Here is a 72,089-nt window from a genome sequence, read left to right on the forward strand (position 1 = left end):
AAACTTTCAAGAATACCCAATCATCTTCTTTGAACTCCAAATCCCTACGACGAACATCCGAATAGGATTTCTGACGACTCTGAGCGGTCTTCAACTGCTCCTTAATGATTTTAACTTTTTTCATAGCCTGATGCACGAGGTCTGGCCTTATCAACTCTGCTTCCCCAATTTCGAACCACCCAATGGGAGATTTACATCTCCTACTATATAAAGCCTCGACCGGTGCTATCTGAATGCTAGCATGATAGCTATTATTATATGCAAATTCTATGAGTGGTAAATGATCATCCCAGCTACCTTTGAAGTCTATAACACAAGCACGCAATATATCCTCAAGCGTCTGAATAGTCCGCTCTGCTTGCCCGTCAGTCTGTGGGTGAAAGGTTGTACTAAGATTCACCTGAGTACCCAAACCTTGCTGAACCTTCTTCCAAAAATTAGTAGTGAATTGTGCCCCCCGATCAAAAATGATGGAAACTGGGGTGCCATGCAACCTGACTATTTCTTTGATATACAACTGAGAATACTGCTCCACTGTGTCGGTAGACTTAACCGGCAAAAAGTGTGCTGATTTCGTGAGTCGGTCCACAATCACCCAAATTGAGTCAAGCTTGCGCGGAGTTCGCTGTAATCCTACCACAAAGTCCATATTAATTATTTTCCACTTTCACATTGGAATTTTTATGTTCTGTGCCAACCCATCGGGCCTTTGGTGTTCGGCCTTTACTTGCTGACAATTTGGACATCTTGCCATAAAATCCGCCACATTGCTCTTCATATCATTCCACCAATAGACTTCCTTAAGATCATGATACATTTTCATAGAACCTGGGTGCACGGAATACCTAGAAGTGTGAGCTTCAGTCATAATTCTTTCCCGGAGACCATCCACATTTGGAACACAGAGTCGCCTTTGCTACCTTAGTGTACCATCATCCATGCCAAGAGAAAAGGCCATGGTCTTATGTTTATTAATCCCCTCTTTCAATTGCTCCAACAATGGATCGTTGTATTGCTTCTCTTTGACTTTCACAACAAGCGATGATTTAGCCCTATTTTGCGCAATTACCCCTCCTTCACTAGAGTCCGTAAGACGAACTCCCAAACTAGCCAATCGATGGACTTCCTTGGCTAATGGCCTTTGATATGCCTCCAAGTATACTAAGTTACCCATAGATTTTTGACTAAGAGCATCCGCCATAACATTAGCTTTTCCCGGATGGTATAAAATATCAATATCATAATCCTTGAGTAATTCAAGCCATCTTCTCTGCCTCAGTTTCAGTTCCTTCTGTTTGAAAATATATAGAAGGCTCTTATGGTCCGTGAATATATCCACATGGACCCTATTTAAATAATGACGCCAAATTTTCAATGCAAATACCACCGCCGCAAGTTCTAAATCATGTGTTGGATAGTTCTTTTCATGATTCTTGAGTTGCCTAGAGGCATAAATGATCATCTTACCATATTGCATTATTAGTGGAACATCTATATCAGATTTCTCTTTCATATGACCTCCTAGGAATTTAGGTCTCATTTATCACGTCAATGCCTCTTTGGAGGTGGGCAATCACTTCTAGTACTCTTCTCATATAAAGTATACTCATGGTACTATATACATTGTCTCATATGGCCATACCATTCATTCACCATGATACATATGCCATTTGTTTAATATTCAAGCCTTTACCCTTTCGTCATGTCACATGACAACATTACTTGAAATAAACCAAAAGAGTATTTAAACTTACCTTGAACCTCAACGCATGAGTTGGAGGAAGAACAATTTCACAATCAGTTTCATCGCACGATTCAGAATATCGAAGAAGGGTATTATTCCTAAATGTCCAAGTAGCATCCTAGTTATAGATATGGTCGACAACACACCGATAATAAGGACTCTACTAGACACGGCTCCAAAAAATCCTAGGATACTTTAAAACCTTAGTTTCTGATACCAAGTTTGTCACGCCCCAAAATCGAGGAGCGCGACCGGCGCTCAACCGAGTGAACCCGACCGAGCTAGCCTATTAGATTCCTTCTACCCAAACTCATTCATGAATAAAGAGAATATATGTTTTCCCTAATTAAACAATAAAGTGCTCATGTCTGCAATTACCAATTTCTTACCAAAAGTTTAACCATTTTTAAAGTCTCAAATGGACAAGTAATACAACCACAACATAGCATAGTTTGTCTTTCCCAGCACCAATACACAACCCACACTATGTCTACGGAGCCTCTATAGATAAAGATGAGTGCAATGATAATGCCGGCAACAAGGCCCCGACTATACCTCAAACAGAATACACAAAGAACAAAAGATACATGACTCCGGGATGAAGTGGGGCTCACCAAGTCAGCTGGGAAGAATGTGTGCTGCTATCATTGCTCAATATCTCCTGCTATGGAACCATATGTATCCATTTAAAAGATGTAGCGCCCCCAGCAAAAGGGACGTTAGTACCATCGAATAGTACTAGTATGAAAACTAAACACTAATTTAAGAATTCAGAAATACAAGATGAATATGATGAACCAGTGCAGCAATAGAATAATATAGATAACCGTTTAAACCATAGCAAGCTTATTAAAAGCTATAATTAACATTTATAGGATTTAAGATGAGATCCTCTGTAACCATCTTCACACAAAGCGGCCCCGCCGCCTCACCCGATGTATGCAGGTGGAGGTGTAAGTATAATACCACAACTCTACTCAAGCGGCCCTGCCGCCTCACCCCAATGTATGCAGGTGGATGTATAACCACAGTACCAAGAACCTATACTAGCAGCTATGCCGCCTCACCCCAATGTTTGCAGGTGGAAATGCATCAACGATACCAATACCAACACAAAGCGGCTATGCCGCCTCACCCCAATTTATGCGGGTGGTGGTACCACAACAATACCAAAACTAGACACAAAGCGATCGTACCGCCTCATCCCAATGTAAGAAGGTAGAGGTGCAGTCCCACAATACCATAATCCATACACAAAGCGGTCATGCCGCCTCACCCCAATATATATGCGAGTGGAGGTGTATCACAATCATATTCTCTATACCATAATCCCCACACAAAGCGGTCATGCCGCCTCATCCCAATGTATGCGGGTGGAGGTGTATCACAATCACAATCTCTACACAGCTTGGCATAATAACTTTCACATAAATCACGACTAGAAATTATAACGTGTGGATACATAATCCATAGTTTGGGACACATCCTCAATTTATAATACAATATGATAAGAGCATTTGAAACCCGAATTGAACATATATCTTCATCACAAAACTTATCGGAATACTCCATTTATAATCAATATCTCGAAACTTACAAGGATATTGGGAATTCCAATTCTTAAAGAAGAGTTTAGCCAACATACCTCACTTGAGCTTCCTTACACTCTAAATGTTCCAAAATTCTTAGCAACTTCAATCTATTTTAGAAATATAACAAATTGAACTAAAATTAGGAAGATGATTATGATTCTAGCTCATTTAAGTATTTTATCAAATACTAGGTGTGCATTAAGGTTTCAAAGTCCTTTTATGAAGGATTCCATCATCCCACAATCCAATATTTACCATGCTTAGTTCAACAATCGTCCTACACCCCTTGATATCACATGCATGTAAAATAAATAACTCTTATGTCCAAAAATTATCTTGCTAATTACCCATTTTCAGATAATTTTAAAATTAGGGTTTAGGGTGTAGAATATTATCTCTAGGATGAAGACCTAGTGAGCTTCCCTTCTTAATCTTCCAAAACTTGAGCAAGAATTGAAGAACAATAATTGAAGAACACCTTCTCACTCTAGGGTACTCTCTCTCACTCTAAAATATCATATTATAGCTAAAAAATATCCCAAAGAGTGTATTTAACGAAATAGGGTCGGATTTTAAAAACCCAAAAATGGAGCTCCGGAACAAGGTATGCGATCGCATAACCGATATGCGAACCGCATACTGGTCGCATAATTGGTTACAAAATAGCGAAAAGAACTGTCTGTGTATGCGGTCACTATGCGGTCCGCATAACTGTTATGCGGTCGCATAATGCACCGCATAATAGTTATGCGATCGCATAGTCGACCGCATAGCTGCTTCCAGAATGGCCCTCTCCTGCTCACTTCGGCGTCCATTATGCGGCCCGCAGAGTGATTATGCAGTCGCATAATGGACCGCATAAACGCACTTTTCCGGCAAAAATTTTCCTTTACTTTTCCGTGCACTGTTCAACCCAAAAAGTCCGAGTCGCGGCGAGCAAGCTCGCCGCGAAGAATTTCTATAATCCTCAACACGTAAAAACCATTCGGCACCACGAAACATTATTTTCTTTTGCGAAATTTTACGGGGCCTTACACTTCAGCTCCTAGAATGCTGAAGTTCAGCAATTACAAAACAAACTCCAGCTCCTAGAATGCTAAAGTTCAGCAATTATAAAACAAAAATTTTAACCAAAATATGTTATAGTTTTATTGAGCTGAAGTTTGCCATTGCACTATGAATTGAAGTTTGCGTGATTGCCTTTGCAAGTCAGGCCAAACTTCAGGCAAAAATATCTAAAGTTTTGTTACACTTCAGGCAAAACATTCTGAAATTCAAACTTCAGACATAAATTTTTGCTACTTCAGGCCCGTATGTCTGAAGTTACCCGAAAAGTGAGTACGCTTGTAATTATTTTTTGTAAAGCGGGTATAAGTTAAAAGTTGACCCAAAGACTGGGTATAGATAAAAATGTCCCTTGACAAAGTTAGCCTCTCCGCAAAAACTATAAACAGATGCTAGCCCACAATTGCACATTATAATTTGTAGCCAAAAACAAATAAATTATGTTAACTATTGTGCCACCCCGAGCCTTAGCTTTCTTATACAAAATTATAATTTACCGTTACGATAATTTCATAGATTGACATCCCTTATACTAGTTTTTAATATTACGTTTACTTTATTTATTTTAATTTTTTGTGTAATAATTCTTCTAACTTATTTTTTAGTAATGCAGATAAATAGGAGTATAAGATAAATGTGCCATTTTCTATATTAAACTCTTGCAATTGATAAATTCTATCAAACTAACGTATTTAACAAATTCTTTAAGAATAACAATCACAGTAACGGTCCAATCTATCAATAGTCAATATCGGTCACCCACCTACGACCACCCCGCCACCAAGAAAAGAGGAGAAAACAAAACCCAACAAACAAAAACATAAATTTATGGAACGTAAAGATCTGAACTCTTGAATCTTTTTCTATATAAGGGAGAGAATTTATACGTATAATTATACAAAATAGACTGTCACTATACAATTTATATACAATAGACTGTCACTATACAAAATATATACTAAATAGACTGTCACTATACAAAATTATACAAAATAGACTGTCACTATACAATTTATATACAATAGACTGTCACTATATAAAATATATACAAATAGACTATCATTATACAAAAAATATACTAAATAGACTGTCATTATATAAAATATATACAAAATAGACTGTCACTATATAAAATATATACTAAATAGACTATCACTATACAATTTATATACAATAGACTATTACTATACAAGATATATACAAAATAGACTGTCACTATACAAAACATATACTAAATAGACTGTCAGTATACAAAATATATACAAAATAGACTGTCAGTATACAAAATATATACAAAATAGACTGTCACTATACAAAATAGACTGCCACTATACAAAAAATATACAAAATAGACATTTCGGGCTATTAGATATAATATGTTTGGGTCGGAGGGACATTTCATGTCAATGGGAAAAAACATGGGCTATTAAAATTTTGGAATTTTTACCTTACTATATTATATTAGAAACTTATTAACTACTTTTCTTTATGTTCCTTAAAAATTACATTGTGTATCTATATTTACTATTTATGTACAAAATCATGATAAAAGAAAGATCTCTTAAATATAGGGATTAATTTGTAATTGTATCCCCCCATCCCCATCTATCGGCTTAATTAGCCTCCTACAATCACGATTTTCTTCCCAATTTTAAAAGATTTTAAAGTCATTCTCTCTTTCATACAAATCAACCAATCTCTCTCTCTCTTTCATACAAATCAAACTATTATCTCTCTAAATTATAGCATCATATATTTCTCTGAATCAATTCCACCAACAACCATTAAAAAGTTTCAGCTATTGACAAATCCATCGACATTATCTCTGAAATTGCAGGTAGAGGGGTATGCCATTGACATACCATTAAAAAGCTTCGAAGCTTTGAATTAGATATTTGGATTTTACAAATTTGTGATTTCTTTGGATTGAGTGTTCTTGAAAACGATTGAAAATATCCTTTAGGGTTTATATCTCGATTTTAAGGGAGATTGGTTAAGTTTTATGTTGGTTTTAGGTAGATTTTTATATTGAAACTCGAGGAAGAAGAAGTTTCGGAATTGTATTACGATTGTATGATAAATGTATCATAATTGTATCTGAATTGTATTTGATACATCAATACCTAAGACAATTCTGATACAACACTAATACTATTATAATACAATATTGTATCATAATTTAAGTTTAGAGTTGGTTCTAGGTGGATGTTTTAGATTGAAACTTGAAAAAGATGAAGAATAAAATTGTATCATAATTAAGAATTGTATCACGATTGTATCATAATTGTATCACAGTTTGTACCTAAAACAATACATGATACAATACTAATTGAGATAACCCAAATTGTCATCTTTAAATTTAATAAGTAATTCTGTATTTTAAGACCTTAAAAAGTATCATGTATCATTCCTCGACTTGCGTGCGCAGTCGGTAAAATTTTTCGGAAAGTTTTCATGTGAAAAACGGATTAAAATGTGAAATAGAGCTTTAAAACTCAACTAAGTTGACTTTGGTCAACATTTTTAGCAAACGGACCCAGATCAGTATTTTGATAATTCCGGTAGGTCCGTATCGTAATTGAGGACTTAGGCGTAAGCCCGGAATCAAATTCCGAGATCCCTAGCCCGAGATATGGAATTTTGATGAAAAATTAGAAGCTTGAAAGCTTAATGATTTTTAAGAAATTACTGATGTTGGATTTATTAACTTCGGGTCCGTATTTTGGTTTCGGAGTCTGGTATAGGTCCACTATAATATTTATGACTTGTCTGCCGAATTTGGTGAGAATCGGAGTTGATTTGACGTGATTCGGATGTTCGGTTGTAAAAATATAAGTTTTAAAGTTTCTTGAAAATTTTCTTTGATTTGGTATCCGATTCGTAGTTCAAGGTGTTATTTTGGCGATTTGATCGCGCGAGCAAGTTCGTATGATATTTTAGGGCTTGTGTGCATGTTTGGTTTGGAGCCCCGAGGGCTCGGGTGAGTTTCGGATAGGCTACGGGATGATTTTGAACTTAGAAAATCTGGTTTTTGAGTTTCTGCTATCATCTTGTGCATTGTGCTTCGCGATCGCGAAGCCATTCCTACGATCGCGAAGAGTAAATTGTAAGTAGTAAGTTTTACCCTTCGCGTTCGCGAATATAGGCACGTGATCGCGGAAAGTAAACTCCCAATGCACTGCGAACGCAAGGGACCAGATGCGATCGCGTAGAAGGAAGGAAGGCAGGAGCTAGGCCCATCAATTGTGCTCCGCGATCGCATGAGCATTTACGCGATCGCGTAGAGTTAAAAGTCTGGGCAGCCAAAATGTGCTTCGCGATCGCAAAGTCATTCCCGCGATCGCGAAGAGTAAAATGAACCTGGGCAAAAGTTGTTCTTCGCGATCACGAACGAATTTCTGTGATCGCGATGAGTAAAAATCCCAGAAACAGAACTTAAGTTCTGGAAATGGGGTTTCGACCCATTTTCAACTCTTTTCCATTTTTGAGCACGGGTAAGGCGATTCTTGGGTGATTTTTACGGGAAAACATTGGGGTAAGTGTTCTTTATCCTATATTGATTATATTTCATGATTTTATACTCATTTATATCATGAATCCGTGAATTTATGGAAGAAAAATCAGATTTTTATAAAATCTTCCAAAAATAAAAAATTAAGATTTGAAGGTCCACTTGATATCGGAATTGGACAATTTTTGTATGGTTGAACTCGTAGCGGAACGGGTGTTCGGATTTCAAGTTTTTCTGGGATTTGAGACGTGGGTCCCACTGCCGAATATTTTAATGAATTTCAAATTTTTATCCGGAAAATTTGTAAATTCATATGGAATTAATTCCTATGATTAGTATTGAATATATCGAATTGTTTGTGAATAGATTTGAAGCTTTCGGAGACAAATTTAAAAGGAAAAGTTGTGGTTGAGTAATTGATTGGAATTTGCAAAGCGAGGTAAGTGTCGTGGTTAACCTTGACTTGAGGGAATAGAACCCTTAAATTATTTGTTATGTGTATTGCATGTGAACGACGTATAGGCGAGGTGACGAGTGTCTATACGTCGTCAAATTAATTGTTTGCCTGCTTACTTAAAAAATCATAAATTATTTTAAATCATAAATTAATTATTATAATAATTATTTCTCTCCTATTCTTTGTCAAATATTAATTCTTGAATTCCTGCATTAATTGTTACATGCTATTTGAATTATGTGTTTTAACTATTATTTGACATTTAGCATATTAAATATTAAACTGCCTATTTTCTCCCTGATTTCTATAATAATTTGTTATTTGTCATTGTTTTGTTTCATAATTAAATCATAATTGTTGTATGCTTGTTGTCTTATAATTTTATATTAATTATTGCATTTATTGGAAAAATATCTTCTATAAGAATTGATTGAAATGGATATATTGGAGGATCGGGTTGCACGCCACAACAGACTTATTAAAAGTCAATATTGGAGGATCGGGTTGCACGCCGCAACAGACTTATTAAAAAGTCCATATTGGAGGATCGGGTTGCACGCCGCAACAGACTTATTAAAAGTCAATATTGGAGGATCGGGTTGCACGCCGCAACAGACTTATTAAAAAGTCGATATTGGAGGATCAGGTTGCACGCCGCAACAGACTTATTAAAAGTCAATATTGGGGGATCGGATTGCACGCCGCAGTAGACTTATTGAAAAGTCAATATTGGGGGATCGGATTGCACGCCGCAACAGACCTATTTAAAAGTCTATATATATACTTGATTGAAATAAATATATGACAGACTTGATTAAAAGGAAAATATTGGGAGAGCGGGTTGCACGCTGCAACAGAATTGAATGTGAATATATTATGAGAGCGGGTTGCACGCTGCAACAGAATTGGTTGAAATGACAATGAATTATGATTGTCGGGTTGGCTTCAATTATTATAAATGAGTTACCTGATTTATTTCTATTTATTTGTTGTTGTTACTAATATTGCGTACAGGTAATGTAAGTGACCCGCCTTAGCTTCGTCACTACTTCGTCGAGGTTAGGCCCAGCACTTACCAGTACATGGGGTCGGTTGTACTGATACTACACTCTGCACTTCTTGTGTAGATTTCTGAGTTGGTCCCAGCGGCGTGCCATAGACTTGCTCGGATTTCAGCTACTCGGAGGAGACTTGAGGTATAACTGCATAGCGTCTGCAGTTCTGAAGTCCCCGTCTATTTTACTTTAGCTGAAGTCCCCGTCTATTTTACTTTAGCTGTGTGTTTATTTCCAGACAGCTTTATTTTATTTAGACCTTTATTTGTATTTATTCTAGAAACTCGTGCACTTGTGACACCAATTCTGGGATGGTATTTAGACTTTACTTCCGTATTTGTTCTTTGTTATTAACAAATTCAAAAATTATTTTAAAAATGGATAATATTATTCTAACGTTGGCTTGCCTAGCAAGTGAAATGTTAGGTGTCATCACGGTCCGAAGGTGTAAATTTCGGGTCGTGACATTAATACAATTATAATACGATATTGTATCAGTTTCAGTTTATAGTTGGTTTTAAGTTGTATCGTAATTGTATCATAATTGTGTAAGAACTTTTTTAGGATTGTATCTGAATTGTATTTGATGCATCAATACATGAAAGAATACTTGATACAACACTGATACAAGTACAATACAATCTTGTGTCAGAATTATATTAGTTTTTAGAGTAGTAACGTGTATAGGTAGAAAATTTTCAGATTTCCTATAATTACTGTGATGGATCTTCAAAATTGTATAGGATCGAAAATGTTACCATACAAAAAAAATCCATTTCTTTGGTTCAAGACTTTTTTTGTCCATTTGTATTTTTCTTGTGGCTTCTTATACCAGAAGCGAGTATCTTGTATAGAGTTTTCGAGAAATTGGAAGAAAAAATTTGGTGAAATAATATTGGAAGAAGAAGTTGCTTCCAGACATGCTTAGAAGAAAAGGGAGGGAGAGGAGTAGAGAAAAAAGGAAAGGATATAATTCAATCCCTTAATTGAAGGTGCTAATAATGGGGTGAGAGCTTTTTAAGGGGGAATACATACAGTTTGTAAAAAAAAAAATAGATACTTTTTGAAAACTACAAAACTTAGAGAAAATAGATAAATAAGTTTCTATTATAGTATACATAGGAAAAACTCCCTAAAATTTTGAGGGGCTATAGAGGGTCATTTTCTCTATATCCAAGGAGTCCTGCAATGGGCCTTGATTTGACTGCTGTTGTGGCTCTTATCGTTGCTCAAATAATTGTCAATATTGCAACTGGATGTATATGTTGCCGGAAAGGCCCGCATCAATCAAGATCTAATTGGACACTACTGATATACAAGTTCATCAGTTCAGTATTTCGGTGCATTCTAGATCAATAGAGGGCTGCATTGTTGTACTGTGGCTTTTTAAGAAATCCTGCCTCCTTTTGTTTAGGAAATGGAAGCCTATACCTCTGAGTCATGACTGTAGACATTAGCTACTGCACCAGTATGAAGTAATTATTAGACCTAATAAAGCAGAATAGATATAGATGACTCATATGAAGATGGATTGATTCTTTTTCTGTGACATGTACAGTATTTGTCTTTGGTCATATCTCAGTATCTCACATGCATTGAAATGTTATTTCTCTTACTGGACACATATTACCATCTGAAGAAGCTTTATCGAGAGTTGCCTCTTATGCAGGTTCAAGCTTTTCTACTATGCTAACGGCTGCAGCACTGAATGATCAGCAGAGTATATTACCTTGGAAACTACTATTGCTATGTTGTAAAACCTGGAGTTTTTGTCCCTTGCTAGTGTTGCTCTTGGAATTGTCTATTATCTTTCCTTCAACTCCGGGACAAACAGTAACGATCCATGGCATCCACCAGCGCCAAGTTAATGGCATTGCAATGGGACTTGATCGCCCTGCAAGCTTTTGTGCATGAAGATACTTACATGAGAAGGCTGTCTACTTGATCGCCCTGCAAGAACACAGAGACATGTTTAGAACACATACAGTTTCTGTTAGCAGCAATTGCTCTATTTGTCAACTCTAACATAAAATTTCTTGTTTGTTCTTTTTTCTTTTTTTTCTTCTTTTTCTTTTTCAATTGCATCAGTAGTGATAGCATTTTTGTTAAAAATATGGCGGTCTATAGCATGTATCTTAAGTTTTCGGGTGTATAAAACATCCTTTTTGTCGACTCTTGTATTTTATATCATAATACCTGCTCTTTTCTTTCTTTTCTAGTTTTTGAATTTTGTTTTACATGGAAACAACCTCTCTTCCCTCTCGGGGTAAGATGTGCGTACACACTATCCTCTCCAAACCCAACTTGTGGAAACTCACTAGGGTTTTTTTTGTTGTTTTACGTATCAATGTGTAAATAGAGAGAACGCATCAATGTGTCATATTATAAGATACCTGAATCTGTAGAAGAAATTTAAGAGAATCCTTTGGTAAATAGAGGAGTTGAACCAAGGATTCATATGTACCACGAGCAAAAAAACATACTTCTGAATCCATTAGGACGTACATCAATGTTTCCACCAACAAACAAAATGATCTATGCACAACCGGCCAATACCTGCATATATTACACTACTCTCAATGGCTGTAAACTACTAAGCCAATTAAAATCTGTTGAATCCTCTATGGATCTACAAACCCCAAGCTGGAACTATAACCCGTACACTGTAGATATATTCCCTACATTAGGATCTAAATACTCTACATCCAGTCAATCCTTCCCTTGGAAGATGAGCCAATGTTCCATGAAAGAGTGGTGTTATCTACTGTGAGAAAATTTTGAGAACTAAAATAAAAAAACTAGGATCAGCTGGACAGGATCATTCATGATAACAAACGCCATGAATGCAAACCACCTATTGGGTATTAATGGAATCAAATTAGCTTCTGCCCAAACTCTCCATTTCATGAATCCACCATTTCGTCTTGTATCTCATTCGGTGCGATAAGCCCTGGAATGGAAAGCATCCTTTGTCGCTCCGTCTCTCTCTGTGCAGCAACTTCCTCAGCATAAAGGTCCTTGTTGTCCTGCAGATCAAGTCAACATATTGAAGAAACTAGAACATCAGGAATCCAAAAAAGTAAAACAGAAGACCAAAAAGGAAAAGAGAGATAAAAGTAGAGGTCCAAAACAGAACAGCTAGAGATTTAACAGCTTCGTTGCTACTAAGTTAATATGGAATAGCTTGACAGGCTTATTCCATCCCTCGAGGTCGAGGAAGCAATACATGTCCCACAATTTTGCAACCCCAAAAAGGAGAAGGAATAAGACTACACAAACAAAATCAAGTACCAAATGTGGTTTTCGCAGTTAACATTAATTGCTAGAGATTGAAAACAACACACACCAGCCAAACACAAATTTCAATCACTAGATTAATGGCATATACGTATTTAGTAATGAATTTACTGGAAGAGGATAGCAAAATGGAAGACAACCCCACCACACAAAACCCCGCCAGAAACTAAGGGTGATTGGAAGCTTAAAGGTCTCCATGAAATAATAACCTGGGCAGAGAATTCTTTGGACTGAACAAGGAAATCTCTTATGTGATTCTTGAATGTGGGCAGGTCATTCGTCGATTCAAATAGCCCACTCACAAATTGGGTAACCTGAAAAGGAACAGAAGTTCTAAAATTTAGGGCATAACGTACACCACAAAATATATGAGAAACATCATCTAAAAGGTTTTACTCACCTCGGCTGATGTCATGTTTGGAAATGATGAACTAAGAAGTTTAATGGTGTATTCACGGACAAATGCCGCATTATTTGGATAAGGAAAAGGCACTGTTGATGCATCCCATAGAGGCTCAGTCAACATGCCAGACTCAACCTGTAACCAGAATAACACTAATGTGACGTACATGCTAATGCAACTGGGCAGAGCACTTTGTCAGGCAGATACATACCAGGCAAAATAAATGCTGTAGCACCAATACATGCAGTTTAAACCCAGGTTTATGAAATGTGTCCGTCAGCACAGCGAAAATCTCTTGCTCAATTGTCAAATAGTAAGTCCTGTAAAACTGGTTAGCGAACTCGGATACCTGCCAAGAGATAGAAAATGGTTACACCACCCAGTCACAGAGAACGAAAAATCATTATAGATGGGCCAATAATCAGGAAGCACCTGAAAATTCTTGAGCATCTCCAATAAAAGGTTAAGCCCAGTTTCAGCAATGTTCCTCTCAGTGTGCCGGAAGGCCCATACAATAGAGTCCATAACAAGCTTTACTTGCTGATCATCAATCAGGAAAAAACATCAAAATCCAGCATAAGCTCAAATAAACTTAGAGAAAGAAATGACAGCCATATCAATGTATTTCTGAAAAGTGCTTTGAATATACAAAAAAGGTGCTTTAAATACACTACACCAAGAACTAGCCATGGGATCGCATACCTCACTTGATAGTCGTATTAAAGCAGGAAAACAATGTGTAGCAATTGCCTGAAGTAACGAAAAGAACTTGAGCCGATGTTCTGGATAATCTTCAAAGTTCTTCGTGATCATCTGTTGTCCAGTAAACCAATTGATCAAACTGATAATTCCCTAATAGTTATCACAAAAATCACATTATCTATAAAGCAACTAGATAGCCTTGTGCTGGTGGGGCACATTATATCCTTACAACTTGCCATTTAGTTCAAGGGACACAACTAACTTAACTAAGAAAATCATGATGATATGACCAGTTAAATACTCCCAAAAAAGGGGGAAAAAAAGAAAAAAAAAGAGAGATCAGCTCTTCTTAGGTGTATGTGAACTCTATGAGCCAGTAATGGAAAACCATTTGGACTATGGGAACGAACGGAGTTGCAATAGGCCAAAAAATAATCAGTTGGTAGACATGTCTGTCATCTATGCATATATCTCTGCAGAAAAACTTCAATGGCTCCGTGCTAGTCATATATCCTAAATAAAATCAACCGATGAAGCAGCAGTTGAAGACAAAGCAAGCAATTGATAAATAAGAAAGATTGTGAATATGAGCAGTATCACTCCAATTAATGCACATAGAGGTATCAATAAAATCATACATCTGTAAACTCTCTCATTGTTCCGCAACAAAAATCAGCCAACAGAAAGCTCATATAGCTTCAAATAGCACTTTGTAGCTTAATGTAATGCTTCAGTACTCCTCGATGTAAAGACAAACACTACATACAAATTTACCGCACAATTCACTAACCTCCAGAGTACACTGGAATACAGCTTCAAATATCCGAGGCACATCCTCTATCATAGCACCCTTGTACCTACACAAGGAAGAAAATAGAGAAGCAAATTTAGCATAGTTTGCCATTACTGACAAAAATAGTATAAAGCAGTAACTCATGGACATCACTTCTGTTCAGTGTGACTTGAAAAGCTGCAGGTAATTCATATGGGAGCAAACCACCACATTTAACATTTGGGGTGGGAAGGTTCATTCTAATAAGGTAGATTCAATTTTCTATTGTTAATCTTTCTGCGCTATAAAGTGCCAATTGGAAGGAGAAAGAGTAGCTTACTTGTTTATAATTGTAGCAAAAAGAGAGAGAACTTCAGATTCCCTGGCATCAGGAACATTTCTCGTATAGTCACCTAAAACTGGATCCATCATGGGCGGCACAAATTGCTTTCCAATATGTGGTTGATCTTCAGCCTTGTCCAGAAATGTCTCAATAAGCTTTAACGTTTCCCTCTTTACTGAGCTGTCTCTCATCAAAACCCAAAGTGAGATGCATGACAAAAAGTTGGATAAAAAAGGAACAAACTAAATAAATAGACCATACCGCAAAAGTTTCACAATGGATGTCCTAGATGCATAGGGCCCTCCTTGTGCAATGCTTGTTGATATCAGCTCACTGTACATTCTGCAGTTATAAAAGCTCGCCATTAAAAACCAACGACTAAAACCTCACTAAGTGAAGCAGCAACATGAACATTGAAACACCAAATTAGGGCCCACATCATATAACATAGAATAACCAAACAAGATAAAGGAAGAGGGACACAACCAATGATGTACCTGTAAACATTGAGCATGTCCAGAAATATGAGAGTAATTTGAGGCAAGAAATATGTCCCAAGGGAGCTAGCAGCACTGGTATTTGTCTGCACAGGTAAGAGAAAAAACACGGAAGCAAATGCTCAGAATAAGAGATTTCAAACAGAAGGAAGTTTGGTTCTTACCAAAATCGTTAAATATGAAATAGAAAATGTGAAGATCGATTCTTAAAATAATATTAACCAATCCAACAACTATAAAAGCAACTACGATTTTTTCTTTTTTAAAGATAAAGATTTTATTAATAAATGTGCCAAGGAGGTACACAAAAGTACAAAACAAACATCCTCTACAAATTTGGACTCAGGAATACTGCTTGCTTTGAGAACAAAAAGAAACATATTTCCAGAATTAAGAACCTTTGTTTACACAAATTTCGGAAAAAAATGAAAAGGAGCATGTAAGTACTAAAAAAGGCCAGCATTAGTAATCATAATGTAGAACTTATATTGTGTTCAATACAATCCATTAGATTCCCATAGAGCCTAATGTGTCAAAAGTGCACTACATTTTTGTGCTTACCACATAACCAAGGTAGAACTTGAATGAGATGTTAAATTGAAACTGGCATGAGGATCACTTGCTACATAGATGTTTGAGAATGAATTAGAGGTCTTTATGCATCATTCACTGGAAATACACTACCAGTCATTCTGCAGAACATATAACACGGAAGGAGAAAATGGACGTTCTCTATACACAACTTTTACAATTCAAATCCCATACTGAATGCTGAAAAAAGGGGAATATCAGTTTTAAGAAAATGCAATCAGCAAAACGCGCCACTATGGCAACTGATACATATTGAGAAGGAACCACATTTTTTAACTTCTATAAGAAACATACCTGCAATATATTTAACACTGCTCTAATAACATCTTGATCTTTCAGGTAATCAACACTTTGCCGTGCCTGTCCTATAATTTCGGCCCATTTCTAGCCCAGAGAAAAGGTATTCATAAGTGATAAAGAAGTGTAAACTCCAAGAATATTTAAAGTACAGCCATAAATTTAGCACATTGTCAACACATAAAAAACACAGAGAGCATTTGAAGCCAACTCCCAATCTGAATCATATTGTGTGGGTCTTGCCTGATTCGGAAGCTCCATTAACCTCTGCAAATACTCATCTCTTTTTTGGGGATCTGATTCTGCTTGAATCATCTGACCAACCTAAACAAATGACAGTGATACACCCGATCATTACAAAATAAGCAATTTTATATGAATAAGGGATCAAACGAGCAAAAGCTTATCACGAGAACTTAATTTCTAGAATGAAGTCCTTACGGATTCGTAAAAGGTATGAATCTGATGAGGCGCCAAATCTACAATTGTTGTCGGAAGAGTAGTTAAGAGTTCAGAAACAAATGGCTCATTTTCTCCAACCTGGAAACAAGGAAAGAAAACATTATAATATCTATTCCTCAGATTCTAAGAAAAATGATACATGAGACAATATTCTTACCTGAACAATAACAAATTTGCGCTTGCACTTCTGGACTATTTTCAAAAATGTATCACATGCCATATCCTATGGAATAAGAGAGAGTCAAGATCCAAAATACCAGAAATGATGCTATCTCAGTAACCCATAGGTAAAATTAAAAAGCATATGAAAAGAAATAGTTGGTTTCAATCCTGTGTTAGACCACATGGTGATATAAAAACCCACCATGCAAGCCACCCTCCCCTCCACCATAAACAGGACAGACAGATCAGTGCCTGACACATTCCATCACTTAATTAATAACCAAATTCTAATTGGGGCATCAAATTCCTGATACCATCTCTGTATTATTGCATTAGATGCTTCAGGATTACCCCTTAACAGGCACTACCACAACAATCATTGTGAACCAACCACTCAACCATTGTGCAATTTAAAGTATTACAAAAGACTTAAGAGTCTAAGAACAACAAAAAGACTACAACTAGCAAATGAGGGAATCCTTAAGTTATCAAATTTGCTAGTATAGAATAGAAGAGAAGACTCCAGCAAGGAGGAATCACAAAGAAGTAGAAAGCCAACTGAATTGATTCAAAAGAAGCCAAACAAAACCTGCACTCCAGGATGTGATTCATGCATGAATTCAAACAGTTTGTTCACAACCGTCTTCAAAAACTTCCAGTGAGCCCTCAAAAATCTTGGATATTGCCCAACAACATACCTGGCAATGGACCAATGAAGGTCATGAACCATGCACCATATAGCAGAAAGAATTCAGGCTACTGATAGGCCACAAACACTATCAAAATTAAGGATAAACCACATTGTGAGCAAAAGTTACATTTGTAACTGCTAAGTAACCACATAAAGCAAGTGACAATTGGAACTTTATTCTTACATTATATTACTAGCAATTACAGCTTTGTTGTCTTTTCCTTTGGTAATTTCACAGAGATTTAACAAATCACGTATCACCATCACCAGAAACCTGTTCTCCTGTCAATAGATAACTCAACAGAAGTAGTGAAGAAGAGACATCTTAGTATAGGAAAAGGTATGACATAAAAGGGTGAAATCCTATCAATCAATCAAATGAAAGATGCCAAATAAGAGTCAATAAAGGTATTGAAGGGCAACCAAACGAATAAACCAAATTCTACACGTGCTATACTGCTATTACAGTTTTTTCAGCCAAATTGTTGCCTGTATAATGTGCACAGACTGATATTATTTGGAAAAGCATTTCAAATGGACGCTAAAATCGAACGTTTACAATCATTACTAATTACAAGCCTCAAACATTTTAAAATAACACTAAAACTGAAGGTTTGCACTCATTACTAGTTACAACCTTCTGTTACGAAGAAAAGGAAAGATGATAAGAGCACCTACCATTAAATAAGGTTGAATTCAAAGGCCAATCAGACATTCTCATTCTAACTGAATTAACTTAACTCTTGTACAACCACAAAAAACAAACAAACAAAAGGGATATGATAAAAAAGAGGTTGCTTGTCCAAAAGTAAAAATAGAAATCCACCAATGAAAATCATATGACTGAGGTCTGAAACCAGTGAAACTCATATAATACAGTTCTGACTCAAAGTGAAAAACTAATAAGGTGTACCTGCTCATCCATCATAGACCCAGAGATGGATCCTATTGCCCAGCACAATGTATTTAGATTGTTCCATGACCAGTCCTCACCATTGAGTTGTTTGCTAAGTTTCTTCAACATCTGATGCAATACAAACATATTAGAACCTTATGAATCCAGAATCACAGAGCACAGTCACATCACATGACAAGACAAAATTTCATGAAACCCTAACCTACAAAAAACAGCAATGATAATAAGCATAAGAGAACATTATGAATCCCAAAACAGAACAGATCTATAATTAACATCTCAGAAAAAGCCACTAATTTTTTTTGTTTTTGAAATGGTAAAGGAGCCACTAATTAGATCAAACACTTCAAATTAAAGGCTGATTAAGTCTACAGCATTTAGCTCTTGTCAATTAAATTGTGCTGAATTTTAAGGAATAAACATCTCAAAAACTATAACTAAATTGCAAAAATAAGAAAACAAATTACAGATAAGTTATTGGAACAAATCAGACCTGTTTTCCAACACAAAGTAGTCGGTAAACAATGATGCGTTCATTTGCTGAGTAATTTTACTCATCATTGGATAATACCATTCATCTAAAGGTCATTTGGTTGGCCACGTAAAAGAATAATTACAGCATAGAATGTCATATAAGATAAATTATTGGATTTGTGACGTAAAATTTCCATAATAATACAACAACTGATTTCTGGTCAACTGCATATTTACTGCAACAATTGGTTTACAGTATTAAACTGCACATTAATAGGGCCCGTTTGTCTTTATTAAGATGTATGAACCTGAATATATCCTTGATTATAAAGACATTGTATCTAGATTTGAACATTGGACAATTAAAACTGCTTGTTTTCTCAAAATCTGAATGTGTCTATTGTTTAGAAACTAATAAATATAGAATTCAAATAAGTTAATAATAAATATTATATCCACAAAATACTAGAGAAACTACAAAATTTACGTGTTGTTGTATAAATTGTTTCTTTGATGAATCACACTCTAAAAGCTGGGTAATTGGCGATGATGGTCGTAAGGTGATGGTTGGCAGTGGTCATAGTTGGTGGAGATGGTTAGGAGCTGTGGTTGTGCAATGGTGGCTAGAGGTGATAGATGTATCCTGGTGGCTAATGGTGGTGGTTGGTAGTAAAGGTGGATAGTGGTGCTGGCGGTCGGAGGTGGGTGGTGGTGGTCAGAGTTGCCTGGTGGTGGAAATGGTTTGCTAGTGGTGGTTGAAAATAATGGCAGGTTGTAGAGGTGGCTGGTGGTGGAAGAGGTCAGCGAGGGTGGTTGGGTGGGGGTGGCCGACAGTGGCGATGGTGGTGGTGATTGATGGTGGTAATAAATATAGTAAAAGATTACATCAACAAGAATGTTTAAGTACACATCTTAACGATTTTAAGACTTTGTACAAGATATGAATGATTTGAACCTTCACAAGCTAATAAGTGATTGTGGAAGGATAAAAATAAATGCACTTAATAGACTGAGATTTGCATAATTCAGATTCCGACACCCGTTAAGTGAACAAATGGTGCTTACTACTTATGTGGGAGCCTATTTAATAGTTAATGCAAGACGGAATATTGGAACAAGAATACATGTATTAGCAATAAATGCCCCTTAAGTATGCAATCCCTACATAACACAATCTCAATATCATTACTCACTATAGAACAAAACCTACATTATTATTCGTCGTACCACAATCTGCACATTGTTTGCCCGCGCATCACAATCCTTATAAATAATCCCTACATAACTAGTCCTTAAACAAAACGACTGTAGCAGGTCATTTGGTTCACATACTAGTTATGTGGGGATCATAATGCAAGGATCATTTATGCGATGATTAATAATAAAGAATTTGTTTTTATAAAGTAATGATGAAGAAACTGCTATGCGGTGATTAATAATGAACAGATTGTTATACATAAATAACTTATTTTAAAAGGGCATTTTTGTTTATAAATAGCTTAATCCTGGCATTGCTAATACACATATCCTTATTTCACATTCTATCGTGCACAGAATAATACATAGATTCTTTAATATTGTAAACCAAACGGTGCATTAAAGTTATGCGGCGATTATTTTTCCTTATACGGCAAACTAACACTGTATTCTTATGAAGAATTTTATACTGAAATTAATTATTCCAATACATCAACCAAATGACGCCCGGAGCTTTAGGGTAGCTATTGAACCCACCTCCACAATGAACAATTAATAGCACTCAACTGGAAATTAACCTTTCTCAAATTACAAGTGATTATGCTTTTGAGAAATTTCAGCATGCCAAAGACAAGTTTAATACTTCAAAGAAGATAGTTTTAAGGGAAGCACACCTGCTTTTCGGTATCTTCGTGATCAAGATGTGACAAATAGATCAATGTTTCCCTCATGATCTGCAGCATTAGACATTGTTATGAATGAGAAACAAATAGAGAATACGCAACCCAAAAACGTGTAATAGCTCTGTACACTTTAGTCAATTATTGCAATACACCTCCTCCTCAAACCCGGCCCAGAAAAAATAACAGGTACAGAAACACAGTTTCCAAAAAGAATTTTTCAATTTCACTAATTTATCAGCAAAAAAGATAGATTTTGATACAAATTAGAATGCAGAAATTAAAGAAACGAGGATAAAAGGATAGAAATTGAGAATAGACCCAACAGTAGCAATTAAGAAACAATTGATAAAGACCAACCACTAATTAGCAAAACAAAGTGAACCTAATCTAGAGGACACCTTCAAGTGGAAGAAATCCACTTGAAAACACCCTTGCAAGTTGTGTTCAACAACGACCATCACCATTTCACTCTCTCAAAGAGAATACATTATCAAACAAAAAGTAGTCTCACTAAAAAATGAAGGCCTTAAGGGCTATTTATACTAGGAGGGTATTTAGCTAACAAGAGACCTAAATACCCCTAAGCTAAAGACCTAGGAATCTAAGTAGTCACTTGTTACAAATATAGCCTCCAACTACATGTAGTCTTCAATTGATGGCCAAATTACATGTAGCCGCCCAATTGTGGGAGCAGCCATCAATTGACATCTAAAGTGCATGAAGGCTATCTTGGCTCATATCAGATTTTCAATTATCATAATCCATACAATTTATAGAACCACATTTACAAATAGTTTAATCCGACGCATGCAACATCCTATGTGAGTTAACAGATTATTCTAAAAAGAGATAGAAGACCTTGTATTGCACGAGGACATCATTATCCTTCATTGTTTCACGGACAATGTTCCCATTTTCATCTTCAACAATGAGAACTTCTTCAGGTTTTGCCATCCGAGAGATCATAAGTAATCTCAACTTAGACATTGGACCAGCATAAAGTTGTCTCCTCTGCATAAGTTGTGCACCAAGTCCATCATCCATACCAGGAAGCATGGGTATCTGCTTATTCAACACAAAAACTAGCACATTAGCAGCTTTATAGAAACCGACATGCAACTATGAGAAATACACAACTAACAAGTAATAATCCAAATAGGCAATAGCAACCTATTCTTAGCAAAAAGTTTTAAGGAATCCTTCTTTCTTACTGTGCCAAAAAAGGGTTTTGAAGTATACTTAAAATGGCATCAAAGCTTTCCAACATAATACCAAGCTGTCAATAATAGCAAGCAAATCACCCACTTAATAACATATTTTTTTGTATAGACGCCATATGTTTTCCAAAAAGGAGGGAGTTGGATGAATAAGACTTGATCCAAGTATGACACTCTTGAGGACGACCAACAAACAGACAGATTAACAAGCCCATCCGGTGGGAAATTTTAATCCTATGAGATAAGGGCATTTAATCAAATTCATCCAAGTAAATGCATTTTGCTGGTAACCTATAGGTGTTCCTACCAAAGCACAACAAATGATATCCACTTATGTTCTTGATAATTAGGGTACATAACCTACGAGGCTAAATAGCCCTGAAGCACGTGCGTGCGCTCCATGAAGGCAAAAGGGATTCAAGTAACTTGTCATACCTGAAGCCCCATCAAACTTGCAGTCATAGCAGATTTGTCTAGATTATGATGTGCTTCAAATAATTCAAGAACCAAGGAATTCCAGTAATCCAAGCAAACCTGTGCAATTACAGCTTAACAATGAGACACGTATTAAGAGATATCTTATCAAGAACCAAAAGTAGATGTAATACCTTGAAAACCTCAGTGTCATCCACATATGAGATGTTAATTAGATACTCAAGCCCCAGTAGGAGGGCATTTACATTTTCTTGTGACGTTTCTAGCACCCGTATGTGAGACTGCACGTGAAGCAGCTCATTAGAGAATATGCTTACTAATATCTCTAAAGTAAAACTGGTAAAATCAAGGCTGCTATGCACCAAATCAAAAGGTGAAGAAACTTACCTTAAAGAATGATGTGAAAAACAGCGCCAGATTCTGAATAAATGCCTGGTTAAAAAGGAAAGAGAGATGAGGTTACGTGTGAATATCACAAGCTAAGTGACCAATCATTCGTTGCAACTAACAAACCTGCTCTTCATTGCTTCCATTTGCATATGCCTCAGGAATATTTGTATTGGGAGGAAGAATAGTCTAGATGGGAAGAAAAATCAACATATATGAGCACTATTATCACAGAAACAGATGGCTCAAACAAGGTATGGTGGAAAAAACTCTACAAACTACTAACAACAAGGACGGCAGAAAAATCAAGGTCATCCACACGCTAGGATGTTTATGTTCCAAGAAACTGAATCTTTACACAGTTTTGCCAACTCTAAAATCAAAATTAATGTAACTTTTGACATGTTAAATAGATCTGATTCAGATAAACTGACTGAAATGCAAGCTCAGACTCATCATAGCAACTACTCATGGACAAAGGGGACACAAGCAAGCATACAGAGAAGATATGTGTGAGAAAGTGAAGACAGCTCCAATTCAAATAACAAGTGAATGATGGCTTGTAGCCTTTGTGCTACCGCAGTACCACGTTTGACCTACACATAACTATAAAAAAATCTTTCTCATACTCAATTATCCTACCTCCCTCAAGATCCTCAACATTGTCCACTCTTCTAAACTGAAGTTTCTACTCCACACCATACAAGCTGAATGTTATCATTCAAACTTATTTACCAAAGGAGGGAGCATGGTACTCAGAAGAGGACGCAAATACCATGTGAAAGGAAATGTCAGGTTGCATTAAGAATGAATTTTTAGATGTGTCTTTAGGCCCAAGACGTCAGCCATAAGAAACATGTGGGGAATGAGGAGATGCCAAAAGTTATTAACGCCAAAAAGGAGTGTTATAAGAAATTACTAAAGGCAGAAGGCGCAAAAAACATTTGAAGATTATAAGAGGACCAAGAAAGAAGCTAGCAAGACTATTAGCAAAGTGCAAGGTGAAGCCCTAGATGGCTTTACCAAAAGCTGGTGACACAGGAAGGGAGAAGAAAATGTATAAATTAACAAGACTAAGAGATTAGGAATAAAGAGTTACCCGTTTAAATTTATAAAAGGCACTTCCCAACGAGTTTTGACAGGAGATAATGAGATCAAGGAGAGATAGAAAGGTCATTTTGATCAACCATTCAAACTCAAATATGAGGATAACTTTACAGGTCCCAATATGCCCATGCCTTTATGTCTGTGCAGAATCTTTAGCTACCATCGTAGAATCAAGCATGAAGAAGTAAACGCCTAAAGGGTGCAATGAAAAATTATGAGGGTTTAAGGGACTAAGGTCCAAATAGTAATCCTATATTGTACGAATGGTCTTGGAGAAGTTAGAATAATATGCTTTACCAAATTATTCAATGTTATATTGAGGAGCAGAAAAAAGCCAAACGAGTGGAGGAAGAGTAGTACCTTAATTCCAATAGATGAGAACAAAGAAAGATATTCAAAATGTTGCGAACTATCATGGAAAGAACTGATCAACGTCAAGAAAGTGTGGTAAAACATAAACTTGAGGATGACAGAGAACCGGTTTGATTTACAACAAATGCACCAGTTTGGCTCAGAATGTTGACACAAGTTTACAGTGAGAGGAAAGAGCAGTTACACTGTTAGAAGCAGTTCATGTATAGTGTCCCACATTGGTACAGAAGGCTTTAGGTATATGTAAACATTGTATATAAATAGGGCTATTGTAAAACACTTAACGAATATCGATAATATATTTTTCCCCGTGCTCTCACATGGTATCAGAGTAGTGGTGGTGAGACACATCCGGGAACAAGAATACAGAGCTAGAAGTCACCATGCCACAATTTTCCGGCGACTTTTCACGGTTGTCTTGCGTCATCTCTCTCTTCGTCAGTATTGTGCAAAATCCAACACTATCACAAGATCCGTCATCGTCCGGCGACCAAACCCCAATCAACCTCTCCGGTAGCAGCCGCCTTACGCGCCCTCACGCCCCGGCAGAAGCTAGGGTTCAGGCGAGCGCGTGAGCTCACGCGCCGACGAGTACGACCACTTCCGGCCATTTTTTGAAAAAGTTCCTTCAGAACAGTTGGTTCACCTGCTATCCGACCTCACTTGTATTGTTTTTGTTTGTTTTCGTTTTATTCTGATCACTTTGAGTTTTTTTCGGCGAGCGACTATACTGCTTTTTCCTGCAACTACAGTAAATTTTTCAGCGACTACAGTGTTTCCTTCGTCTATTTCAGTGGGTTACAGTTAATTCTTTCTATTATTTGGTAATAATTTGCTAGACCTCTCTTCAATCCAACGATGTCTTTGGGATTTGATGTTTTGCGTCTAAAAACACGAGTTCTAGAAGTTCTACGTTATGATTACCTCGGAACCTTTAATGGGAAGTTCAAACTACTTAGCTTGGGCTTCGTTTGTCGAGTTGTGGTGTAAAGGTCAAGGTGTTCGAGATCATTTAACCAAAAAGGCTAGCGAAGGAGATGAAAAAGCCAAAGCACGTTGGGAGAAGATCGATGCTCAGTTATGTAGTATCCTGTGGCGATCTATTGATTCCAAGTTGATGCCCTTGTTTTGTCCATTCCAGACATGTTATTTAGTTTGGGAAAAGGCTCGCACTTTATATACTAATGACATATCTCGTTTCTATGATGTGATATAGCGGATGACAAATCTAAAGAAACAGGAATTAGATATGTCTACTTATTTGGGGCAAGTACAGGCAGTCAGGGAGGAATTTGAGAAGTTGATGCCAATTTCTGCTAGTGTTGAAAAGCAACAAGAGCAACGACAAAAGATGTTTCTAGTTCTTACCCTAGCTGGACTTCCTAATGACCTTGATTCAGTACGCGACCATATTATGGCTAGTCCGACTGTCCCCACAGTTGATGAATTATTCTCTCGATTACTTCGCCTTGTTGCAACGCCCAATCATACAGTGATCTCATCACAGATAGTTGACTCATCTGTTCTCGCATCCCAGACATTAGAAAATCGAGCATCTCATACTATGGATAATAGACGAGAAGGAGGTCGTTTTGGAAGAACTCGACCAAAGTGTTCTTATTGTAACAAGCTTGGGCACACACGTGAGATGTGTTACCCTTTGCATGGTCGACCACCTAGAAATGCTCATGTTGCTCAGACTGAGACTGCAGGTAGCTAGGGGTTTTCATTATCTGAAGGAGAATATAATGAGTTCCTTCCGTATCAAGCAACTAAGCAAACACCTCCATAAGTAGCCTCTGTCGCTCAAACTGATACTTCTACTGTTGGTAATTCCTTTGCTTGTGTTTCCTAGTCTACTACTCTTGGACCATGGGTCATGGACTCAGGCGCCTCTGATCATATTTCTGATAATAGGTCACTTTTGTCAAATATTGTTTATTCACAATCTCTTCTCAATGTTACTCTAGCCAATGGAGTCCAAACAAAAGCAAAAGGAGTTGGATAAGCTAATCCCATGTCCTCTATTCTGTTCTTTATGTCTCTCGTTGTCCTTTTAATCTCGCATTTGTTAGTCGTTTGACTCGTGCCCTCCATTGCGGTATATATTTTATTGATGATTCTTTTATTATGCAGGACTGCAGTACGGGACAGACGATTGGCACAGGGCGTGAATCACAAGGACTTTACTACCTTAAATCGCCAACTGTTCTACAGCATGTCCAACTACAGATCCTCCGGACCTAATTCACAGACATTTAGGACGTCCGAGTTTATCCAAGATGGTGCCTAGTTTGTCTAGTTTGTCTACATTAGATTGTGAGTCGTGTCAACTTGGAAAACATATTCGAGCTACATTTCCACATAGTGCTGAGAGTCGTGCAGAGTCTGTTTTTTCTTTAGTTGATTCTGACATATGGGGTCCTAGTAGAGTCAGTTCAACCTTAGAATTTCGTTATTTTGTTAGTTTCATTGATGATTACTCAAGATATACTTGAATTTCCTAATGAAAGATCATTCTGAGTTGTTCTCTATATTCCAGAGTTTTTGTGCTGAAATTAAAACTCAGTTTGGTGTTTATATTCGCACTTTTCATAGTGATAATGCCTTAGAATATTTATCCTCTCAATTTCAGCAGTTTATGACATCTCAGGGAATTATCCATCAAACATCTTGTATTATATATACTCAACAAAATAGGATAGCAGAGAGAAAGAATATGCATCTCATTAAAACTACTCACACACTTCTCATTCAATCCCATGTTCCGCTGCGTTTTTTGGGCGATGCAGTTCTTACAGCTTGTTACTTAATTAATCGAATGCCTTCATCTTCAATTCAGAATCAGATTCCACATTCAGTATCGGTCCCTAGGTCACCCGCATACTCTTTTCCTCCTCGTGTTTTTGGGAGTACTTGTTTTGTCCATAACTTAGCTCCCGGAAAAGATAAATTAGCTCTTCGTGCTCTCAAGTGTGTCTTTCTTGACTATTCTCGGGTTCAAATGTGGTATCAATGCTACTCACCTGATCTACGTACGTATCTTATGTCAGCAGATGTCACGCTCTTTGAGTCTCAACCTTACTTTACTTCATCTAATCATCTTGATATATCTGAGGTCTTACTTGTACCTACCTGTGAGGGATCTAGTGTTACTCCTCTTACATCCTCATCGACATCCACAGTACCACCACAACCGCTCCTACCTATACCGACTTCTGAGGAGTCTACGGTTGCCCCGCCTACATCTCCAGCCACAGGACCACCACTCTTGACTTATCATCGTCGGCCACATCCAGCATCAGGCCCAGATGATTCACGTCCTGCATCAGCTTCTGTACCTACTGCGGACTTAGCTCCTCCTAGTCCACCGATTGCACTTCAGAAAGGTGTACGATCCATACTTAATCCTAACCCCCATTATGTTGGTTTAAGTTATCACCGTCTGTCATCACCCCATTATGCTTTTGTATCATCTTTGTCCATTGTTTCCATTCCTAAGTCTAAAGGTGAGGCATTATCTCATCCAGGATGGCGACAAGCTATGATTGACGAGATGTCTGCTTTATATACGAGTGGTACTTGGGAGCTTGTTCCTCTACCTTCAGGTAAGTCTACCATTGGTTGTCGTTGGGTTTAGGCTGTCAAAGTCCGCCCGGATGGCCAAGTTGATTGGCTTAAAGCTCGTTTGGTTGCAAAAGAATATACTCAGATATTTGGGCTTGATTATAGTGACAATTTCTCTCCCGTGGCTAAAGTCACATATGTTTGCTTATTTCTGTCCATGGTGGTTGTTCGTCATTGACCTCTTTTATCAGTTGGACATTAAGAATGCCTTTCTCCACGGTGATCTCGAGGATGAAGTTTATATGGAGCAACCGCCTGGTTTTATTGCTCAGGGGGAGTCTAGTGGTTTTGTATGTCGATTACACAAGTCACTCTATGGTTTGAAACAATCTCCTTGAGCCTGGTTTGGTAAGTTCAACACAGTTATTCAGGAGTTCGGCATGACTCGTGGTGAAGCTGATCACTCGGTCTTTTATCGGCATTCTACTCCTAATCTGTGTATTTATCCGGTGGTTTATTTTGATGTATTATTATTACTGCAATGTCAGGATGGCATTACTAGTCTGAAACAACATCTCTTTCAGCACTTCCAGACTAAGGATCTCGGCAGATTGAAGTACTTTCTAGGTATTGAGGTTGCTCAGTCTAGTTAAGGTATCGTTAATTCACAAAGAAAGTATGCTTTAGCCATTCTTGAGGAGACAGGAATGATGGGTTGCGGACATGTTAACACTCCTATGGATCTGAATGCTAAGCTTCTACCAAGACAAGGAGAGCCTCTTAGCGATCCTGCAAGATATAGGCGGTTGGTTGGCAAATTGAATTACCTCACAGTGACTAGACCTGACACTTCATTTCATGTGAGTGTTGTAAGTCAGTTTATGGACTCTCCCTGCGATAATCATTGGGATGCAGTTGTTCGCATTCTTCGGTATATAAAATCAGCTTCATGCAAAGGACTACTATTCGAGGATCGAGGCCATGAGCATATTGTTGGATACACAGATGCTGATTGGGCAGGGTCACCTTCTGATAGACGTTCCACATCTGGATATTGTGTCTTAGTAGGAGGTAATTTGGTGTCTTGGAAAATCAAAAAACAGAATGTAGTTGCTCGATCTAGCACAGAAGCAGAGTATCGAGTCATGGCTCTTGCAACATGTGAGCTAGTTTGGGTCAAATAGTTGCTCAAAGAATTAAAATTTGGAAAAATCGGTCAGATGAAACTCGTGTGTGATAATCAGGATGCCCTTTATATTGCATCAAATCCAGTGTTCTATGAGAGGACCACACACATTGAGATTGGCTCACTTCATTAGAGAGAAGATTCTCTCAGAAGATATTGTTACAAAGTTTGTGAAGTCAAATGATCAACTTGCAGATATTTTCACCAAGTCCCTCACTGGTCCTCGTATTAGTCATATATGTAACAAGATCGGTACATATAATTTATATGCACCAGCTTGAGGACAAGTGTTAGAAGTAATTCATGTATAGTGTCCCAAATTAGTATAGAAGGCTTTAGGTATATGTAAACATTGTATATAAATAGGGCTATTGTAAAACACTTAACGAATATCAATAATATATTTTTTTCCCGTGGTTTCTCACATATACATCATATTCACTGATACAGGAAAAAATGTACGACAAGGTACCAAGAAAGTTCCTATAGTGCCATGGTGGATGTTGGAGAAGAAAGGAATACATATCAAGTATATAAAGCTCATAACGGATATGTACGAAGACGTCATCACATGTAAAAATAGTAGTAGGAGATACATAGGAGTTCTCCATAGCTACAAGTTTACACTATGTATTTGCAATGAGCCAGTACCTATTTATCCTAGTTATGGATGCGCTAATGGATAGTATACATGATGAGAGCATGTATTGTACGCTACTGAAAACATTATTGTGTTAAATGATGAAACTTGCAAAAGTGTCAATCAAAAGCTTGAACTATGGAGCACCACTCTAGAAAGTAGGAGTTTTAGCATAAGTAGAAGTAAGAGAAAATATACACGTTGCATTTTCCACCAACATAAGAACAGGAGTATTGAGGTGAGATTAGATGAGATTCACTGCCTAAATGCAAATAAATTCAGAACCTTGCTTTGCCTATCAAATCAGATCTAGGTTTTATACTCCAGGAGATGGTATGATGGATGAAGATGTAACATATATAATTAAAATAGGATGGTCTAGAGAAATGTTGCGGAAGTGTAAGTGATATAAGGAATCCTACAAAAGTGGAAAGCAAGTTCCATAGAACGATTGTAAGACCACCAATGCTATATGGGAGTATCGAGCTTCTAAGGAACAACTTATTCACAAAATGAGTGTTGCGAAAATGCAAATGCTAAAATTGATAAATCCATACAAGATCAGACAAGATTGGGAATGATCTAATCTGATATAAGGAAAAAAATAGCATACACCTATAAAATGAGATGAGGTAAAAGAACAGGGCAGACCTAAAATCACATTATAGGAAGTTGCTTCAAAAGATCTTTAATCTCTAGCAATCCATGCAGATGTAACTAAAATATTATCAATGGAAACAAAAGAACCATTTAGGAAATACAAACTACTTGGAATTAACACTTAGTCATGATACTTTGTCCAATGATGTGTATGTCATAGGAAATTTAGAGTCTAGTGATGCAGAACCTCAAATTATTTAATATTCTCATGAAATATATCAAAATAGAGTGAAATAGATAGTGCAGACTCACATGTCAACGCCGACAAGCTTGGGAATGAAATGTAGTTGTCGGCGTTGCTTCAGATTGACATCCATCATCACTTAAAATTTTAACTTGTAGAATAGTATCGATTCAAGTAAAAAATATACAAATGTTTCTACAAAAAGAAAGGCAAGAAAGGCAAAGATAAACTTCACCTTCGGGAACTATCAGTGAAATTGAACTATAAAACCTGGGGTAAAAGAAAATACTAGAGCAAAATGCTGGTTTACTAAGCAAGAAAGGCAAGAAGCAAGGGCGCAAGAGCTGCACGAGAGTCATTGCTTGTAGCAGTACCATGTATGATTGCTTAGACAAATAGGAAGTGAAAGACATGTTTTCTCTTGCATAATCACACAAAAATAACAACGGTTCAATGCTTAAAAACCTTTGGAAAAATCTCCTACAGAACTTGGGCCAGAAAAAACCATGATTTCTTGTAAACTATAGTTAAGGAGGACAAATATAATAGAAATTTTTGTCTTTTTTTTTGGGTAAGTTAGAAAGAATAATCGTAGCTTTGGACAAAAACCACATAACCATGTAACCACGTTTTGCTTAAACAATTTGTAGAGTTGTCTATGTATTCCTATCAAGTCAGAAGAAAAACAAGGGAGAGGGAATGCTGAACACCTGGCTGCACATCATAGATTTCCTTCATTAATGCTACAGACAGACTTAGATCAATTAAAAATCATACAAGTAAATTCTACACTTCTTTTCACTCACCTGCAACTGCACCATGAATATATTGTACATTTTGACATACTGGACGTTATAAAAATCCCCAAAATTGAGGACAGCAACCTGTTAGATATACAAACTAGCCAATAAGTGTCCTGAATCACTTCACATCAAGCATCAGAAAAAGGAACTTTTCTGGAGATCCCCATGATATACCTCTGTTAAGCACTGAAGAGTGGGATTCCGATAAGCTGGCATAGGGAAAAATTTAAGCAGTGTTTCCAGCTGTAAAAACAAACAGGACAGACTTCAAAAAAAAAATTCCTCAGAGACATTCACATTACAACAGGTAACATATACAGTGATAAGCTTCAATCAATAAGATAAAGAATAAGTAGCAATGGAATACAAACCAATGGTGATTCAAATATATAGCCCACAGGAATCCATGAAAGGAAAGCATGTAATGTAGCAAGAGTAGCCCTGATAAGCTCGGTTCTCTGGGATGCTGATAGCACATACATGCATAACTCATGGATGAGTTGAAACTCACTGCGATCAGAAGAAAGAATCTATCAGTAAAATTTATCCCAAAATATATTGATATCAAAGAATATAAGCATTTTGTATTAAGCATATATAAAATAGAACTTTAATCCTATTTAATAGCAAGATAATAGTTATATTAAAGGATCAAGCAACTGAAATGATTAAAAATTGTATCAATCCTTTGAACGAATCTAAAATTCATTCATCAGTGTGCACCATCTTTCAATTCCTCATTACCATTGTTATTAGAATCCAAGAGGTCTCAAAACCAACCAATTGCAAAGCATAGTAAGAAAAGGAAAGCAGGTTCCAATGGCATCCAATTACAAAGAACACAAAACTAAAAAAGAGATCTAAACGGAAGAAGAAACACTGCATGTCAAAAAATTAGACCACATACCAAGCACAAGTCCAATTTCAAGAATCAGATACTACATATTCAATGAAAAGATTCAGCATGATTATGCTTAGTTCAGAAAGGAGAAAAAGGAGAGGAGAGGAAACTTTCTTCTATCTTTTGGTGGCAAAATGGCAAGAGAATGAAAAATATAGAGGACAAAACATCTCTTTCTAGGAATCACAAGCTTGTTCACAAAATGAGGAAAACTCTTATTCCCCATCTCACTTTCTATCCCAACCAAACCAAGGAAAGTTTTTAATATTCTCCACCTCCTCTTCCATTTTTCCTTTTCTTATTTTCTCTTCTTTTCTCTTTTATTCCCTAGATTCCAAAATTAAAACAAAACCAGCGCTGAAGAAATGTTCTCCTCTAACATATAATTCCTATGCTACAAAACATAAGCATGTGCAACCAGGTTTTCCAAGTTACACCCTGTAATCCACAATCTTATAATACAATACAATCAGCCAAATATTAAAATGAAAAATGTGCTAGATTGAAATAAACAAACGAGCTTTAATAATGGATAGAAAAACTAACGATTACACCAGGAACTACCTATTCAAAGATTGTTTAAGCTCTTTAATTTTCTGTTGAGTCATTTCGCCCCTTGAGAAATCAAATACCTCCTCACTAAGAAGCTGAAGAATAAAATTTTATGTCATCAGTGTGTACTTGATTGTTAAGTTTCACCAGAAGGAAGAAAAGAGGTGCGCAAAGACCTTCAATATGGCCATGCAATTTTCACATATAGTCTCACTTGTCTTTGCGGCTGCAACTAAATCTGGAACGAAGCTTCGCCATCTGGCTGGCCACTCATGCTTCAAAATCTGCAGATGCAAATATTCAAGAACAAAACCCCTTCTTTACAGCTTTTAAAATCATGTGTAGCTTGAGTGACAGTCACTCTCAGTATTTGCAATTTTTAAATTACCTGAATCAAAATTATATTTAGTTTGCTAACATATAGCTTTTCCCGCCTAAGTGATGCTTCATCACTTGAAAGCTGAGATCAAGACGATAATAAACATACATGAAATAGTTAACAGAATCAGTAGAAATGAGAAAATCCAACTCAACGTCCCCAATATGACAATCAATTTTGTAGTTATACCTTTACAATAACTTCAGAAATGTAATTTTTCATCCCATCTCGTTGCTCAACAGGTAATGCATTCCATCTATATTTTATAACACCTTCTAGAACCTGCAGGTATGAAGCCAATACAGTAATCCACTAATCCCGTCAAACAGTGACCAACAATTAATTTTAAATTTGGGCAAATACGGAGAACTTGTCGCCATATTCTGTTTTAGTGATGTCAATAAAATATCCATCTTCTCAAGACAATATTAAAGCATCCTTTAATAATTTCTTCCTCTACTTTGATTCAATTTTAAACTTATTGACATCCGAAGAATTCACAATTTGGGTTGTCTCACAGCCTACCTTTACCTTCACAATCAAAGAATGAACTCCAACCTTAGCTCTCATCTTAAATCATGCCAACTTAAACCAAGACAAACAACAAATAGAAGGAATATCAAATATCAATTACAAGAATACAACGAAACATCAAAATTTTGAATCGCTTCTAATACTCACTGTCCAACGACTTAAAATGCTAATGTCATTTGTCTTTTGTTCAAAACAACAATACATACTACACCAAGAAAAGTGATATAGTGCAAAATTGAATCTTTACATAACTATACCAAGAAAAGCAATACTCTTCATCAATGCTAAATTGAATATTTCCCTTTTATTAGATGTGATCAAATGTCAACTTCATTATACCTCTTTTCTTTTCTATTCTTAAAACAATCAAAAGGTAAATTTTATACTCACATGTCATTTTTAAAAGAAACACATTGTTAAAATCATCATAACAGTTAAGACATACTCTATAAAATATGAACATCCAATTTGGATCAAAGATTAGCACTCAGTTACGACTTTTCATACGTCTGTACTATATTAACGAAATCTAATATATTAAATATATTAAACATGCTCGCCCTAGTTATAAGCGTGAAATTGATATTAGTTAGAACATATACAAATGTTTAATTGCTGAGGTAAAGAGCCCATAAACACAGATGCAAGTAAAACTTATATATCCGAAATACTAATAGAATTACTTCCAAAAACTGACCTGCAAAGCAAAAAACTTGGTGTTCAGGCTTTGCGTGCTCGACAAAATGTGAACAACTTGAAGCCACATATCTGGGATATTTTGCAAGTCCCGCAAAATATGGTCTGCTGCAGCTCTCTACACAGCAAAATAGATAGAAGTGGGCGACAGCAAAGTAAAAATGGGGAACAAGAACAGCTTTAAAGCTAATTCTAGTTATCCTAAAAAATTTGTGTGATAATTAAACGGTATATGGAATCAATTAACAAGCTACACATATGATCTTTTTGGCCAATGAATCTTTTGTTGTTCATTCTTTTTCAGGAATCTATGAAATGCCTTTTATTCAAGCAAATATTAACTTTTTATCAGAAAATATATTAATTTATACTCTATATTGATATGGGAGTATGTATCCTTACAGTTTCTTGACTTCCAATAATTACTAAAAGTTGTGCGTGTGCATGTAAATGGTTGCTAAAAGAAAGTGGATATAATAGTCACTACATTACTAGGACTGAAACTTAGGTCAATTACCATAATTGTTATTCTAGTCAACTCATTCAGCCTAGTTGCTAATATGGCAAGATTTGCAAGCCAAAATTTTCCCATACTCAGCCTTCTAGCTAGACCATTCAGAGACATAACTGTTCCTATCCCCTTCATCCCATTCTGCTTCTTAACAGATATAATCTAAGATCATAAGTCTACTAAAGACAAAAAAAAATTACCGTGATATCAACTGATGTGTAGAAACAATAAGCTTCTAATGACATTCAAATCAAACAGGAAACATATCAAAACTTGAAAATTGACTTAGCATATCAATATAACACCAAATGTCACCTTTCACTGGGTCCGACTACAACCCCCTGAACAAAAAATAGCCCAAATCTGTGATGCACGACAAGTAGACTTGCTTGGTCACATAATCATACATGTCTTTAGAGCAGCCGAGCCACTAATGAGCGAAATGCAATTCATGCTATGGACTGTAAACAGTTATTTTGCAAACCTCACCTAATACAGATAAAATAAACTATCCTCCAAATTTCAATCAAAGCCATAGCCCATAGGATGCGGAATACGTGAACGATTGGAATTGCAAGTACACTGATGTGTTCTAGCAACAAGTTGTCATTATACACCAACAACAACAATAATCCCACTAGTGGGGTCTGGGGAGGGTGGTGTGTACGCAGACCTTACCCCTACCCCGAAGAGGTAGAGAGGTTATTTCCGAAAGACCCTTGGCTCAAGAGGACAAAACCAAAACTCAGTTGGTGTCATTATACACCAACTGAGTAACTAATGCATACCCTAGAATTACCAAACCTAATTCTATACTTCTGAAAGAAGGTCCAGAACTAAATACTACAGATCTCAACCCTTCTTCTCTTTTAATCACTCTCCAAAATGGAGAATCTATTGCTGATATGTTCTTCCTTCTACTGTGTCTCTGAGTTCATATTCCTACATCTGTGTGTGTACACACACACACACACACATAAAGCTTCAGGCTGAACGAAGTTAAGGATCATGGCAACACATCATCAGAACCACATTCATGCAAAGCTTCCATTCTTCATTGCACGTCTGTGGACTACAATACCTCACCCGACTCTCCACAAACTTTAGTGGTCTTTTGCTTTTTCAGTTTTACTTTTTCCTTTTTTTTTGGAGGGGGTGGGGGGTGGGGGGCAGGGAGGGGAAGGTCAATAAGCAGCTTCTGAAACTCACGATTCTCAGGATGGTACAAACATTAGAGAATAACTTTTGAGACAAACGAACAATTATAAAACAAATCCAGAAAAAAATAAAGAAAGCATGCCCTATGAACCGCAGGGGTGAAAGGGGGGATACAGAGAGATAAACAGCTCCAAAAGAATACAAAACTCCTTGCCCTCAATCGGAAACAAAATGCAGAGCTAGCAGCGCAAAACAGAAAAATCAGTAAGAATTTCCAGTGAAATTTTTTTTTTCTGTGTTTAGATTTTGACAAAGGAAAGTACTTCCTAAGAAAGAGTAAAATGACTTCATTCACCTAGGGAAAGAAATCATTTTCTTTTATAAATATCCCAAACTCCTACTCCACATCACTTTCTTCAACTGACACAGACATTTTTGTCAACCCTCAAATAATCAATAATATCAGTGGAACACTATCCTTGTACCTCAAAACACTATCATTATACTCCATTGGCCAGCTTGTGCTAGCCTCGACTATTCCATTGGATATCTAGTTATCTACTATCTCACATCAACACAGGTACTGGGTAGCTCTGCCAACAAGGTTTAGGCGACAGGAATAAATCATCTAATGTTTTTTTTGCGTCCGTTGGGATTTAACATGAGACCTCATGGTTCTCCTCCCACTTCAGACCACTAGGCCACATCCTTGGGTGCTCATTATACCCAATCTTTCACCTTGTACAATTACCATACATCACAAACTTTTGTATCCAACCACCAATCCATAAAGTAAAACAATTTTCTACATACCAAACCATCCAAAACGTCTTCATTCCTCCCCGAAGTTTCAATTAACATGTGGCTAACTGTACTTAAATAAACTCAAGAAGTGACAAGTTTGGTGAGCAATTGGAAATTACAAATTGGAGAATTAAGCCACATTAGTGACACATAGCAAATGAAGTGGAGAATGAAGGCAATAAGAGGGTTAGCAAATGCATATGTTGTTACCTCTTCCTTAGATCCAGTTCCATAGAAAGCGGCAACAGTGGCATCAAGTAAGGCAACATCAATAGGCTGACTCAAATCCCTAAGCTTCTCCGCCGCCATGGAGAGAGAGATTTCAAAGAGTGATAAACCCTAGAAATTTACAAGTCCAAAAGTTTAAAAACTCCTAGGAACAGTACGGATGAAACCCTAGAGTGAAGGAGGCATGTATTCTCTCTATTGTATTGTATGTTTGAAGAACGGAGAAGGGGCGAAAAAAGACAGCTTCAATTTGAAGCAGAAAGCGAGGGGGTACTTTGAGGGGGGTGGGTGGGGTGGGGGACTTTGAAAATTGTTTAAACCCTTCCCTCCTCTTTTATAGAGTGGGTCTGTTAGCGAGCAGCGTTTTTGAGTTTAAATTATTACTTTAAAATCAATAATTGTTCGAGTTTTACTTAAATTTTACTAATATACTCATGTACTATAAGAAAATATTTAAATATATTCTTCGTTAGACTTTGAGTTCAAATATACCTCTGCCGTAATATTATTGATTCGATTATACCCCTCTTCTGTTAAGTTTGTCACATGTGAACATTCAATCCTACGTGGCACTGATATGGATGTCACATAACATGTCACCTTAGCACCCCTAATCCATATATAAAAGATTAAAATTTGAAATATAATTTTTTATGGTACCGGTAATGGTGAAAATAGTAGTGGAGGGAAAAAAAATTTTAGTGGTGGTAAAAGAATAGAAGGGAGGGGTAAAATGGGTTAGGGGCGCTGAGGTGGCAAGTCACCTCATCAAATGTTAGTGCCACGTGGTATTGGATATCCACTTTGGACAAATTTAACAACAAAGGGGTGTATTTGAACCAATAGTATAACGACAATAGTATATTTGGACTCAAAGTATAACGAGGGGTACATTTAAACCTTTTCTGATAGTACATGGGTATATTTGGCCCTTTTTCCGTAAATTTTATTGTATTGTATCGTTAAATCCATTACATAACGACAAAAAGTGTAACTTATATAACTATGAATTTGGTGTGGTGGCGTCGTTACCTTATTTTTTTTTCCTCTCATCTTGCCATTCCTTATTATTAAATAATCATATTTTATATTTTATCTTATTTTTTATATAATAACTCTACTTTATATCCTTTTTTTGTAGTAATATTGTAAGTTTGATCTTAATATTATTGGTGTGTGACATCATGAAACGACAGTAAATAATAAAATTTATTCAAATATTATATTCATCAAACAATACAATACAATACAATCAGAGGCGGATCCATAATTTTGAAATCATGGGTGCACTACCTACTTTAACATAAATGTGGTGCTTGTCAATAATGACAATCGATGTGAAAATATTTGGTGATTTATAGCTTATTATTAATTTGAATATCATTCAAAGCGATATACAATTTATTTCTTAAACCATTCAATTCTTACCATTGATATTTAAGACAAAGAGGTAAAACAGACTGCTAATGACAATTTGATACAATAAAAATTGAAACTTGTGCAAAAAGAAGCACGGGATATATCAAAAAATTATTAATATATGACTAATTCTTTATATGAGAATTGCTTACAAAAATAAACTATATGCTATAATAGAATAATTATAGGCAAAAGTTCAATAATTTGATTCTAACCAAAATATTTAAGCAAGTTCATTGTATAATTTATTGTTCAGTCAATAATTTGCCACAACTAAAATATTAATTAAGAAACTATGCTAACAGTTCAAAATTCTTTGAGGTAAAAGCAATTAAAAACTAAGAAGCAAAAAGGATAAAGAGAAAATTATTTGAGAAATAGCAATTGTGATTTGGGTTGGCATAAATTGGGATTGGGGAGATAATAGATATTAGAAAAAGCTGAAAGAGAGAAATAAGGATTATTGAATAGCATGTGTGTTGGAAAACAAATGAAATGAAGAAATAAAGGAAAAAGAAAACTGTACTAGAACGAAGTACAAGTGGGATTCGATCCCTCGACCTTAGGGAAATAAAACCAACTACCCAACCGATGAACCACTAAGCCCATTTAGAGCATGGGTGCTAGCAGATAATATTAGACAATTTCTTTGAATTATATACATGAAATATCTGATTTGTTGGGAAGACCATGGGTTCACGTGAACCCAATTTTATCAAGTAGATCCGCCCCTGAATGCAATACAACACGATACATTTGAATAGACATGTAGAAACCATCCAAACAAGTTATAACCAAACACAAGGATATTAGTAATGGTACTTTATCACAACTACCTTTGCTTGTATTTTGTATCAGTATGTGGCATTAGATTCTGATGGTTGTTCTAAAAAATGGATTTCATTATTTGAGAGCAAATTAATTTTGAATTTCTTATTTTACACTTAATTGCATGTTTTTATAATTACAAGAATATCATGACAGGTTTAAAATCACAAATTTAAAAAAAAAAGACTTAAAACTTGTATGGGATCAAACACGCCACATAACTTAGAACAAATATAACATAATACTATACTGCAATGTAAAAATTTTGAAGGAAAGTCCAACCCATTTTTTCCTTTCCATGCATTTAATACAAAAGTTTTAAAAAGTAGAATCAAGTAGTGAGTTGGAGGTTAATAAGGTCATACATTTGTACTTTATTTTAGAAAAATTTACCAAGCCATACTATAATAGAAACGTGTTCACCACTTTTGTTTAAATTCGTACTTAATTACATTTTATATCTATATTTACTATTTATGTACAAAACTATAATAAATAAATAAAAAAGATTCCTTAAATTTAACATCTCATTCTCTCTCCTTCACCAACCTCCTCCGAAAAATTCGGATTTCATCTATTATTCAAAAGATTTCATATTCATTCTCTCTCCCTCATGCTTATCACCTAAAATCGGTACTTCTCTCACAATGCAGACGAAAATAGTAAAATTTTGTCTCTAAAATTATAGCAGCAAAGGATTCTCCATTGACATCCATTTAAAAGCTTTGAAACTTTGAATTCAACATTCAGAATTTACGAATTTGTTTGGATTGAGTGTTCTTGCAAGTGATGGAGACTATAACTTAGTTTATATCTCAATTTCGAGGGAAATTAGTTAAGTTTAGAGTTGATATTAAGTAAAATTTCAGTTTAAAACTCGAAGAAAACGAAGTTATAGGAATTATATGATAATGGTATGATAAATGTATCACAATTGTTTTAGAATTGTATCAAAATTGTCTGATACTTGTATCTACTACATCAATACCTAAACAATACCTGATATAATACTAATACAATTTTAATATAATATTATGTCAGATTTTAAGTTTAGAGTTGTGATTGAAACTTGAAGAGCACAATTATATCATAATTTTTTAGAAATGTATCGAAGTTTGTATCACAAATGTATGATAATTATATTAGTATTGTATCAAATATTATTCTAGGTATTAATGTATTATGTACAAGTTAGATACAATTGTGATACAAGTATGATATATTTATGATACAATTATATTTTAGGTATTGATGTATCATATACAAATATCATAAAATTCCTGCAACTTCTTCTTCTTCGAGTTTCAATCTAAATTTTCACCTAAAACCAACTCTATACTTAACCAATCTTCCTCAAAATTGAGATATAAACTTCAAAGGATATTCTTAATCACTTGCAAGAACACCCATTCCAAAACAAATTACAAAATCATAAAACCCGAATATCGAATTCAAAGCTTCAAAGCTTTTTAACTTTATGTTCAACAGTCATATTAATTTAAATTAATCAACTACTTATTTTTGTCATTAATTAAATGTAGTACAGTAAATCTTATGTGTGTTGATGAGCGCCAAACATTATGTATGATTTTTGTCGTAGGAAGTGGAGACCATCATTAAGGTAAAAAGCTAAGTGAATTTGCAGTCAAATTTGCATAGAAGAAGAGGGGAAGAGGGAGAGAGGAGAGGAAAGAAAAAAGAAAAGGATATAACTGAATCGCTTAATTGAAGGTAATAATGGGGTGAGAACGTTTTAAGGGGGATCGTATATAAATTATTAAAAAAATTAAGGCATTTATTGAACTACGCTAGCTGGCATTTATTGAACTACGCTAGCTGGCATTAGTTCACCGCTCACTAAGTTCACACCAAGATTTCGTTATTCCTAATCCCACCTTTAAACCCTCTGTATTGATCTCTCATATACGTTAGGAGTAATGTTATTCAACAACTACTTAAACATGTACCATTTTCCAAGTACTATACACTAAATAAGCATAGTCAATTAAGGGTACTTCAATCAACCACAATAATCACGTAGTCGAATAAGTAAAGAAAGTCCAATGGCAAACTTATATTAAACGCAACAAAAATTCATCCTCCAAGAGGTTCCATCAAGCCCTAGAATAAAGAGTTTAGCTATTCATAATTGTTTGCACAACTACAATATAAGAATTCATCACCAATAATAGAAAAAAGAAGAAGAACGATAAAAACTCGTTTCTGAATCTTCCGCCTTGCTCCTTGCTTGTTCTTGCCTTCAAAGATTTGTCTAACCCTTAAAAGGTCATTCTTTGATGTATTTATATTACTTAGGGTTGACGAGGGGCGGAACTTTTCAATCTAACTTCGGATGGGAGAAGCTGGAATCCGCGTCTGCCTTCGCGCGTCGCGCGCCCATGGACGCGGATTCAACTTTTAAAAGTCTTCCATTTTGCGAAGCGATCCGCGCCTTTGCTTCACTTTGTTGTTTTGTTCCTTCATTTTTCTTCTTTTTTGCGTCCGTTTTTGTGCCACGCATGAGAATAGACGAGCTCCCAATCCTTCCATTTTTCTCTTTTTTTTTTGCAATAATTTGATATCTTTTGCTCCATTATAATTCAAGCTCACTCCTACAAATAAGAAATATCTAATGAGTATAATTCACTTCAAATTTCATGTAATCTCCCTCAACTTACACGACAAATGAGATGAAAATACACTAAAAATCATGTATTTTTGGCCATTTATCATTACCCCACACTTAGACTTTTGCTCGTCCTCGAGCGAATAAAATTAAGCACATTGGCAAGAAATAAATTTTCAAACCTACTCAAGCCTCACGCCAATGACAATGGTTTATACCAACGCTTAGAATCTAGCATAAGCTTCTAATGACAATAAAGATTATTGAATAGCATGTGTGTTGGAAAACAAATGAAAGGAAGAAATAAAGGAAAAAGAAAACTGTACTAGAACGAAGTACAAGTGGGATTCGATCCCTCGACCTTAGGGAAATAAAACCAACCACCCAACCGATGAACCACTAAGCCCATTTAGAGCATGGGTGCTAGCAGATAATATTAGACAATTTCTGTGAATTATATACATGAAATATCTGATTTGTTGGGAAGACCATGGGTTTACGTGAACCCAATTTTATCAAGTAGATCCGCCCCTGAATGCAATATAACACGATACATTTGAATTGACATGTAGAAACCATCCAAACAAGTTGTAACCAAACACAAGGATATTAGTAATGGTACTTTATCACAACTACCTCTGCTTGTGTTTTGTATCAGTATGTGGCATTAGATTCTGATGATTGTTCTAAAAAATGGATTTCGTTATTTGAGAGCAAATTAATTTTGAATTTCTTATTTTACACTTAATTGCATGTTTTTATAATTACAAGAATATCATGACAGGTTTAAAATCACAAATTTTTTAAAAAAAGACTTAAAACTTGTATGGGATCAAACACGCCACATAACTTAGAACAAATATAACATAATACTATACCACAATGTGAAAATTTTGAAGGAAAGTCTAACCCATTTTTTCCTTTCCATGCATTTAATACAAAAGTTTAAAAAAGTAGAATCAAGTAGTGAGTTGGAGGTTAATAAGGTCATACATTTGTACTTTATTTTAGAAAAATTTACCAAGCCATACTATAATAGAAACGTGTTCACCACTTTTGTTTAGATTCGTACTTAATTTCATTTTATATCTATATTTACTATTTATGTACAAAACTATAATAAATAAATAAAAAAGATTCCTTAAATTTAGCATCTCATTCTCTCTCCTTCACCAACCTCCTCCGAAAAATTCGGATTTCATCTATTATTCAAAAGATTTCACATTCATTCTCTCTCCCTCATGCTTATCACCTAAAATCGGTACTTCTCTAACAATGCAGACGAAAATAGTAAAATCTTGTCTCTAAAATTATAGCAGCAAAGGGTTCTCCATTGACATCCATTTAAAAGCTTTGAAACTTTGAATTCAACATTCAGAATTTACGAATTTGTTTGGATTGAGTGTTCTTGCAAGTGATGGAGACTATAACTTAGTTTATATCTCAATTTTGAGGGAAATTAGTTAAGTTTAGAGTTGATATTAAGTAAAATTTCAGTTTAAAACTCGAAGAAAACGAAGTTATAGGAATTATATGATAATGGTATGATAAATGTATCACAATTGTTTTAGAATTGTATCAAAATTGTCTGATACTTGTATCTACTACATCAATACCTAAACAATACCTGATATAATACTAATACAATTTTAATATAATATTATGTCAGATTTTAAGTTTAGAGTTGTGATTGAAACTTGAAGAGCACAATTATATCATAATTTTTTAGAAATGTATCGAAGTTTGTATCACAAATGTATGATAATTATATTAGTATTGTATCAAATATTATTCTAGGTATTAATGTATTATGTACAAGTTAGATACAATTGTGATACAAGTATGATATATTTATGATACAATTATATTTTAGGTATTGATGTATCATATACAAATATCATAAAATTCCTGCAACTTCTTCTTCTTCGAGTTTCAATCTAAATTTTCACCTAAAACCAACTCTATACTTAACCAATCTTCCTCAAAATTGAGATATAAACTTCAAAGGATATTCTTAATCACTTGCAAAAACACCCATTCCAAAACAAATTACAAAATCGTAAAACCCGAATATCGAATTCAAAGCTTCAAAGCTTTTTAACTTAATGTTCAACAGTCATATTAATTTAAATTAATCAACTACTTATTTTTGTCATTAATCAAATGTAGTACAGTAAATCTTATGTGTGTTGATGAGCGCCAAACATTATGTATGATTTTTGTCGTAGGAAGTGGAGACCATCATTAAGGTGAAAAGCTAAGTGAATTTGCAGTCAAATTTGCATAGAAGAAGAGGGGAAGAGGGAGAGAGGAGAGGAAAGAAAAAAGGAAAGGATATAACTGAATCGCTTAATTGAAGGTAATAATGGGGTGAGAACGTTTTAAGGGGGATCGTATATAAATTGTTAAAAAAATTAAGGCATTTATTGAACTACGCTAGCTGGCATTAGTTCACCGCTTACTAAGTTCACACCAAGGTTTCGTTATTCCTAATCCCACCTTTAAACCCCCTGTATTGATCTCTCATATACGTTAGGAGTAATGTTGTTCAACAACTACTTAAACATGTACCATTTTCCAAGTACTACACACTAAATAAGCATAGTCAATTGAGGGTACTTCAATCAACCACAATAATCACGTAGTCGAATAAGTAAAGAAAGTCCAATGGCAAACTTATATTAAACGCAACAAAAATTCATCCTCCAAGAGGTTCCATCAAGCCCTAGAATAAAGAGTTTAGCTATTCATAATTGTTTGCACAACTACAATATAAGAATTCATCACCAATAATAGAAAAAAGTAGAAGAAAGATAAAAACTCGTTTCTGAATCTTCTGCCTTGCTCCTTGCTTGTTCTTGCCTTCAAAGATTTGTCTAACCCTTAAAAGGTCATTCTTTGATGTATTTATATTACTTAGGGTTGACGAGGGGCGGAACTTTTCAATCTAACTTCGGATGGGAGAAGCTGGGATCCGCGTCTGCCTTAGCGCGTCGCGCGCCCATGGACGCGGATTCAACTTTTAAAAATCTTCCATTTTGCGAAGCGATCCGCGCCTTTGCTTCACTTCGCTGTTTTGTTCCTTCATTTTTCTTCTTTTTTGCGTCCGTTTTTGTGCCACGCATGAGAATAGACGAGCTCCCAATCCTTCTATTTTTCTCTTTTTTTGGCAATAATTTGATATCTTTTGCTCCATTATAATTCAAGCTCACTCCTACAAATAAGAAATACGTAATGAGTATAATTCACTTCAAATTTCATGTAATCTCCCTCAACTTACACGACAAATGAGATGAAAATACACTAAAAATCATGCATTTTTGGCCATTTATCACCACCCCACACTTAGACTTTTGCTCGTCCTCGAGCGAATAAAATTAAGCACATTGGCAAGAAACAAATTTCCAAACCTACTCAAGCCTCACGCCAATGACAATGGTTTATACCAACGCTTAGAATCTAGCATAAGCACTATTCATACTTTTCCTCAAGCTTTACGTCATGCCAAGACTAATTAAAATAATTGTGTGACTCTCTCTAACATCCTAGCCTCAAAATTTGACTCCAATACATCCCAAACTAAGACTCGCTTCTTGTGCCAACTCAAAAACCAAGGCCTTTACCAATCTTTTGTAAATCATGTTCCCTCACTAACAAACCAAAGAGAGAAAGTAGTCCACACACTCAAACATAAGTTTAAGTATATTTTAAGGACTCTCCCATCGAAAGAATTCGCTCACTCTCGCAAAAATAACTCATATGCCACCCAAGTTCGTACCATAGGCTTGCCCGTAGTGTAAGACTTGACTAATTTAAGTTCGCACAAACTCGGATCAAGTAGGACTTCATAGGTTATAATGTAGGCTAAGGGGCGGGTAGGATATATTTGGAAAAAAATAGTGACTATCCCTCCTAAGCTTTTTAATACACCACACTTCACTCTCAAACACCTTCTCATCATGACCAAGTCAATGTCATGCCACGAACCAATACACGATTAGGCCCTTCTTCTTTAAGCATATAATAACGAAGATGCTCACTAGCCCAGATCAATACATGAGAGGTGTATTTCAAAATCTATTTTTTTCTTCTTTTTACACTCCCCTTAATTTTGGTGTTTCCAGCTAGTAATTCATTTAAACACAACGCGCCTTCTCGGCCTTCCTATGGTTCCACTCAAAAGCTACATGGTATCTCTCTTTACTCATATAGCGACTTAAGTGCTTTCATAGGTAAAGGGTGAACAAGATTTGATTAAGAACAAGGGGAATTTAGCTTGTAATGTGGGTGCCAAGGAAAAGGTCTACAAGCTCAAAAGGGTTGACTATAGATAATATTAGCACTGGTGGACAAAAGTGGATCAATGGTCAATCAAAGAAATGCCTATATCATCTCCTAGCCTAACGATACTTAATCATTTCGCTTCGACTCACACACGGGGTAAGTTTTAGACTAGCCTGAAATGGCACAAAGTACAACTCAAGCCTCTCACCTCGCACAATGCACATAACCTACCCAAGACGGGCCAAACCCGACTCTCAAGTTAAAGCAGCTAAGCACAGCCATCATAAAACTAAACCATATAGGAAGTACATGACAAGAGTCAAAAGATGATACCAAGAGTCAGAGTAAAGTCACATATATTCTCAAGGCACATACTCACAAGAATTACGAGGAAAGTACTAAGCACAAATGCTCTAGGTCTAAGACTCGATATAAAATATGTCATGAAGCACAATACTCAATCTCTTCCCATTCCAATATCAGTTCAAACAAACAAAGGAAAAGAATAAAAAATCTTTTTTTTAGACTTTAAACCCTCAAGAAAACTGTCTAGGTAATCCATCGTCGGGCAAAGTCCACAAATTCTTTTACAAAGTTTGAGAAAGAAAAACTACCTACGACTACCCAGTTCAAGAAAATGGCATCCTTAGGAAAGAACCGTGGTTTAAAGAAAACCTGGGATTATGCCAATAAAATGCTAACTATAATTATACAATTGCAATGGCCGTAAGTGTGATCATAACAAAATATATCACTAACAATTAAACACATGCCACAAAAATCAAATTATGACACCCCCACCCCCACAGTTAAGAGAGTGCACTATCCACAGTTGCACAATATCATAGAAACATACAATAAATAATCAATAGTATAGTGGGTGTCAGAAACTTCCTCATCATATCTCAAGCTGCGGGGAGTACCGGTAGCAAACCTCGATCCGCAATGATGATGGATCCTCTAATGCGACACCAGTTGTGTCGATGACTGCTATCATCTCACCCTCCCTAGTTGGAGTAGCATCCCCAACAGCCACCTCTCGAACTTCCATCGGCTCCTCAGTAGCAGTGCCATCAGTAGCACACAAAGCAGACAACTATGTATCTCCCCGCTCCTCAAAGTCTGTCTGGACTCCAATGTGCCATACCTGACTCCGTCCATGAACAACCTCGAGCAGCACAACGAACTGCTCTCACATCTACTGATCTCTAGTCTTCTGTGCGTCTAGAAAAGCACGGTCTCGTGCCTCTAAATCTGCTCGCAACTGCTGAAGTGCGCCCTCCATATCAGTGATGCGCTCACTATAGCCCTTCTTCTTTATAGTCATTTTTGATGGGTCCTGAACAGAGCAAATATTATGGAACGCTGACTCTATGCCTCCACATATCTCATCATCCTTCTCAGTCAACTTGTATTTAGTAAGTAACGCAGTCAAAGTATGCACAAAGTAGAGTGTCCACTGTACGTTCTTTCTGGTCTCCGCCATTTGACTTCGCAAGATAGCTTCAATGTTCACCACAATACCTATCATCAGTGCATATACCAAGAACACTCGTTCCCAAATCATAACAGACTTGTGTGTTGCTGACATTAATCTATTGCAGACCTAAGTCAACCATATTCGAGCCTCCTTGTTCATGTACATCTTTTCCAACCCATCAGTCTCTGTCCACTCGGCTCGTCCTGATCCCCCACACAAGACCGCAATTATGTGGTCTAAATTCGGCCTTTGATCTCTCCTCCAATACTTTGATTCGGACTGCGAAGGTATGCAGTAATACTTATTTATTGCCGTGGCGGAGATATCAACTTGAGTCCCACGAACCCAAACAATGTCATTGCCCCTGTCAGTGTCCCAGTTTGCATCTCACGCACGAGAGTCAAATTTGCCTCTCCCTTCGGCCTTTGAGCAAAGCGTGTCCACCCATTCTACTCTATTGCTCGCAAAATATCCGGGCAACTTGACTTGGTAGCCCCAAACCTCAATGGTCTTTCAAATAGGATTGGATTGATTTGCTTAGTATTTATAAGCTTCCATTTGTTCCATGCACTTTCACTCACAAACTTCTTTTCCCACATGGCCGTAGAAATCGGAGCACTCGGCTCCCCTTCACCTTCGGGCAACGAAATCACTATCTCCTCCTCATCAGATGAGTCAGGTTCAGATTCTGACTCAACAACGTTTTTCGCCTTGCCCTTTCCGTTAACCTCAGCTACTTTTCACTTATTAGCCGGTGGTGGCTTTGAAGCCCCTTCTCTAATTTGGACCAGAACCTCTCTTTGCCTAGACGGCCGTGATTGACGTGCCCTTTGCTTTGTTTGTGCAGGCTGATCAGTGCTCAGATTGGTGGCCTCAGTGTCCACCTTGGAAGTTCCAATCTTTTCCTTATCATGCCTAGCCTATGTCCACATAGGGCTCTCTGACAGGTGGATAGGCCTAATTACAAAGAAAACTCTGGCGAAATTTTTGAAAATTTAAGGAGTTAGTCAAATTTGGGGTTACTGGTGTGTGGTATGAAAGACTGAGTTGCATAAGATGCTAATAACAGAATTTGACCCTCATTCGAGGATGAATGATCCTAAGCGGGGGAGAATGTAACACCCCAAAAAATTTCAAAGTACTTAAGTGTAAGGCCTGGTAAAATTTGCAAAGAAAATAATATTTCATGGTGCCGGACTAGGCTTACATATTTGAGCCGCGGCTCAGACTTTTTGGGTTGAACAATGCACGGGAATGAAAAGAAAAATTTTTGGAGTAAAAGTTCATTTTTGCGGTCCATTATGCGACCGCAGAACCACTCTGCGGACCGCATAATGGCCGCAGAGTGAGGCAGATTGGAAGCAACTATGCGGTCGACTATGTAATCGCATAGTGACCACATACACAGACAGTTCTTTTGGCTCTTTTGTAACCAACTATGCGATCGATATGCGGTCCGCATATCAGTTATGCGATCGCATACCTTGTTCCTGAGCTCTATTTTTGGATTTTTAAAACCCGACCCTATTTCGTTAAATACACTATTTGGGTCATTTTTGAGCTATTATCTGACATTTTAGAGTGAAAGAGGGTGCCCTAGAGTGAGAAGGTGTTCTCCAATATTTGTCCTTCAATTCTTTCCCAAGTTTTGGAAGATTAAGAAGGGAAACTCACTAGGTCTTCATCCTAGAGGTAAGATTCTACACCCTAACCCTCAATTTCGAATTTTGTGTAGAAATGGATAATAAGCAAGATAATTTCTGGGCAAGAGGATTGGTTATCTTACATGCATGTGTTATCAAAGGATGTAGGAAGGGTGTTGAGCTAAGAATGGTAAAGATTGGGCTGAGGGATGATGGAATCCTCCATAAAAAGGGCCTTGAAATCTTAATGCACACCTAGTGTTTGATAAAATGCTCAAATGAGCTAGAACCATAATCATCTTCCTAATTATGGTTCAATTTGTTATATTTCTAAAATAGATTGAAGTTGCTAAGAATTCCGAAACGTTTTAAAGTTTAAGGAAGCTCAATTGAGGTATATTGGCTAAACTCTTCTTTAAGAGTTGGAATTCTCATTATCCTTGTAAGTTCCGACATGTTGATTATAAATCAAGTATTCCGATAAGTTTTGTGATGAAGATATATGTTCAATTCGTATTTCAAATGCTCTTATCATATTGCATTATAAATTGAGGATGTGTCCTAAACTATGGATTACGTATCCACATGTTATAATTTCTAGTTGTGATTTATGTGAAAGGTATTATGCTGAGTTGTGTAGAGATTGTGATTGTGATACACCTCCACCCGCATACATTGGGGTGAGGCGGCATGACCGTTTTGTGTAGGGATTATGATATTGTGGAACTGCACCTCCACCCGCTTACATTGGGGTGAGGCGGTACGACCGCTTTGTGTATGGTTTTGGTATTGTTATGGCACCACCACCCGCATACATTGGGGTGAGGCGGCATAGCCGCTTTGTGTTGATATTGGTATCGTTGATGCATTTTCACCCGCATACATTGAGGTGAGGCGGCAAGGCCGTTTGATTAGAGTTATGGTATTGTACGTACACCTCCACCTGCATACATCGGGTGAGGCGGAGGGGCCGCTTTGTGTGAAGATGGTTATAGAGGATCTCATCTTAAATCCTATAAATGTTGTTGATAGCTTTTAATAAGCTTGCTATGGTTGAGATGATTATCTATATTATTTTATTGCCGCACTGGTTCATCATAATTATCTTGTATTTCTCAATTCTTAAATTGGTGTTTAGTTTTCATACTGATACTATTCGACGGTACTAACGTCCCTTTTGCCGGGGGCGCTGCATCTTTAAATGGATGCAAGTGGTTCCACAACAGGAGACATTGATCAGTGATAGCAGTACACCTTCTTTCCAACTGACTTGGTGAGCCCCACTTTATCCCGGGGTCATGTCTCTTTTATTCTTTTTGTATTATGGTTGAGGTATAGCCGGGGCCTTGTTGCTGCCATTATCATTGAAATCTTATTTATCTATAGAGGCTCCGTAGACATAGTGTGGGTTGTGTATTGGTACCGGGAAAGACAAACTATGCTATGTTGTGGTTGTATTACTTATCCATTTGAGACTTTAAAAATGGTGAAACTTAAGGTAAGAAATTAGTAATTGCAGACACGATCACTTTATTGTTTAATTAAGGAAAACATATATTCTCTTTATTCATGAATGAGTTTGGGTAGAAGAAATCTAACAAGCTTGCTCGGTCGGGTTCACTCGGTTGAGCGCCGGTCGCGCTCCACGGTTTTAGGGTGTGACAAAGTTGGTATCAGAGCCTAAGGTTTTAAAGTGTCCTAGGATGTCTCGGAGCCATGTCTAGTAGAGTCCTTATTATCGATGTGTAGTCGACCACATCTATAATTAGGATGCTACATGGGCATTTAGGAATAATACCCTTCTTTCATGTTCTTGATCGTGCGATAAAGTTGGTTGTAAGATTGTTCCTCCTTTTAACTCCTGCGTTGCTCTAATTTTCAGTACATGGCACCTAAGAAGAAGGCAAGAACTGGCCAAAGAGCCAATGTCACCCCAAGAGTGACAGTTGACCCTATAATTGATGATGCAGGTGAGCACCCGAGGAGTGAGAATATTCCTCCAGTTACTACACCGCCTGACTCTACTATAACTGATCAGACCGTGCCTGTCCCTACACCTACAGAAGGTGCAACAGTTCCTCCAACTGATATTCTAGTTCCACCTCCAGCTCCAGCTTTCGATTCTGGTGTGTCTGATATTGATATTAGGGGAGCCATACAAATGTTGACACGGTTAGTGGCTTCTCAGGCTCAGAGATTGAGTGTTGGGCCTACTTTTTCCAGTTATCCAAGGGAATCTGCTAGTTACAGGGTGAACAAGTTTCTTCAATTAGATCCTCCAGTGTTTATCGGTACTGATCACGAGGAGGACCCCTAGGACTTCATTGATGAGATGCACAAAATTCTCCGGGTTATGCATGCTACAGAGACGGAGGGAGTAGAGTTGGCCTCTTACCGCCTGAAAGGGGTGGCATATTCTTGGTTTGAGTTGTGGGAGGAATCCCGCTAGGAGGGAAGCCCTCCGGCAAGGTGGGGTGAGTTCACAGATGCCTTTAAGGATAATTTCTTGCCAGCCGAAACTAAGGCAGCTCGTGCCGCTGAGTTTGAAAGCCTGAAGCAGGGTAGTATGAATGTGTGGGAGTATCATATGGAGTTTGCGTGCCTGTCCAAGTATGCTATTCACATGTTGCCCACTATGGAGGCTAGAGTACGCCGGTTTGTACATGGCCTTAGCCCCTTGGTTATCAATGAGGCCTCTACAGCTGCCTTGAATTCCGATATGAACTATGGTAAGATGGTGGCATTTTCTCAAGCCACAAAGACCCGCAAATTGAAGAATAGAATGGAGCGTCAGAGTAGCAGCAAGGCCCGGTCCGCGGGCAACTTTGATGGTTCTTCCGGTGGTGGTGGTGGTAGGTCAGCATTCAGGGGAGCGTCATCAGGACCATCCCAATCATTCGCCCAGTCTTCGATGGGTGCACAATTATCTGGACCCAGTCAGGGTAATAGGGGACCCCACCAGCAGGGTCGGCCCGACAGAAGGTTTCAGCAGCGGAGGCTTCCATGCCCTAAGTGTGGGAGGATGCACTTTGGGTCCTGTTTCATGGACCTACCTGTATGCTATGGGTGTGGTTTGCGGGGTCACATTCAGAGAGATTGCCACTCGTCTCACCAAAATATGGGCAGAGGCGTGACACAGCCAGCTAATTCTGCAGCTACTACATCCACAACACCTCTAGCTCAAGGCACCCCAGCACCCACAGGGCGTGGTGCAGCTAGAGGTGTTGCACAAAATTCGGGAGGACCCAGCAGATTTTATGCTATGCGGAGACGTCGGGAATTAGAGGCTTCTCCAGATGTTGTCACAGGTATATTGACTGTCCAATATCATGATGTATATGCTCTTATTTATCCCGGTTCCACTTTGTCATATGTCACACCTTATGTTGCTATGGAATTTGGGATAGAACTAGAATAACTTTATGAGCCGTTCTCTGTATCTACTCCGGTTGGTGAGTCTATTTTGGCCGCACGAGTTTATAGGGATTGTGTTGTCACATTGCGTGGTTGAGACACCGTGGCCTATCTTATTGAATTGAGAATGGTCGATTTTGATGTGATAATGGGGATGGATTAGCTTTATTCATGTTTTGCCAAGCTTGATTGCCGAATCAGAACTGTTAGGTTCGAATTTCCAAATGAGCCAGTTATTGAGTGGAAGGGTGATGATGTAGTGCTGAAGGGTAGGTTTATTTCTTACCTTAAGGCCACAAAGATGATCAACAAGGAATGTATTTACCATTTGGTCTGGTTACGGACACCGATGCCGAGACACCTACACTTGAGTCCGTGCCTGTTGTGAATGAATTTTCGGGAGTCTTTCCGGATGAATTCCCTAGGATCCCTCCAGACAGTGAGATTGATTTTGGGATTGATGTGATGCGAGACACACATCCTATATCTATTCCACCCTACAGAATGGCACCGACTGAATTGAAGGAGCTAAAGGAACAATTGAAAGATTTATTAGAAAAGGGTTTCATCCGACCTAGTGTGTCGCCATGGGGCGCACCTGTTCTCTTTGTAAGAAAGAAAGATGGGTCACTACGTATGTGTATTGACTATCGGTAGCTTAATAAGGTAACAATCAAAAATAAGTACCCACTGCTAATAATAGATGACTTGTTTGACCAATTGCAAGGTGCTAGGTACTTCTCCAAAATTGATTTACGATCCGGGTATCACCAATTGAAGATCAGGGAGCGGGATATTCTGAAAATAGTATTTAGGACCCGGTATGGGCATTTTTAATTTCTGGTGATGTCTTTTGGGCTAACAAATGCCCCAGCAGCCTTCATGGATCTTATGAATCGAGTTTTTAAGCCATTCCTCGACTCTTTTGTGATAGTGTTTATTGACGATATTCTTGTATATTCACAAAGTCGAGAAGACCATGTCGATCATCTCAGGGTAGTTCTGCAAACCTTGCAGCAGCACCAGTTATATGCAAAGTTTTCAAAGTGTGAATTTTGGCTTGAATCGGTTATATTCTTGGGTCATGTAGTCTCTAGTGAGGGAATTAAGGTTGATCCTCAGAAAATTTCAGCGGTGAAAAATTGGCCGAGGCCTACAACTCCAACATAGATTCGCAGTTTCTTAGGCTTAGCTGGGTATTACAGAAATTTTGTAGAGGGGTTTTCTACTCTTGCCTCTCCATTGACTAAATTGACGTAGAAGGCAATTAAGTTCCAATGGTCAGAAGCTTGTGAAAAGAGTTTCTAAGAATTGAAAGCAAGATTGACTACGGCACCGGTGTTGACTCTACCGGAGGGTATAGATGGATTTGTGGTATATTGTGATGCTTCAAGAATCGGGCTTGGGTGTGTATTAATGCAACATGGAAAGGTGATAGCTTATGCTTCTAGGCAACTAAAGAATCATGAAAACAACTATCCAACACATGATTTAGAACTTGGGGCGGTGGTATTTGCATTGAAAATTTGGCGACATTATTTATATGGGGTCCATGTGGATATCACGGACCACAAGAGCCTTTAATATATTTTCAAACAGAAGGAATTGAATCTGAGGCAGAGAAGATGGCTTGAATTACTCAAGGATTATGACTTTGATATTTTATACCATCCAGGGAAGGCTAATGTTGTGGCGGATGCTCTCAGCCGAAAATCTATGGGTAGCTTAGCACACTTGGATGCATATCAAAGGCCATTGGCCAAAGAAGTTCACCGATTGGCTAGTTTGGGAGTTCATCTTGCGGACTCTAGTGAAGGAGGGGTAATTGTGCCAAATAGGGCTGAATCATCACTTGTAGTGGAAGTCAAAGAAAAATAATACAACGACCCATTGTTGGTACAATTGAAAGAGGGGATTCATAAACATAAGACCATGGCCTTTTCTCTTGGCATGGATGATGGTACACTAAGGTACCAAGGGCGACTATATGTTTCAAATGTGGATGGTCTCCGTGAAAGAATTTTGACTGAAGCTCACACTTCTAGGTATTCTGTGCACCTAGGTTCTACAAAAATGTATCATGATCTTAAGGAAGTCTATTGGTGGAATGATATGAATAGGAATGTGGCGGACTTTGTAGCAAGATGTCCGAACTGTCAGCAAGTGAAGGCCGAACACCAAAGGCCCGGTGGAATGGCACAGAACATAGAAATTCCAATGTGTAAATGGGAAATGATTAATATGGACTTTGTGGTAGGATTACCGAGCACTCCGCGCAAGTTTGACTCAATTTGGGTGATTGTGGATCGACTCACGAAATCAGCACACTTTTTGCCGGTTAAGTCTACCGAGACAGTGGAGCAGTATGCTCAGTTGTATATCAAAGAAATAGTCAGGTTGCATGGCACCCCAGTTTCCATCATTTCTGATTGGGGGGCACAATTCACTGCTAATTTTTGGAAGAAATTTCAGCAAGGTTTGGGTACTCAAGTGAATCTTAGTATAGCCTTTCACCCGCAGACTGATGGGCAGGCAAAGCGGACTATTCAGACGCTTGAGGATATGTTGCGCGCTTGTGTTATAGACTTCAAAGGTAGCTGGGATGATCATTTACCACTCATAGAGTTTGCATATAACAATAGTTATCATGCTAGCATTCAAATGGCACCGTTCGAGGCTTTATATTATAGGAGATATAGATCTCCCATTGGGTGGTTCGAAATTGGGGAAGCAGTGTTGATAGAGATTTGGAATTCAAAGAAGATGATTGGGTATTTTTGAGAGTTTCCCCCATGAAGGGTATAATGCGATTTGGTAAGAAAGGGAAATTGAGTCTGAGGTATGTCGGACCGTACAAAATCATTCAGAGGATCGGTGAGGTAGCATACAAGCTTGAGCTACCACCTGAGATATTATTAGTACACCCGGTGTTCCATGTGTCTATGTTAAAGAAAGTAGTTGGAGACCCGACAGTCATTGTTCCGGTTGAGACTATTGAGGTAAATGAAGAATTGACTTATGAAGAGATTCCAGTTTCTATTATTGATCGGCAAATATGAAAGTTGAGAAACAAAGAAATTGCATTCGTGAAAGTGCTATGGCGAAACCAACAGGTTGAAGAGGCTACTTGGGATGCCGAAGAAGAAATGAAGAAAAAGTATCCTTATTTATTTGAATAACCATGTAATTATGAGTTGTGCCTTATGAAAATGCTAAGGGATATTCCTATGAAATATGTATGACTTGTACATTTGGTGTTAAGGGTGTCCCGTTCTGGTAATATAATTGCTTGTGAGGCCACAGTTGGTGTTGTTTTGTATTATGTTACGTTGTTGGATTATGTATATGCTGTTAGGATGTGTTTCTGGGGCTCTCCGACAGGTGGATAGGCCTAATTACAAAGGAAACTCTGGCGAAATTTTTGGAAATTTAGGGAGTTAGTCAAATTTGGGGTTGCTGGTGTGTGGTATGAAAGACTGAGTTGCATAAGATGCTAATAACAGAATTTGACCCTCATTCGAGGACGAATGATCCTAAGCGGGGGAGAATGTAACACCCCGGAAAATTTCAAAGTACTTAAGTGTAAGGCCTGGTAAAATTTGCAAAGAAAATAATGTTTCATGGTGCCGGACTAGGCTTACATGTTCGAGCCGCGGCTCGGACATTTTGGGTTGAACAATGCACGGGAATGAAAAGGAAAATTTTTGGCAAAAAAGTTCATTTCTGCGGTCCATTATGCGACCGCAGAACCACTCTGCGGACCGCATAATGGCCGCAGAGTGAGGCAGTTTGGAAGCAACTATGCGGTCGACTATGCCACCGCATAACTGTTATGCGGACCGCATAGTGACCGCATACACGGACAATTCTTTTGGCTATTTTGTAACCAACTATGCGACCGATATGCGGTCCGCATATCAGTTATGCGATCGCATATACGATCGCATACCTTGTTCCGGAGCTCCATTTTTGGGTTTTTAAAACCCGACCCTATTTCGTTAAATACACTCTTTGGGTCATTTTTGAGCTATTATCTGACATTTTAGAGTGAAAGAGGGTGCCCTAGAGTGAGAAGGTGTTCTCCAATATTTGTCCTTCAATTCTTTCCCAAGTTTTGGAAGATTAAGAAGGGAAACTCACTAGGTCTTCATCCTAGAGGTAAGATTCTACACCCTAACCCTCAATTTCGAATTTTGTGTAGAAATGGATAATAAGCAAGATAATTTCTGGGCAAGAGGATTGGTTATCTTACATGCATGTGTTATCAAAGGATGTAGGAAGGGTGTTGAGCTAAGAATGGTAAAGATTGGGTTGTGGGATGATGGAATCCTCCATAAAAAGGGCCTTGAAACCTTAATGCACACCTAGTGTTTGATAAAATGCTCAAATGAGCTAGAACCATAATCATCTTCCTAATTGTGGTTCAATTTGTTATATTTCTAAAATAGATTGAAGTTGCTAAGAATTCCGGAACATTTTAGAGTTTAAGGAAGCTCAATTGAGGTATGTTGGCTAAACTCTTCTTTAAGAGTTGGAATTCTCATTATCCTTGTAAGTTCCGACATTTTAATTATAAATCGAGTATTCCGATAAGTTTTGTGATGAAGATATATGTTCAATTCGTATTTCAAATGCTCTTATCATATTGCATTATAAATTAAGGATGTGTCCTAAACTATGGATTACGTATCCACATGTTATAATTTCTAGTTGTGATTTATGTGAAAGGTATTATGCCGAGTTGTGTAGAGATTGTGATTGTGATACACCTCCACCCGCATACATTGGGGTGAGGCGGCATGACCGCTTTGTGTAGGGATTATGATATTGTGGAACTGCACCTCCACCCGCTTACATTGGGGTGAGGCGGTACGACCGCTTTGTGTATGGTTTTGGTATTGTTGTGGCACCACCACCCGCATACATTGGGGTGAGGCGGCATAGCCGCTTTGTGTTGGTATTGGTATCGTTGGCATTTCCACCCGCATACATTGGGGTGAGGCGGCATAGCCGCTTTGTGTAGGTTCTTGGTACTATGGTTATACATCCACCCGCATATATTGAGGTGAGGCGGCAAGGCCGCTTGATTAGAGTTATGGTATTGTACGTACACCTCCACCTGCATACATCGGGTGAGGCGGAGGGGCCGCTTTGTGTGAAGATGGTTATAGAGGATCTCATCTTAAATCCTATAAATGTTGTTGATAGCTTTTAATAAGCTTGCTATGGTTGAGACGATTATCTATATTATTCTATTGCCGCACTTGTTCATCATAATTATCTTGTATTTCTAAATTCTTAAATTGGTATTTAGTTTTCAGACTAGTACTATTCGACGGTACTAATGTCCCTTTTGCCGGGGGCGCTGCATCTTTAAATAAATGCAGGTGGTTCCACAGCAGGAGACATTGATCAGTGATAGCAGTACACCTTCTTCCCAGCTGACTTGGTGAGTCCCACTTTATCCCAGGGTCATGTATCTTTTATTCTTTATGTATTATGGTTGAGGTATAACCGGGGCCTTGTTGCCGGCATTATCATTGAAATCTTCTTTATCTATAGAGGCTCCGTAGGCATAGTGTGGGTTGTGTATTGGTACCGGGAAAGACAAACTATGCTATGTTGTGGTTGTATTACTTGTCCATTTGAGTCTTTAAAAATGGTGAAACTTAAGGTAAAAAATTAGTAATTGCAGACACGACCACTTTATTGTTTAATTAAGGAAAACATATATTCTCTTTATTCATGAATGAGTTTGGGTAGAAGAAATCTAACAGGCTTGCTCGGTCGGGTTCACTTGGTTGAGCACCGGTCGTGCTCCACGATTTTGGGGCGCGACACAACCTTTCCAAAAGAACCAACAATATCAATATTTCCACAACAAATAGTCCACGACTCAAACAAAATGTGTAAAGAATGTCAATAACAACAAAATGTACGAGAAAGTAACTCAACTATGAACAACACTCTCTTTAAACACAACTTCAGCTAAAATAGATTAATGACTTTCAATAACTTCAACTTCAATTAATATCTTAAGGATAAACTCGATAATGAAGGTATTTCCATGAAATGGCAAACTTCGGATTCTAGCGTATGAAATTGGCTAACAATGAAAGAGATGGCACGAACTAGCAACTACGTCAAAATGCATGAGAATAACACGGCAACAAAAAGGATATCATGTAACAACAATTTCAATTAAGAGTAACTCAACAATAAAGAAAGTCACATAATGATAAAAGAGGTAACGACTTCAAATAAAGAATATAAGAGTAAACTTGACAAGTAAAGGATGTGACATGTAACAACAACTTCAAATAAAGCATGCGAAAGTAATCAAGACAATTAAAAGATATAACATGTGCTAACAATTCCAAATAAATACATGAAAGAAGCCTAAGAGTCTAAACTAGTCAATTTCCACATATAAGTCCGAGTACATACTCGTCACCTCGCGTACACGGCTTTCACATGACATAAAATAACATGATCGACTCAAATCTCAAGGGGTAGTTCCCCCCCCCCACAAAGTTAGGCAATATACTTACCTCAAGGAAGAAAAATCAATACTCTAAATGGCATTCTCGTGTGAAACAAACCTCAAAACTGTAAGGCCCCGTAAAATTTCGCAAAGGAATTTTAGGTTTCGTGGTGCCGAGGTAGACTTATGCGTTGATGATTGTAGAAAATCTTCGGAAGTATAGGGCATTTCTGCGGTTCATTCTGCGACCGCAGAATCACTCTGTGGGCCGCAGATATGCCGCAGAATGAAGCATAAACTTGAGCTAAATTTTAGGATCATTGAGCGGTCCATTATGCGGCCGTATAACCATTTTGCTGGCCGCAGATCCCATCGCAGAACCAGCATGAGAAATTTTCGAAGAAGGTTCTGCGGTCCATTAAACGACTGCAGAATAGGTCTGCGGACCGTATACCGGCTGCAGAATAAGGCAAAATCGCCCAGTTCCGGAGGGCAATTGTGTGGTCCATTTTGCGGACCGTAGAAGCATTATGCGGTTGCATATGCGACCACAGATCTGTGACGAGGCTCCATTTTTTTTATTTTTATAACCCGACCCCATTTTGATAAATAGCCTTTGGGGCTCATTTTGAAGGCAAAAATCTGATATTTTTAGAGAGAAGTGAGAATGTTCTAGAGAGAGAAGGAAACCCTAGGCTAATTGTTCATGAATCTTTGCTCAAGACTTGGAGAATTCACAAGGAAAACTCACAAGGTCTTCATCTAAGAGATAAGGTTCTAACCCTAGTCTTCAATTTTGAGTTTGGGCAGAAGATGGGAGATTGGGAGTCTGCTTTTTGGGTATGAGAGTTGTTATTTATGCATGTATGTAAATATAAGAATGGTGGGAAAGTAATTGAGCTAATATAAGTAATCTCTTGGTATTGAATGGGTTATGGAGTGAAGAAAATCTTGTAGAAAAACTTTGTGGTCAAATTTGCACACCTAGTGTTTGATGAAATGCCTAAATGAGGTGAACCCACGAATATCTTCATAATTATGATTCAATTTTGTTATATTTCTAAATAGATTGGGATTGCTAGGATTTTTGGAACATTGTAGTAATTTAAGGAAAGCTCAAAGCAAGGTATGTTGGCTAAACTCCTCTCTTAGAATTGAATCCCACGGTATTCATGTAATTTATGCAAGTCTCGAGTTGTTCATTATAAAATTGGCTATTTCGAATAAGCTTGTGTTGAAAGATATATGTTCAATATGTATCCCAAATGCTTTTATCATGTTATGTTATCATTTGAGAATGTGTTCAAAGTATGGGTTGTGCATTGAAAATGTTTCGACTTCAAGTCAAGTTCAAACGAAGGCTATTATGCCAAATTTTGTGAAAAATGTCAATGTGCCTAAGACTCTTATTTGCTCACATGTGTACTTAAAGTCTTGAATAGAAATACCTTGTTGTTGATGATCCATGATGATGTTTGAAAGTGAAAGAGGTGAGCATGAGATATAAAATGTGGCCATCATGCCAAGAATAAAAATTACACTTGTGGCTAATAGTGCCAATGAAACGAAAGGATGTGTGAAAGATTATGAAATGATTTTTAAATTCTCTATATAATAAATGTTTTGGGAGTATCGTTAGTCACCAAGGAAGGGTAGGTTGAAATAACCTAACCCAGAAACTACACGTGCCGGTGTAGGAGTAATTGAGGGGTAAATCCCCGTATTGATGTGTTGAGATTATTCCCCTTAAATGGGATGAGATTGATGTGATGAAATTACCGATGGGGAGTTGTACCAGTTAGACTTGTCGGATAGTTCCCTCATGTGTCTCTTTTTCCATCTTCAGTTATATTTCGACTTGTACTGGTTGGGTATGGATTGTAACGTATGTGACTAGGTGGCATTAGGTGAACCTTGTCGGTCGAATAGCTTGTACTGAATGAGATGAGATCATTGGACCTAGAATTAGTACGATCGACCTTGGATAAGGTATGTCTGGATAAGAATGTCGTTGATCAGCTTAAAGCTTGGCATTGTTTCTTGTAGAGCAAGAGGACTCCATGACTTGTTGCTTGGGTGAGTGGTTATGAGTTTACACATGTTTATTACATTATTGCAGTGTTGCGAAGGTTTGGAACAAGGATTTATTTCATATGAGGTTATTTACCGGTACCGGGTTTGGTAGTGGCAACTATTGTGGTCGGAGATGTTGCTATGGGCATATGAGCGATGGGTTACATCGTGTGATTATACCTTGTGAATGTATTGTGATCTGTTGTAGCTGATTGGGGTCGATATAGTGTGTATATGTGATAATCGAGTCTTAGGAGGAGGCATGGATGTTGAAATTTGGTTCTAAGGATTATCGGTTAAGGTTGAAGAAATAATCTTCAGTCGAGTTAGTGTTGACGTGTTTATGTGGATTGAGGTGACGTGGGATCGCACATGCATATGTGTATGGTGAGTTTATATAGTGATTTGATGGCTATGGTGAGACTCTTGGTACGTTCGAGGACGAACGTTTGTTTAAGAGGGGGAGAATATAACGACTCGACTGGTTGTTTTGTGTATTTGAGCTCTATTTCCCCTTTGAAGATTCCCGTGTGTGTATGTGTAGTTATGTGACTTGCCAGGTTGATTGGTTTGGTTTCAGGGAGGTTTTGGATTGATTTGGAATGCTTGGTTCTTAGTTTGGAAGCTTAAGTTAGAAATGTTAACCGTGGTTTGACTTTTGTGAAAACGAGACCGCAACGGTATTTTGATGGTTCCAATAGGTTCGTATGGTTATTTAGGACTTAAGCATATGTCTGAAATTTGATTTGGAGGTTCCTAGGATGATTTGGCTCTCTTTGACGGAAGTTGGCAATTTGAAGGTTTAGAAATTTCTTAAGTTCGACCACGGGTTGACTTTGTGGCTATCGGGTAGGTCCGTTTTGTCATTTGAAACTTGTGTGCAAAGTTTGGTGTCATTCCACGTTGGTTTGATAGGAATCGGACGCTTAGTTGTGATTTTAACGATTCTTGAGTTTCATTTTTGAATTCTACGTGTTTTGGTGTTTGATTCGTGGTTCTGGATGTTATTTTGGTATTTTGATCTCGCGAACGAGTTAGTATGATGTTTTTCAACTTGTCTGGATGTTTTGTTTGGAGCCCCGGGGTCTCGGGAGAGTTGCAGACGCGTTTCAGAGTGTTTCGGGTTGTTTCAGTTTTGCTGGTTCTTTGCTGGTGCTACAGGTCTCCCAAATGCGAGATCCTGCATGTATTTGTGAACCATCACTTTTGCGAGGTGGGAATCACAATTGCGAGGGCTGGGTATTCTGGCCACATTCGCATTTGCGAGCTCCACATTTGCGAAGTCTGAGTTGCATTTGCGACATTGGCTGGGTTGTGGCCAGTTTGCATTTGTGAGCATGTTGTCGCTTTTGTGATATTGCCTAGCTTCACGTTTTCGAAGCGTACGTCGCAATTGCGACATTTCCTGGGGATGGCAGGGTTCGCTTTTGCGACCTGTGTCTCATTTGTGGAGGTCGCATTTGCGAACCTCTGGTCGCAAATGCGATATCTGCAGCTGGTTTTAAGGATGTATTTCAGTGAGCCCTAGACTTGGTGAGCCCTAGACTTGGTGAGAGGCAATTTTTGGAGGAGATTTTCACATCTAGCTATTGGATAAGTGATTTTTACTCAATTTCAATATTATAACATGATTATTTATGAATTTTAACATCAAAATCATGGGATTTGAAAGAATATTTTGGAAATTTTTGACTATGTTTTGAAAAATAAAAATTTGAGATTTGAGAGTTGAATTGAACTCGGATTTGAAAATCAAACACATATATGGACCGTGGGGTTATGGATAGTCGAGATCTACTCTTCGACTCGGGTTTTAATCGGGCAAGCCCGGTATTGATTTTTGTTGACTTTTTGAGAAATGTGTAAAGATCTTAACTTTATTAATTGAAATTGAATTCTCTTGCATTGTTTGGTGTTATGAAGTCGCTTTTGGCTAGATTTGTGCCGAACGGAGGTGAATTTTAAAGGAAAAGCATTTTTAGAGTATTGATTGAGGGCGTTTGAGGTAAGTATCTTGCCTAACCTTTTGTGAAAAAATTACCCCTTAGGATTTGGCTTAATTGCTTATTTGTGTTATGTGTAGACGATATGTACACGAGGTGAAGAGTGTGTACGCGGACATTTGTGTGTTTTATGATCGAATTTGACCCGAGGTTGCTTTTAGTACCTTGTTTTGATTGAGAGGTCCCTGTACTACATGTTTTTCACTTTGGATAATTACTTGAATCTATGTTCCATGCTAGAGATCATGTTTTAGGATCGTATTTCCTAAATTGGACAAGTTGGGCATTTGTAAGATTGTTACTGATTGAGTTAGATTTCATGCTTATATGTTGAACACCCATCCGCATTTTCTTATTGAATTGCCCTTATGCATTGCGTTGGCAGATTATGAATTTATGTCTTGGTGATAATTATTGGCATGCTATGTTGTTATGATTGTGGCACATGGCTACTTGTTGGGCGAATTGTTCGGGTGTTCGCACGAGATTTCTGTCGTGCCATTATTATTGTTGATATTGCACATGTAGCGAGAAAAGGCGGGTTATATCGAATTTGCACATGTGGCGAGACAAGGCGGGATGATTGCTAAAATGTGTGTGGCTAGACAAGGCGGTCATTTACTTTATTGTTGCGCACGCGGTGAGATAAGGGTGGTTATGTGGGGATGATATGTGATGGCCTAGGGGAGTTCATTGATGATGTTTGTGTGGTGGTGAAAAAGGGGTGTTCTTGTTTGTGCTTATGACTTCTTTGTGTGTGTCATGCATTTATACATGATTTGTTGTGTGATTTCTAATATTCCAATATATGCCTCTGTTATTACTTGATGTTTTGATTGTCAAGATGGATTCACTTACGTGGAGTTGTTATTTCATATTCTATTGAGTTGTTGGAAGTGTAATGGATAGAAATAAAAAAAAGTTATTATCATGCATTACTTCGTTTGTTTCTTGATAGTTATCTGGAACGTGTTGTGGTTAATTGATGCGGAATCAGACTTACATTGTGGCACGAGTTCTTTGTCGTGCAAGTGTGATTTATACTGTGGCACGAGGTCTTTGTTGTGCAAGTATGACATATATTGTGGCACAAGGTCTTTGTCGTGCGAGGGTAATTGATAATGTGGGTACGAGGTGCCTTGTTTGTGACTCTAATAAATGACTTATTGTTGAAACTGAGCCTTATCTGTATTAAATTGTTATTACTTGTTCTGATGAGATTATAGTTATTGCTTCCTGTTGTTAGTCTTTGATATTGTTGCATAGTTTATTTGACTATTGAGTGTCTTCACTTGAACCTCGTCACTACTCCACCGAGGTTAGTATTGATACTTATCAACTATGGTATACTCATACTATGCTTCTGCATATTCTTTGTGGAGATCTAGGTTCTTTGAATCGGGTTGATCGTTAGGTGACGTGCGAGCGCAGGTTAGAGACTTCAAGGTATCCATGTTGTTCCGTTCGCAGGCCTCGACGTCACCGTATTTACTTTATTCTCTATTATTTATATATTCTAAACAATATTGTACTACTCGAAATTTGTTATGTATTCATGTAGAGCTTATGACTCAGTATTACAGGATTTAGGAAAATTGCTTATTGTAACCACATTTGGCAGTTTTATTTTATTTTTCAGTTTTTATTAAGTCTATTGCTGTTATAATCTAATTGGCGTCATTTTGTGATAGGCTTACCTAATCTTTAACTAGGTGCCATCACGACCTCTACGGTGGGATTTTGGGTCGTGATAGTCCTGGGGTTGTCGCATTGCCCCTTGTGAAGTGAGCCAAGCTGGCATGCACGTCTAGTGCAACTGAGTGTTGGTTTTTCACTTTTAAACTTCTTCTGAACTCCCAAAACTCACCCAAGCCCCTCAGGATCCCTCCAATACATCTTGACTAGTTCATATACCCTATACGAACTTGTCCAAGGGCTCAAAACACGTATGGAAGCATCACAACTAAGAATCAAGGTTCAACCCGAACTTATGAACTCTCTTAAGTTCTTCAAATTTCAATTTTCGCACCAAGCGAGCCTCTCGGAAGCTGGATCGAACATACGTACAAGTCTAAAATCATAAAACGAACCTATAGGAACCTTCAATTGATGGTTCTATGTCTATTTAGTCCAAATGTTTACTTTAGTCAACTCCCTTAACTTAAGGCTTCAAGTTAGCAACTAAATATTCCAAAATGCTCCTGAATCTCTCGAACCTGTACCACCCATACTTGCAAATCATAAATTATCAATATGAACCTATAGAAAGTCTTAAATAAGGGAAAGAGGTTCTAGAACTCAAAACAACAAGTTGGATTATTATATTATCCAATCTGTGATGAATTATTATGTCCATAACACTGATCTGCTAGCAATTTAATTGCCTTGGCATGCAGTTCTTGCGAGTTAGCACAAACAAAATCAAAATAAAAGTTGCATTATGCAAAACAAGTTTCTTCAAAAACTCAAAACTGAACTAAAATGCAACCAAACAAAATGTCTTTTGCGATGACTTTACGTTCTCCAATTCCCATGAGAGAAATACTATTTACATAAGAATAAACCCTAAACTGTTATTTGTAGCTCCCAAATTTCCTCCATAAAATGGGTCGTTTTGACGTTTTACATTTTTCAACGATATTATTTAAGTGTAAAGGAATTATCATTTTCATTCAAAAGGTGGAGGGACTATTTTTTCGCGATACTTAAAGATTAAGGGGTAAAGTGAAATTTACTCTACTCAAGGAGAAATTTACCACTTTAATATAGACAATTGAAATGAAATATATCTCCTAAATTTTTTTAATAATTTTGGAGAAACAATAACGATTGCTCTAATACTTAATAAGAAAGAGAAAAAAGATATAATGACCGGGAGTTGACTTCGATGTTATCGGGTTTGGATTATCGTTCTGAGATTTGGAATAGGTTCTATATGTCATTTGGAACATGTATGCAAAATTTGGGTTCAATCCGAATTGGTTAGGCTTGAATCGGACGCTTGGTTCGAAGTTTGATGTTTATGAACTTAAGAGATTGATCTTGATCGATAATTCATGGTTTTGATGTTGTTATGTGGGATTTAAGGCCTCGAGTATGTCTGTATTATGTTTGGGACTTATTGGTATATTCGGACGGGGTCCCGAGGGGCTCAGATGAGTTTCGGATAGGTTTGGGTTGTCTTGCGCTCGTTTTTATGTTTCGACATTTTCTTCAAGCATAAATAGTACCACATTAAGCAAATACGCTCCAATTTCTGTTTTGATTAAAGCATTAGATCCGTATTGTAATTACAGAGCCATAGCAAAAATAATCGTCGAATTTGGACGTCATATGAGGGAATTATGCTCATTTTAGTGTCAGAGAAGAGAGCTGGTTCTTGTGCTTTGCTTATGCGAAGTTGAGTCTGCATCTGCGACCTCGCAGGTGTGAAAAATGATCTGCAAAAGCAAAAATGGCAGCTAGAAATGCGCAGGTGTGGCTTTTTGGGCGCAAAAGCGGAAATGCCTGTGTATAAAAAAACAGACTACGTTCTTTTGGTATTTTGAGCATATCTTTAGTTCTAGAGCTCTTATTTAGGTGATTTTGCGGCGTTCTTCTCGTAATTTCATGGGGGTCAGTATCTAATCTCAATATTTGTATTTTAACATGATTCAAGTATTTCATTTATGAATTAATCAATGTTTTAATTGGAGAATTGGGGGGTTTTATCAAAAACTTTTCTAAAGAGAATAATTGAGTTTTGAACATCGATTCGGAGTCGCAATTGGATGAAATTAGTATGGTTGGACTCGTAATTGAATGAGTGTTTGGATTTTGTGAATTTTGTTGGGTTCCGAGGTGTGGTCCCGGGATTGACTTTTTGAGCTGACTTTTTAGTTTTTATTAAAGAACCAAGCTTTATTATCCGGAATTATTTCCTATGATTTTATTTATGATATTGAGTTATTTTGACTAGATTTGAGTCGTTTGTATCACGCCCCGAACTCGGGGAGCGCGACCGGCGCTCAGCCGAGTGAACTTGGTCAAGCAAGCATGTTAGATACTTTCTACCCAACTCACTTATGAATAAAGATAGTACATATTTTCGTTAATTAGACAATAAAGAGATCATGTATACAATACCAGTTCATTACCATTAGTTACTTCATTTTAAAGTCTCAAATTACACACATTTTCATGGTCTGAAGTGGAACAAGTAATTCAAACACAACATAACTTGTTTGACTTCCCCAACACTAATATATAACCCACACTATATCTACGGAGCCTCTAATAGATACAAAAGAGTACTACGATAATGTCGGCAATAAGACCCCGACTATACCTCAAACACAATACACAAGGAACAAAAGATACATGACCCTGAAATAAAGTGGGGCTCACCAAGTCAGTTGGGCAGAGGGTGTACCGCTATCACTGATCAATGTCTCCTGTTGTGGAATTACCTGCATCTATTGAAGATGCAGCACCCCCGGCAAAAGGGACGTTAGTACATATAGAATAGTACTAGTATGAATGACAAAACACTCTCTCAATAGAATGATTAATAATACAAGCAAGAACAATCATAATATCAGTGGAAGCCTCAAACAACATCAAACCTCAAGTTAGGACCAAGATAATGTTCAAATAGACTTCCATATTTTAAGTTGGGAGATCTTTAGTACCAATATGCCATCATTCACAATACCACCGTATTTTTAGCACGGAGTCCGATCATGACCCGATCGGCTAGGTCGTCTCATCCGAGACATCAACCACAATCACAATTTCAATTACAATTTCCAGCACAATCACCACCATGGGTGCGGCATGGCATCCGATCACGACCCGATCGGCTAGGCCGTCTCACCACAATGCCGTGTGGATCGACATCACCCTTCGCTAGCAATCATCTCATCCCATTTAAGGGGAATAATCTCGTCACATCAATCTCATCCCATTTAAGGGGAATAATCTCAACACATCAATACGAGAATTTACCCCTCAATTACTCCTACACTGACACGTGTAGTTTCTGGGTTAGGTTATTTCAACCTACCCTTCCTTGGTGACTAATGATACTACCAAACATTTATTATATAGAGAAGTTAAAATCATTTCATAATCTTTCACACATCCTTTCGTTTCATTGGCACTATTGGCCACAAATGTAATTTTCATTCTTGGCACGATGGCCACATTTTATATCTCATGCTCACTTCTTTCACTTTCACACATCATCATGGATCATCAACAACAAGGTATTTCTACTAAAGACTTTAAGTACACATGTGAGCAAATAAGAGTCTTAGGTACATTGACATTTTTCACAAAATTTGGCATAATAGCCTTCGTTTGAACTTGACTTGAAGTCGAAACATTTTCAATGCACAACTCATACTTTGAACACATTCTCAAATGATAACATAACATGATAAAAGCATTTGGGATACATATTGAACATATATCTTTCAACACAAGCTTATTCGGAATAGCCAATTTTATAATGAACAACTCGGGACTTGCATAAATTACATGAATACCGTGGGATTCAATTCTAAGAGAGGAGTTTAGCCAACATACCTTGCTTTGAGCTTTCCTTAAATTACTACAATGTTCCAAAAATCCTAGCAATCCCAATCTATTTAGAAACATAACAAAATTAAATCAAAATTATGAAGATATTCGTGGGTTCACCTTATTTAGGCATTTCATCAAACACTAGGCATGCAAATTTGACCACAAAGTTCTTCTACAAGATTTCCTTCACTCCATAACCCATTCAATACCAAGAGCTTACTTATATTAGCTCAATTACTTTCCCACCATTCTTATATTTATATGCATGCATAAATAACAACTCTCATACCCAAAAAGCAGACTCCCAATCTCCCATCTTCTGCCCAAACTCAAAATTGAAGACTAGGGTTAGAACCTTATCTCTTAGATGAAGACCTTGTGAGTTTTCCTTGTGAATTCTCCAAGTCTTGAGCAAAGATTCATGAACAATTAGCCTAGGGTTTCCTTCTCTCTCTAGAACACTCTCACTTCTCTCTAAAAGTATCAGATTTTTGCCTTCGAAATGAGCCCCAAAGGCTATTTATCAAAATGGGGTCGAGTTATAAAAATTAGAAAATGGAGCCTCGTCACAGATCTATGGTCGCATATGCGACCGCATAATGCTTCTGCGGTCCGCAAAATGGACCGCACAATTGTCTTCCAGATTTGGGCAATTCTGCCTCATTCTGCAACCGGTATGCGGTCCACAGACCTATTCTGCGGTCACATAATGGACCATAGAACCTTCTTCGAAAATTTCTCATGCTGGTTCTGCGATGGGATCTGCAGCCCGCAAAATGGTTATACGGCCGCATAATGGACCGCACAATGGTCCTAAAATTTAGCTCAAGTTTATGCTTCACTCTGCGGCAGATCTGCAGCCCGCAGAGTAATTCTACGATCGTAGAATGAACCATATAAATGCCCTACACTTCCGAAGATTTTCTACAATCATCAACGCATAAGTCTAACTCGGCACCACATAACCTAAAATTCCTTTGCGAAATTTTACGGGGCCTTACAGTTCGGAGGTTTGTTTCACATGAGAATGTCATTTAGAGTATTGATTTGTCTTCCTTGAGGTAAGTATATTGCCTATCTTTAGTTGGGGGAATTACCCCTTAAGATTTGAGTCGTTCGTGCTATTTTGTGTTATGTAAAAGCCGTATACGCGAGGTGACGAGTATGTACTCGGGCCTACATGTGGAAATTGACTAGTTTAGACTCTTAGGCTTCTTTCATATATTTATTTGGAATTGTTAGCACATGTTATATCTTTTAATTGTCTTGATTACTTTCGCAAGTTTTTTCAAGATTCGAGATGTGGACCCCACTGTGGATTTTTGGGATGAATTTCGGATTTTAATCCGAAAAATTCATAAATTCATATGGAATCAATTTCTATGATTTGTATTGAGTATATTGAATTGTTTATGACTAGATTTGAGGATTTTGGACACGAATTCGCGATGCAAAGGTTTATTGGAATCTTGAGTTGGTTGCAAATCGAGGTAAGTGTCGTGGTTAACCTTGACTTGAGGGAATAGAACCCTTGAATTATTTTCTACATGAATTTCATGTGTAACGATGAGGCAAGGTGACGAGTGCCTATACTTTATCAAATTAATTATTTGCTTAATTATTTAAACATCTTAAATTATTTTAAGACACGAATCAATTGTTATAATAATTGTTTCTCTCATATTCCTTGTCAAATATTAATTCTTGAATTCCTGCAATAATTATTACATATTTATTTGATTTATGTGTGTTAACTGCAAATCCCCCTTTTCTCAACATATCACCTTTGCAAGGTGGGAATCACAATTGCGAGGGCTGGGTATTCTGGCCACATTCGAATTTGCAAATAAGGGCTTCATATTTGCGAAGCTTGAGTCGCATTTGCGGCATTGGCTGGGCTGTCTCCAATTTGCATTTGCGAGCATGTTGTCGCTTTTGCGATATGGCCTAGATTTGCATTTGCGAAGCGTATGTCGCAATTGCAACATTTTTTTTTACTGCTGGCAGGGTTCGCTTTTGCGATCCCTGTGTCACATTTGTGGAGGTTGCATTGACGAACCTCTGGTTGTAAATATGATATCTGCAGCTGGTTTTAAGGATAGAGTTTCGGGACTTAGTCAGAATTTTTGGGGATATTTGATTATGTTTTGAAAAATAAAAATTTGAGATCAGAGAGTCGAATTAGACTTGGATTTGAAAACAAAACAAATATATGGACTCATGGGGTTATGGGTAATTGAGATCTACCCTTCAACTCGGGTTTTGACCGGACGAGTACAGAATTGTCTTTTGTTGACTTTTTGAGAAATGTGTAAAGATCTTAACTTTATTAATTGAAATTGAATTCTCTTGCATTGTTTGATGTTATGAAGTTGTTTTTGGCTATATTTGTACCGAATGGAAGTGAATTTTAAATGAAAAGCATTGTTAGATTATTGATTGAGAGCTTTTGAGGTAAGTATCTGGCTTAACCTTGTGTGGGGGAATTACCCCTTAAGATTTGGCTTAATTTCTTATTTGTGTTATCAGTAGAGGATGTGTACATGAGCTGACGAGTGTGTATGCGGATGTATATGTGCCTTATGACCGAATTTGACCCGAGGTTGCTTTTATTTCCTTGTTTTGATTGAGAGGTCCCTATACTACATGTTTTTCACTTTGGATAATTACTTGAGTCTATGTTCCATGATAAACACAATGTTTTAGGATCGTATTTCCTAAATTGCCTATTTGGGCATTTGTAAGATTGTTACTGATTGAGTTAGCTTTCATGCTTATATGTTGAATAACCACCCACATTTCCTTATTGAATTGTCTTGTGCACTGCATTGGCAGATTATGAATTTATGTCTTGGTGATAATTGTTGGCATGTTATGTTGTTATGATTGTGGCATATGGGGACTTTTTGGGCAGATTGTTCGGGTCTTCGCATGAGATCGGGTTTGCAGATGTGGCAAGACAAGGCGGAATGATTGTTAAAATGCGTATGGCCAGACAAGGTTGGCATTTACTTTATTGCGCACGCGGTAAGATAAGG

The 72,089-nt window shown here is 37.4% G+C and overlaps 1 protein-coding gene across 1 annotated transcript; it reads right to left on the bottom strand.

Moving 5' to 3' along the window:
- Window positions 1–11,865: 11,865 nt before the first annotated feature.
- Window positions 11,866–37,569, bottom strand: LOC107783596 (protein EXPORTIN 1A-like). Its single transcript, XM_016604575.2, has 32 exons — window positions 37,215–37,569; window positions 34,533–34,649; window positions 33,491–33,583; window positions 33,311–33,382; window positions 33,099–33,206; window positions 32,935–33,017; window positions 31,841–31,979; window positions 31,644–31,712; window positions 31,473–31,550; window positions 23,077–23,139; window positions 22,951–22,995; window positions 22,737–22,844; window positions 22,564–22,662; window positions 21,770–21,973; window positions 20,903–20,962; window positions 18,555–18,665; window positions 17,826–17,923; window positions 17,540–17,648; window positions 16,946–17,011; window positions 16,768–16,866; window positions 16,570–16,650; window positions 16,324–16,413; window positions 15,439–15,524; window positions 15,203–15,283; window positions 14,939–15,121; window positions 14,617–14,683; window positions 13,827–13,937; window positions 13,557–13,664; window positions 13,336–13,473; window positions 13,122–13,259; window positions 12,931–13,035; window positions 11,866–12,450 (listed from the first exon to the last, which is right to left on the bottom strand). The coding sequence occupies exons 1-32, from the start codon at window positions 37,311–37,313 to the stop codon at window positions 12,328–12,330; spliced, it is 3,231 nt and encodes a 1,076-aa protein (XP_016460061.1). The 5' UTR covers window positions 37,314–37,569; the 3' UTR covers window positions 11,866–12,327.
- Between the last annotated feature and the right edge of the window lie 34,520 nt (window positions 37,570–72,089).

The sequence above is a fragment of the Nicotiana tabacum genome, chromosome 24 (assembly GCF_000715075.1).
Source record: "Nicotiana tabacum cultivar K326 chromosome 24, ASM71507v2, whole genome shotgun sequence".
Lineage (NCBI taxonomy): Eukaryota > Viridiplantae > Streptophyta > Magnoliopsida > Solanales > Solanaceae > Nicotiana > Nicotiana tabacum.

Coding starts and splice junctions, on each gene's coding strand:
- LOC107783596 (XM_016604575.2), bottom strand. CDS start 37,313: ATGGCGGCGGAGAAGCTTAGGGATTTGAGTCAGCCTATTGATGTTGCC. Junction 31,713..31,840: donor ATATATTTGAATCACCATTG/GTTTGTATTCCA, acceptor TTGTTTTTACAG/CTGGAAACACTGCTTAAATT. Junction 18,666..20,902: donor ACGAAGATACCGAAAAGCAG/GTGTGCTTCCCT, acceptor GTATTGCATCAG/ATGTTGAAGAAACTTAGCAA.